This window comes from Hyla sarda, chromosome 7 (genome assembly GCF_029499605.1).
Source record: "Hyla sarda isolate aHylSar1 chromosome 7, aHylSar1.hap1, whole genome shotgun sequence".
Classification (NCBI taxonomy): Eukaryota; Metazoa; Chordata; class Amphibia; order Anura; family Hylidae; genus Hyla; species Hyla sarda.
This window is the reverse complement of record NC_079195.1, coordinates 186,715,625-186,787,713: the sequence shown is the minus strand read 5'-3', so window position 1 is coordinate 186,787,713 and position 72,089 is coordinate 186,715,625. Positions and strand designations below refer to the sequence as shown.

Here is a 72,089-nt window from a genome sequence, read left to right as displayed (position 1 = left end):
TGAAGGTTTTCCAACCAGTGTGCCTCCAGCTGTTGCAAAAATACAACTCCCAGCATGCACGGTCTGTCAGTACATGCTGGGAGTTGTAGTTTTGAAACAGCTGGAGGTTTGCCCCCCCCCCCCCCCCCATGTGAACGTACAGGGTACATTCACACTGGCGGGTTTACAGTAAGTTTTTCTGCTGCGGCAAATTTGAGCTGCGGCAAATTTTTCTCCGCAGCGCAAAATCCTAGCGGTAAATTCACTGTAAACCTCCGCCAGTGTGAACATACCCTAAAAACACTACACTACACTACACTTACACATAATAAAGGATAAAACACTACATTTACACCCCCTTACACTGTCCCCCCAATAAAAATTAAAAATGTATTGTACAGCAGTGTTTCCAAAACAGAGCCTCCAGCTGTTGCAAAACAACAACTCACAGCATTTCTGGACAGCCACTGACTGTCCAGGCATGCTGGGAGTTTAGCAACAGCTGGAGGCACCCTGTTTGGGAATCACTGGCGTAGAATACCCCTATGTCCACCCCTATGCAATCCCTAATTTAGTCCTCAAATGCGCATGGCGCTCTCTCACTTCAGAGCCCTGTCGTATTTCAAGGAAACAGTTTAGGGCCACATATGGGGTATCTTCGTACTCGGGAGAAATTGCACTACTAATTTTGGGGGCGTTTTTTTCCTTTTACCCCTTATGAAAAAGAAAAGTTGGGGTCTACACCAGCCTGTTAGTGTAAAAAAAAATTTTTTTTTGCACTAACATGCTGGTGTTGTCCTTTACTTTTTATTTTCACGGGAGGTAAAAGGAAAAAAAGACCCCCAAAATTTGTAACGCAATTTCTCCTGAGTACGGAAATACCCCATATGTGGGCGTAAAATGCTCTGCGGATGCACAACAAGGCTCAGGAGGGAGAGCGCACCATGTACATTTGAGGCCTAAATTGGTGATTTGCACAGGGGTGACTTATTTTACAGAGGTTCTGACATAAACCTCAAAAAATAAATACCCACATGTGACCCCTTTTTGGAAACGACACCCCTCACGGAACGTAACAAGGGGTATAGTGAGCCTGAACACCCCACAGGTGTTTGACAAATTTTCATTAAAGTTGGATGGGAAAATGAAAAAAAAAAATTTTTTCACTAAAATGCTGGTGTCACCCTAAATTTTTCATTTTCACAAGGGAAAATAAAACAAAGCCCCCCAAAATTTGTAACCCAATTTCTTCTGAGTAAGAGCATACCCCATATGTGGATGTAAAGTGCTCTATGGGTGCACTACAATGCTCAGAAGAGAAGGAGCGTCATTGGGATTTTGAAGAGAAAATTTGTCCGGAATTGAAGGCCACTTGTGTTTACAAAGCCCCCATGGTACCAGAACAATGGACCCCCCATATGTGACCCCATTTTGGAAACTACACCCCTCATGTAATGTAATAAGGGGTACAGTGAGCATTTACGCCTCACAGGTGTCTGACAGATTTTTGGAACAGTGATTCATGAAAATGAAAAATTTTATTTTCCATTTGCACAGCCCACTGTTCCAAAGATCTATCAAACGCCAGTGGGGTGTAATTGCTCACTGCACCACTTATTAAATTCTGTGAGGGGTGTAGTTTCCAAAATAGGGTCACATGTGGGGGGGGGGGGTCCACTGTTCTGGCACCACGGGGGGCTTTGTAAATGCACATGGCCCCTGACTACCATTCCAAACGAATTCTCTTTCCAAAAGCTCAATGGTGCTCCTCCTCTTCTGAGCATTGTAGTTCGCCCGTAGTGCACTTCAGGTCCACTTATGGGGTACCTCCATACTCAGAAGAGATGGGGTTACAAATTTTGGGGGGTATTTTCAGCTATTAATCCTTACAAAAATTTGAAATTTGGGGGGGAAACACACATTTTTTTTTTTTTTTACATATGCAAAAGTCGTGAAACCCGTGTGGGGTATTAAGGCTCACTTTATTCCTTGTTACATTCCTCAAGGGGTCTAATTTCCAAAATAGTATGCCATGTGTTTTTGTTTTTTTTTGCTGTTCTGGCACCATAGGGGCTTCCTAAATGCAACATGCCCCCCAAAAACCATTTCTGAAAAACGTACTCTGAAAAAATCCCCTTGTCGCTCCTTCGCTTCTGAGCCCTCTACTGCGCCCGCCGAACAATTTACATAGACATATGAGGTATGTTCTTACTCGAGAGAAATTGGGCTACAAATATAAGTATACATTTTCTCCTTTTACCCCTTGTAAAAATTCAAAATTTGGGTTTACAAGAACATGCGAGTGTAAAAAATGAAGATTGTGAATTTTCTCCTTCACTTTGCTGCTATTCCTGTGAAACACCTAAAGGGTTAAAACACTTACTGATTGTCATTTTGAATACTTTGGGGGGTGTAGTTTTTATAATGGGGTCATTTGTGGGGGTTTTCTAATATGAAGACCCTTCAAATCCACTTCAAACCTGAACTGGTCCCTGAAAAAAAGCGAGGTTCAAAATTTTGTGAAAAATTGGAAAATTGCTGCTGAACTTTGAAGCCCTCTGGTGTCTTCCAAAAGTAAAAACACGTCAATTTTATGATGCAAATATAAAGTAGACATATTGTATATGTGAATTAAAAAAAATATTTGGAATATCCATTTTCCTTACAAGTAGAGAGCTTCAAAGTTAGAAAAATGCTAAATTTTCAAATTTTTCATCACATTTGGGGATTTTTCACCAAGAAAGGATGCAAGTTATCACAAAATTTTCCACTATGTTAAAGTAGAATATGTCACGAAAAAACAATCTCGGAATCAGAATGATAACTAAAAGCATTCCAGAGTTATTAATGTTTAAAGTGACAGTGGTCAGATGTGCAAAAAACGCTCTGGTCCTAAGGTGTAAAATGGCCTGGTCCTTAAGGGGTTAAACTTGGTTACTGAAAAACAAAAGTGGTTAGCACAGACAAACAATAGACATTACTTTACACTCCTTCAGAAAATATTCCTCCGAACTCTTCTTGTGCTTTTTGTAGTTTCTCTATACCTTCCAACATCTGGAGCAGGCGAGGAGTTAATGTAACTCTCCCACACCACATTGGTGAGAGTAGAATGGGTAACAGTAGGATTCAAAGTGACCTGACCAGAGGTTTATTGGCCGGGATCAAGGTTGGTGTATAAGGTTTTAGCCCCATCTCCATGCCAGGAGAGGGTAAGAGCACTTTCGTTTGGTACCCTGGAAGCAGGCAAACTCTCCACGTCGGAAGAGGGCCTTGGTACATATGTTGGTACCTGTGCAGGAGGCAAACTCTCATTGCTCCGAGAGGGCCTAGGTACGGTCTTTGGTGCCCGCAATTTGGGCCAACTTTCTTGGTCTTGAGCAGGTCTTGGCACTTTGCTGTATGAAGAAGATGACTGTAGAGGCTCCTCCTACTTGAGTACGGTGGTGGAGGCATCAGGAGCAGACAATTTCGGCCTCAGGTTGAAGGGATCCGATTCCCAATCTGTAGATGGAAGGTATTTGAAGGGAAGCTGTGTTGGAGCCGTTGGTCTTGTGACCGCTGCAGACCATTCTCCATGCAGGCTCTGGACGGGGGTGTACTCCACTATCTCGCCCACCTCCAGAGATTAGAACTTTTTATGAAAATATGGCCTCTGTACTGCTCGCCGGTTTATGAGGATGGTTTGCCCAGTATGGCCCATAACCTCTGACCTTGTTGAACTTGGCCACAGTTGCTCTTCGTCGTTCTAAAGGCTCCTCCCCTTCTCGGGGGTGATCCCACTTGCGAATGTAGAGTGCCTCCATCTCTTTAGTATTCTCCTGATGACGAATTCTTTCCTCAGGAGGCAAATGCACATGCTTTGGGGCGTACAGTTCTCTGTGTCGGGCCTTTAATTTGTCCATCAACTCAGCCAGCTCGGCTTCTTGACGGGCCCTTTCTCTTTGTGCGGTTGGAATTGGTGGGAGTGGCTTCCCAGGTATAGGTTATAGAACCGCGTGCATATACTCCATGAGTCCCGGCTCGTCCCCAAAAATCCACTGGGGCAAATCTGGGGAGCACGGTCGTGCATGTGGCAAGCTGGATAGGGGTATTTCAGCTTCAGGGCTGGAGGAGGAAGAAAAGGCCGCCTCTGGCAGGGTACTCACTGCAGACTCCTCCGATGGGATCTCGGCCCACGAGCCCCAAGTTCTGTGGTGAGGGGACAATCTCACCGGTGATGCACCTCCAGGTGTCCCTGCGCTCTCCACTGGAGGTGTGTCCAGCCAGTCATCGTCGTCATCAGGCAGTGGGGGAAGATTGCAGGCCCCCTCTTCATCCAGTGACAACCGCTGCAGATGGTCGGCAATATCTTGGAGTAGTTGGGCTGCGACTGCCACAACTTTCCGCTGTTCCGGCGCCATTTTGCTGTTCTCCCCACGTGGAACGCTGCTCTCCTCCATGCCTGTACTCTCCGGCTCCTTGTGCAGACTGAAGAGGTCGCTGTGCATGGTGTCTTTTATATTTTGCTTCCCCAAAATGGCGGCTGGCAGGAAGGACGTTATCGGTGCAGCCCCGACTTCCTGTCCTCCCAGAAATGACTCCTCTGTTTCCAAGTTCCCTTTCGGCTGCGATACAGCAACTTGATAGCCACGCCCAGGGGCGGGACCTGGCGCAGCGCAGGCCTTTTTCGCGTGCTTCTTTGAACTCTTTCTATGCCGACCAGAACAGAGGATCGTAGCATGTATTCATTTCGCAGTATACACATTCTTGATGTGCATAAATTTTCGCCTCCCCCCCTTACTTTTCGCGTGGCCCCCTTGTAACGTTCTCCACACGTACCGCTCTCGTACACAATAATTCGGTTAACAGCACATGAATAAAGTCCGTTATATTGGGGGAGTACAATTTCACTAGTGGCAACAGCAGCAGGCACACACCTGAATCCTGTTCGTCAGACGCCAATAAGGCTTTGTGGTACGTCTGGGGGTTGTAAGGCAGTAGGGGTGTTGCGGTTCTATATAATAAAAGGCGCTGTTAACCCTTGTCACTCGTGACACCAGGGTGAGGGTTAAAACTCTGTAGTGATGCTGGGCCTATCGCCACCCTTCCCATGAGCGATAGGTGAGTGTGAAATAGATTGTCCACAGCAGTGCTGATCTTAAAACTTGCAGGAATCTTTACTGAAGATTTTCTGTATATGCAGTAACGGTAACAGTCCAGATAACAGAGTCTTTACAAACAGCACAGCAGTGATTGACAGATGCTTAGGACCGGAAAGTTCCCTTTAGATTTTGAGGATTGTATTTGCATAGATCCGCCGGATTTAGGGGTTGGATTAGGTCCGGAGATCTTGCGGAGATAGCGGGGAATTGTAAGAACTATCCGTCACTAGCGCAGGCCTAAGCCGCAAGGCTTTGGGCCTAGTAATTTGTCTTGTAAGCTGCGGAGGTCCTACCTCGTCCAGAGTCGGCAACCCAAGAGAGCGACAAGATGGTGCAGCTCCCTTATATGGGCAGGGGCTGACCGTTTTGGATTGGTTCAATCAGCTGTCACTCACCGTTACAATGGATTGTGGGTGATCACATGTCCAAAACCACCAAAGGTCCTTTAGCAAAAACCATAGAGTTCTGCAACCCAGTCACATGACCCGCAGGTCCTGCGGCGCTAAAACAGTGAGTATCACCATATACATTTATTTAGATAGATAATATTTACAAATATCAAGTGACTAAGGGGTGACCAGTGGTTAAATGAGGAAAGCGAACCCCGACAGTCCTAGGGACTCTAACTTTGGGGACTAATTACCAAGGCACAGTATGAAATATGGTGCCGGGACACCACATTAACACTTTAGATAGACTTTAGGAGAGGCGACTAGGGGCTGTCCAACCTGAGGAACCCTACCTGAATGTAGTTACTCTACCGGGAGCAATACTGTACCGGGACACCACACACCCTTTTTGTGAAACACTGCCGTAGGGTATTTTTGTGGCGGATTCAAATCCCCAATTTAGTCCTCAAATGCGCATGGTGCTCTCTCAATTCGGAGCCCTGTCGTATTTCAAGTAAACAGTTCAGGGCCACATATGGGGTATCTCCGTACTCGGGAGAAATTGCGTTACAAATTTTGGGGGGCTTTTCTTTCCTTCTACCCCCTATGAAAAGGTAAAGTTGGGGTCTACACCAGCAAGTTTGTAAAAAAAAAATATTTTTACACTAACATGCTGGTGTAAAACATGCTGGTCAGCAGACACATTACAGCTAATCAGCAGCAGTCCCTCCCTTCCAGACCCTCCTACCTCTTGCACGGACACCATTTTACCCTCATTCAGCATGCTGCAGGCTTAAGAAGTGGAGGGTCAGAGAAGCTGCTCCTGCTGTATAGGGAAAGCGATAGCTAGGTTGCTGCTAGGTGGTGTATTCAGGGTCCAGTTTACTTCTAAAGCACTATTGTAACATCTGCTTTAAGGACAGCACCCAAAAAAGCCCTTTTTAGGGCTGAAAGATATCAGTCCGTGTGTCTAGCAACAGCTGGAGGCACCCTGGTTGGGAGGGAACCGCTGGTTAAAAGGGGTACTCCAGTATAAAACTTAAGTTCCTTCAAGCATCTAACTACTACAGTATTCAAAGGGCTGAAAGATATCAGTCCGTGTGTTTTGCAACAGCTGGAGGCACCCTGGTTGGGGACCACTGCTTAAAAGAGGAACTCCGCTGGCAAGCTTTTTTTTTTTTTTTAAAGCAACTAACTTCTACAGTATTCAAAGGGCTGAAATATATCAGTCCGTGTGTTTTGCAACAGCTGGAGGCACCCTGGTTGGGGACCACTGCATAAAAGGGGAACTCCGCTGGCAAGCTTTTTTTCTTTAAAGCAACTAACTACTACAGTATTCAAAGGGATGAAATATATCAGTCCGTGTATTTTGCAACAGCTGGAGGCACCCTGGTTGGGGACCACTGCTTAAAAGGGCAACTCTGCTGGCAAGCTTTTTTGCTCATTGTCACACCAGTGCAAATCACATTAGGTGTGACAGTTGTTGGCTGTTAAATAAAATCAGTCGTCACTGTCAGTTCACGTCACAGTTGCCAGTTTTTTTTGCCTGCAGGGCAAATTGTGTCACCCTAGTGCAAATCACATTAGGTGTGACAGTTGTGCAAATTTAACCAAAAAAATGACAGGCAGAAGAAGGCCACCCCGCAGGGGTCGTCATGGTGCTGGGATTCCCTTTGGCCCTAGAATGGCCAGTGTTCAGAGGCCACGTACCCTGAACCCCCAAAGTTCTGAGGACTTAGTTGGCTGGCTATCACAAGACACCCAATCTACTACAGCTTCCGCTCGGAACCTTTACGCACCATCCTTCTCCTCCTCTAGCTTAGCTTCGGGCACCTCTCATGCTACCACTTGCCCGCCTGCCGCCACCACCAACACTAGCACCACAGCAGCTTTACTTGATCCGTCAGAGGAGTTATTTACACATCAGTTTGAAGACATGAGTGATGCGCAACCATTATTGCCAGAGGATGTAGTTAACAGGGATATGTCTCAGTCAGGCAGCATTACACACATGGACATACGGTGTGATGATGATGTTGCATCCGCTGCTGCTTCCTTTCTTGAGGTGTCAGATAGCGGTGAAGGTGTTGATGATGACGATGTATCCGTGGATGCCATGTGGGTGCCCGCTAGAAGAGAAGAAGAGGGGGAAAGTTCAGATGGGGAGACAGAGAGGAGGAGGAGACGAGTTGGAGGCAGGGGGAGGTCGTCGCAAGGAGCTAGTGGCACAGTCAGACAGCATGCATCGGCACCCGGGGTCAGCCAGACGGGACGCCAATCAACGCATGCTGTTGCCACCACCAGAATGCCATCATCGCAGAGCTCAGCAGTGTGGCATTTTTGTGTGTGTCTGCCTCTGACAACAGCGATGCCATTTGCAACCTGTGCCAGAAGAAACTGAGTCGTGGGAAGTCCATCACCTACCTAGGCACAACTGCTTTGCGAAGGCACATGATGTCACATCACAAACGCCTATGGGATCAACACGTCAGTACAAGCAGCACACAAAGTCAAAGCCGCCATCCTCCTCCTGGTCCAGCATCTTCAGCCAATTCAACCACTGCTGCCCTCCTTGCCCCCTCTCAACCATCCGCCTCTCCGTCTCTCGCCTTGAGCAGTTCCTGCTCATCTGCCCGCAGTCAGGTGTCTGTCAAGGAGATGTTTGAGCGCAAGAAGACAATGTCTCAAAGTCACCTCCTAGCCTGGCGTCTGACAGCTGGCTTGTCGGAACTGCTAGCCCGCCAGCTTTTACCATACAAGCTGGTGGAGTCTGAGGCCTTTAAAAAATTTGTAGCCATTGGGACACCACAGTGGAAGGTACCCGGCCGAACTTTTTTTGCACAAAAGGCAATCCCCAACCTTTACTCCATTGTGCAAAAGGAAATTATGGCATGTCTGGCACACAGTGTAGGGGCAAGGGTCCATCTGACGACTGATACCTGGTCTGCAAAGCATGGTCAGGGCAGGTATGTCACCTACACTGCGCATTGGGTAAACCTGGTGACGGCTGCCAAGCATGGAATGCGTGGCTCTGCAGAGGAGTTGGTGACACCGCCACGACTTGCAGGCAGGCCTGCTGCCACCTCCTCTACTCCTCCTACTCCATCCTCTTCCAAACATCCTCGGCCGAGTCCTCTTCCACTGCTGCGTCTTGCTCCACATCACCGGCACCCCCCCCCCCATCTCCCCAGGTGCTATTCCACATCCTGGATACGGCAGTGTCACGCCATCTTGGGGTTGACTTGCCTCAAAGCGGAGAGTCACACCGCACCAGCCCTCCTGTCGGCCCTGAACGCACAGGTGGACCAGTGGCTGACTCCGCATTAACTGGAGATCGGCAAGGTGGTTTGTGACGATGAAACAAATTTTTTGGCGGCATTGAGGTTGGGCAAGTTGACACATGTGCCGTGCATGGCACATGTGTGTAATCTGAATGTACAACGCTTTGTGCTCAAGTACCCAGGCTTACAGGATGTCGTGAAGCAGTCCAGGAAGGTGTGTGGCCATTTCAGGCGTTCCTACACGGCCATGGCGCACTTGTCAGATATCCAGCGGCGAAACAACATGCCAGTGAGGCGCTTGATTTGCGACAGCCCAACACGTTGGAATTCAACACTCCAAATGTTCAACCACCTGCTCCAACAAGAAAAAGCCGTCAACGAATATTTGTATGACCGGGGTGCTAGGACATCATCTGCGGAGCTGGGAATTTTTTTGCCACGTTACTGGAGGCTCATGCGCAATACCTGTAGGCTCATGCGTCCTTTTGAGGAGGTGACAAACCTGGTCAGTCGCACCGAAGGCACCATCAGCGACATCATACAGTTTGTTTTTTTCCTGGAGTGTGCCCTGTGAAGAGTGCTGGATCTGGCAGTAGATGAGCGTGAAGAGGAAGAGTTGGGGACACCATCACCACCAGAAACAGCCTTATCAGCATCGCTTGCTGGACCTGCGGCAACGCTGGAAGAGGATTGTGAGGAAGAGGAGTCAGAGGAGGAATGTGGCCTTGAAGAGGAGGAGAAAGACCAACCACAGCAGGCATCCCAGGGTGCTCCTTGTCACCTATCTGGTTCCCCTGGTGATGTACATGGCTGGGGGGAAGAAGATTATACCTTCCCTGACATCACTGAGGACAAGGAACGGGATATGAGTAGCTCAGCATCCGAAATTGTGTAAATGGGGTCTTTCATGCTGTTGTGCCTGTTGAGGGACCCTCGTATAAAAAGGATGAAGGAGAACGACCTGTACTGGGTGTCCACACTACTAGACCCCCCGGTATAAACGTAAAGTGCCTGACATGTTACCGCATTACAGCAAGGCGGAAAGGATTCAGCAGGTCCAAAATAAATTAAGAAGTATTTACACAGCGTATAAGGGTCATGTCACAGCACAACAGGGATATAACAGGGGAAGAGGTGAAAGTAATCCTCCTCCTCTTCCTCCCACGAGCACGCCGACAAGGACAGGAAGCTGTACAGACATGCTGTTGATGGAGGACATGCACAGCTTTTTAAGTCCTACGCATCAACACAGCCCTTCGGGGTCCACCGTCAGAGAATGACTTGGCCAACAGGTAGCAGACTACCTGGCCTTAACCACAGATATCGACACTCTGAGGCGCGATGAACCCCTTGACTACTGGGTGTGTCGGGTTGACCTGTGGCCTGAGCTATCCCAATTTGCGCTCAAACTTCTGGCCTGTCCTGCTTCAAGTGTCCTGTCAGAAAGGACCTTCAGTGCAGCAGGAGGTATTGTCACTGAGAAGAGGAGTCGCCTTGGTCAAAAAAGTCTGGATTACCTCACCTTTCTTAAGATGAAGGGACGGAGGGATGGGGATGGATCCCGAATGGACTGACACTGGGCAATACATTTGACTGAACAAGGCCTGATCAGATGAGCTGCCTTAGGCTAAAAATGGTCCACACGCTGCTGTATTTGAACTCTGAATGCCGGATGACTTGCGTGACTTATCCGCCACCAACTAGTGTTCAAGCCGCAATATTTTAGGGCACTTTCTGCATGGCGAAACAAACAGAAATTTTTCTGGCCGCTGCTACAGCAGCGGCTGCGACAATACCACATTTTCCAGCCAGGTGTACATGCCTAATTTTTCGGGACTCTGCTGCTGCACTTGTTATGGTGCTGCAATTTCTCTGGCCGCTGCTACAACTGCGGCTGCAACAATACCCAATTTTTCATCCATCTGTACATGCCTAATTTTTCTGGCCTCTGCTGCTGCACTTGTTATGGTGCTGCAATTTTTATGGCCGCTGCTACAGCTGCGACAATACCAAATTTTCCAGCCAGGTGTACATGCCTAATTTTTCTGGCCTCTGCTGCTGCACTTTTTCTGGTGCAGCAATTTTTCTGGCTGCTGCTACAGCTGCGGCTGCAACAATACCCAATTTTTCATCCATCTGTACATGCCTAATTTTTCTGGCCTCTGCTGCTGCACTTGTTATGGTGCTGCAATTTTTATGGCCGCTGCTACAGATGCGACAATACCAAATTTTCCAGCCAGGTGTACATGTCTAATTTTTCTGGCCTCTGCTGCTGCTGCACTTTTTCTGGTGCTGCAATTTTTCTGGCTGCTGCTACAGATGCGGCTGTGACAATACCAAATTTTTGATCCATGTGTACATGCCTAAATTTTTCTGGCCTCTGCTCCTGCACTTGTTATGGTGCTGCAATTTTTCTGGCCGCTGCTACAGAAGCGGCTGCAACAATACCAATGCCTAATTTTTCTGGTACTCTCTGTCCATTTTCTGGTAATCTCTGTCCATTTTAGCAACCGTGGATATTAGATGTATGCTAAGGGTAGCATGGTGGCTCAGAGGTTAGCACTGCTGCCTTGCAGCGCTGGGGCCTTGGGTTAAAATCCCACTATGTGTTGCCTCAAGGGGGGCTCTAACTATGTGCTGCCTAATATGGGGGAATCTTATGTGCTGCCTAAAGGGGAGCTCTAACTATGTGCTGCCTAACATGGAGGAATCTATGTGCTGCCTAAAGGGGGATCTAACTATGAGATGCCTAAAGGGGGCTCTATGTGCTGCTTAATATGGGGGAATCTATGTGATGCCTAAAGGGGGGATCAAACTATGTGCTGCCTAAAGGGGGCTCTATGTGCTGCCTAAAGCGAGGCTCTAACTATGTGCTGCTTAATATGGGGGAATCTATGTGCTGTCTAAAGGGGGGAATCTAACTATGTGCTGCCTAACATGGGGCAATCTATGTGCTGCCTAAAGGGGGATCTAACTATGTGATGCCTAAAGGGGGCTCTATGTGCTGCTTAATATGGGGGAATCTATGTGATGCCTAAAGGGAGGATCTAACTATGTGCTGCGTAAAGGGGGCTCTATGTGCTGCCTAAAGGGAGGCTCTAACTATGTGCTGCTTAATATGGGGGAATCTATGTGCTGTCTAAAGGAGGCAATCTAACTATGTTATGCCTAAAGGGGGCTAAAGCACGTTATTCCAAACCATTTAGGAATAATAGTGATTTATGCCCTTTATGGATTAATACCAGACTCTGCATTAACTATGTAATTTTTCATGGGAGTTTTGCCCTCTGGCATCCCCCTCTGGCACGCCACAGTCCAGATGTTAGTCCCCTTGAAACAACTTTTAAATCACTATTGTGGCCAGAAAGAGTCCCTGTGGGTTTTAAAATTCGCCTGCCCATTGAAGTTTTGCGGAAGTTCGCGTTCGTGGTTCGCGAACCAAAAATGTTATGTTTGCGACATCACTAGTGGGGGGGTCCACTGTTCTGGCACCACAGGGGGCTTTGTAAATGCACATGGCCTCCCACTTCTATTCCAACCAAAATCTCTCACCAGAAGCTCAATGGCGCTCCTTCTCTTCTGAGCATTGTAGTGCGCCAGCAGAGCACTTTACATCCATATATGGGGTATTTCCATACTCCATTTTTCTCCAATTACCCCTTGTGAAAATAAAACATTTGGGGTAACACCAGCATTTTAGTGAAAAAAATCAAATTTTTCATTTTCACGTCCAACTTTAGTGGAAATTTGTCAAGCACCTGTGGGGTGTTAAGGCTATCTGTACCTCTTGTTACATTCCTTGAGGGTTGTAGTTTCCAAAATAGTATGCCATTTGTTTTTTTTTTTGTTTTTTTTTGCTGTTCTGGCACCATAGGGGCTTCCTAAATGCGACATGCCCCCCAAAAACCATTTCAGCAAAATTTGCTTTCCAAAAGCCAAATGTGACTTCTTCTCTTCTGAGCATTGTAGTGCGCCCGCAGTGCACTTGACATCCACACATGGGGTATTTCCATACCCAGAAGAGATGGGGTTACAAATTTTGGGGGGCATTTTCTCCTATAACCCCTTGTAAAAATGTAAAATTTCGGGGAAAACCACCATTTTAGTGAAAAAAAAATCCACTTACAAATCCAACTTTAACGAAAAGTCGTCAAACACCTGTGGGGTGTTAAGGCTCAGTGGACCCCTTGTTACGTTCCTTGAGGCGTGTAGTTTCCAAAATGGTCTGCCATGTTGTTGTTTTTTTTTTGCTCTTCTGGCACCATAGGGGCTTCCTAAATGGGACATGCCCCCCAAAAAGCCATTTCAGAAAAACTCACTCTCCAAAATCCCATTGTCGCTCCTTCCCTTCTGAGGCCTCTAGTGCACCCACAGAGCACTTGACATACACATATGTGGTATTTACTTACTCAAGAGAAATTGGGTTGCAAACTTTGGGGGGCTATTTCTCCTTTTACCCCTTGTAAAATTTCAAAAACTGGGTCTACAAGAACATGCGAGTGTAATGAATTTTCTCCTTTACCTTACTGCTGTTCCTGTGAAACACCTAAAGGGTTACCACACTTTCTGAATGTAATTTTGAATTTTGGGGGGGGGGGCAGTTTTTTTATGGGGTAATTTATGGGGTATTTCTAATATGAAGACCCCTCAAATCCTCTCCAAAACTGAACTGGTCTCTGAAAAATTCCGATTTTGAAAATTTTGTGAAAAATTGGAAAATTGATGCTGAACTTTGAAGCCCTCTGATGTCTTCCAATAGTAAAAACATGTCAACTTTATGATGCAAATATAAAGTAGACATATTGTATATGTGAATCAATATATAATTTATTTGGAATATTCATTTTCCTTACAAGCAGAGTTTCAAATTCAGAAAAATGCTAAATTTTCAAAATTTTCATGAAATTTTGGGATTTTTCACAAAGAAAGGATGCAAGTAACAACGGAAATTTACCATTAACATAAAGAAGAATATGTCACGAAAAAACTAGCTCGGAATCAGAATAATTGGTAAAAGCATCCCAGAGTCATTAATGCATAAAGTGTCAGTGGTGAGAATTGAGAAAAAGGGCTCATTCCTTAAGGTGAAAAAGGGCTCAGTATTTAAGGGATTAATGGGATAGGGGTGCTAAATAGTTTACCACTATAGGGTCAGGAATACACATTTGTGTTCCTGATTCTATAGTGTTCTTTTAATACTCAGTTTTAGGAGACACCAACAAGAATAACTGAGTAGTCAGAAACATTTTATTTATTTTTCTATACCCAATGTTTGTGTATAGATATGTTGTAGAATAATTTAATTAGAAAAATAAGATTTCAAGAGCTGTGAATAGCGAGGCTATGATATATATTAAAGTTTGCCTTAAAATATGCAATTTATACAGTTAATTTTAACATCACCTGCTTACTTTTTATTTTCTTCTTTTTATTACGCTTGGGGGGCCTCAGATTTTTTTTCGCCTAAGGCCTCAAAAAGTCTAGAGCCGCCTCTGAAGCAGGGTTCTGTACCTGAGGACTAGCAGGGCTCTGTACACAGAGGACAAGTAGGGCTCTGTACACAGAGGACAAGCAGGGTTCTGTACCTGAGGACTAGCAGGGCTCTGTACACTGAGGACAAGCAGGGCTCTGTACACTGAGGACAAACAGGGCTCTGTACTCTGAGGACAAGCAGGGCTCTGTACACTGAGGACAAGCAGGGCTCTGTACACTGAGGACAAGCAGGGTTCTGTACATGAGGACAAGCAGGGCTCTGTACACTGAGGACAAGCAGGGTTCTCTACACTGAGCACAAGCAGGGCTCTGTACACTGAGGACAAGCAGGGCTCTGCGTATTGAGGACAAACAGTGCTCTGTACTCTGAGGACAAGCAGGGCTCTGTACACTGAGGACCAACAGGGCTCTGTACTCTGAGGACAAGCGGGGTTCTGTACACTAAGAACAAGCAGGGCTCTGTACACTGAGGACAAGCAGGGCTCTGTACACTGAGAACAAGCAGGGCTCTGTACACAGAGGACAAGTAGGGCTCTGTACACTGAGGACAAGTAGGGCTCTGTACACTGAGGACAAGCAGGGCTCTGTACACTGAGGACAAGTAGGGCTCTGTACACTGAGTACAAGCAGGGCTCTGTACACTGAGGACAAGCAGGGCCCTGTACACTGAGGATAAGCAGGGCTCTGTACACTGAGGACAAGCAGGGCTCTGTGTACTGAGGACAAGCAGGGCTCTGTGTACTGAGGACAAGCAGGGCTCTGTACACTGAGGACAAGCAGGGCTCTGTACACTGAGGACAAGCAGGGCTCCATACACTGAGCACAAGCAGGGCTCCGTACACTGAGGACAAGCAGGGCTCTGTACACTGAGGAAAAGCAGGGCTCTGTACACTGAGGAAAAGCAGGGCTCTGTACACTGAGGACAAGCAGGGCTCTGTACACTGAGGACAAGCAGGGCTCTGTACACTGAGGACAAGCAGGGCTCCGTACACTGAGTACAAGCAGGGCTCTGTGCATTGAGGACAGGCGGGGCTCTGTACACTGAGGACAAGCAGGGCCCTGTACGAGAGAGAGAGCAGGGCAGCGGGCGCACTGATCGGTGGCACAGTGAAGTAGCGCTGCTGCGCTTAGACGTGAGGTCACGTCACCCCCACGCTGACGTAACCTCACGTCTAAGCGCAGCAGCGACACACCGGAGTTCAAAGCGCCAATCCCAGGCAGCCACTGCGATTCTCTTACAGGTCTGCCATGGCTGCGTGGGAGATGCAAAACAGTAGCCAGCAGCACCTTTCCCTGGGCCCAGCCCAGGTGTGTGATGGGCCCTGGTGTCGCGAGCAATTTCCAAAAAAATATGGGATTTAATGTGACAGACGGAGGACAGCGGGCCCTTTTCTCGGCTGGGCCTTCGAACAATGGCCGAATGGACTGGCCAGTCAGTCCGCCCCTGCAGGTAAGGCCATCATTTTAGCTGATCGGGACCCAATGGAGGTCCCAATCAGCCCCTAGTGGTCTGGTTCTGTATTTATTTAGGGGCCTGGGGTCTGAGATTTTTTCAGGGGATGGGGTCCAAATTTAGTTTTGTTGCTATAAAGTGTATGACATCAGAAGTGAGGGACCATAGATGTCTCAGCAGTGAACTCTACAGTCCTCAAGAGATATTATCATGGTGATCTAGACCAGATGAAGGGAAGGAGAACGACTCCAATCAGATCAGATGGCACTTGTGAGTCTCGAGATTATTGATTCGCTGTCTGCTCTCCTGATATGTCTAATATAGTAAATTATTGTTTTACCCATGAGATAAGAATTCTGGTGTATCTTGGAACTCTGTTTTTTCCATTCACCTCACCCCCCACAAAATGGCAGACAAAAACCGCCATACTTTTCTTAGCTGTTCTTTTGAGCATAGCCTTAGACCAGTGTTTTCCGAACAGTGTGTCTCTAACTGTTGCAAAACTACAAATTCCAGCATGCCTTGCATACTGGGAGTTGTAGTTTTGCAACATCTAGAGACACACTGTTCGGAAAACACTGGTCTAAGACTATGCTCAAAAGAACAGCTAAGAACATTATGGTGGTTTTTGTCTGCCATTTTGTGGGGGTGAAGTGAATGGTACCCAGTCGGAATTTTTTCCCCCATAGATTTCCAGGAGGAATAACTGGGGGCAGCACAATACAGAGTTCTAAGGAAAGATCGAGAATTATTTCCTCAGCATAACTTCAAGGTAAAAAATGTAAAAAATGTAAAAAAGCTTGGGGGGCAGCTGTCGCCGGAGATCGTATTTTATTGTTTACAAGGTAAAATAGTTTCACATTTAATATGCTGAATTATTTCATGGTGGATGCAGGTATTTAGGAAAACAGACATGACAGGGCAGTAGATAAATCCTCTATTATAGTTCTGTATGCTCCCAGGGTGATTCTTCTCTGTAGGTCCTGTGTGGTGTCATCTATATGGTCACTGTATAATGCTATTATTAGTTATAATGCTGCTTGTATAGTGGTATTTTAGACCTGTCACTGATAAGTTTTTTCTATTTTTCACGCTTATTTTCTTATTGTATGGTTAACATATAAGCTGGAAGAGTAGTGACTAAAGCGTGGCCATGTTTACATCTGTTTTGTGGCCATATTTGTGGCCTTATTTCCAGTCATATATAACCTCGAACATGGCTGAAATTTTTGACTGCTTTTTTTCCAGCAGTTTTTGCTTGAAAAATACCTGTTTTAACCCCTTAAAGGGGTACTCCGCCCCTAGAGATCTTATCCCCTATCCAAAGGATAGGGGATAAGATGTCAGATCGCCGTGGTCCCGCTGCTGGGGAACCCCGGGATCACCGCTGCGGCACACCGCTGTCATTACTGCACAGAGCGAGTTTGCTCTGTACGTGATAATGGGCAGTACAGGGGCCGGAGTATCTTTACGTCACGGCCCGCCCCTCGTGACGTCATGGCCCGCCCCCTTCAATACGAGTCTATGGGAGGGGGCGTGGTGGTTGTCACGCCCCTGCCATAGACTTGTATTAAGGGGGCGGGCCGTGATGTCACGAGGGGCAGAGCCATGATGTCACACTGCTCCGTCCCCTGTATCGCCTGTCATTACGCACAGAGCGAACTCGCTCTGTGCAGTAATGACAGCGAGGTGACGCAGCGGTGATCCCGGGGGTCCCCAGCAGCGGGCCCGTGACGATCTGACATCTTATCCCCTATCCTTTGGATAGGGGATAAGATGTCTAGGGGCGGAGTACTCCTTTAAGGATGCAGGTTTTTCCGTTTTTGCATTCTCATTTTTTCCTCATCACCTTCTAAAAATCATAACGCTTTAAATTTTGCACATAAAATTCCAAATGATGGCTTATTTTATGCGCCACCAATTCTACTTTGCAGTGACATTCATCATTTACCAAACAATCCACGGCAAAATGGGAAAAAAATTCATTGTGCAACAAAATTGAAGAAAAAATTTAATTTTGTAGATTTTGGGGGCCTCCGTTTCTACGCAGTGCATTTTTTGGAAACAATAACACCTTATCTCTATTCTGTAGGTCCATACGGTTAAAATGATACCCTACTTATATAGGTTCGATTTTGTTGTACTTCGGAAAAAAATCATAACTACATGCACGAAATTTATATGTTAAAAATTCTCATCTTCTAACCCCTATAACTTTTTACATTTTCCGTGTATGGGCCAGTATGACGTTTTTATCGGTACCATTTTTGTATTGATCAGACTTTTTGATCGCTTTATATTCACTTTTTCATGATATAAAAAGTTACCAAAAATACGCTATGTTGGACTTTGGAATTTTTTTGCGCGTACGCCATTGACCGTGTGGTTTAATTAATGATATATTTTTATAGTTCGGACATTTCCGCATGTGGTGATACCACATATGTTTTTATTTACACAGTTTTTTTTTTATGGGAAAAGGGGGTGATTCAAACTTTTATTAGGGAAGGGGTTAAATGACCTTTGTTAACTTTTTTTTCACTTTTCTTTTTTGCAATGTTATAGCTTTCATAGGGAGCTATAACACTGCACACACTGATCTCTTACCCTGATCCCTGCAAAGCCATAGCTTTGCATGGATCAGCGAGATAGGGTCTCGATTGCTCAAGCCTGTAGCTCAGGCTTGGAGCAATCAAATGCCGATCGGACGTGACGGAGCAAGGTAAGGGGGTCTCCGCTCGCGTCCTAGCTGATCGGGACATCGTGATTTTATCGCTATGTCCCGATCAGCCCAACTGAGCTGCCGGGAAGCGTTTACTTTCGTTTTTGATCGCAGCGTCTGAAGGGTTAATAGCGCGTGGCACACCAATCGGTGCCGCATGCATTATCCCAGGGACCCGGCTATGGTTAGCAGCCGGGACCGATCCGGTGTGATGCACCATTTTAAACACCGGGACCGTGCGTAGGGCGTACAGGTACGTCCTTCGTCCTGAGTGAGTTAAACTGACTGATACTGACCTGAACAAAGTGCCAAAAAATTACCATACACAAAGCGTTTTACTATTAAAAGATATTTCTGGCGAAAGTTGAAGGGGTACTCCCGTGGAAAACTTTTTTTTTTTTTAAATCAACTGGTGCCAGAAAGTTAAACAGATTTGTAGATTACTTCTATTTAAAAATCTTAATCTTTCCAGTACTTTTTAGGGGCTATATACTACAGAGGAAATGCTTTTCTTTTTGCATTTCTCTGATGTGCATTTCTCTGATGTCCATTTTTGGAACTGTCCAGAGCAGGAGAAAATCCACATAGCAAACATATGCTGCTCTGGACAGTTCCTAAAATGGACAGCAGATGTCAGCAGAGAGCACTGTGGTCGTGACATCAGAGAAATCCAAAAAGAAAAGCATTTCCTCTGTAGTATATAGCCCATAAAATGTATTGGAATGGTTAAGATTTTTTAATAGTAATTTACAAATCTGTTTAACTTTCTGGCACCAGTTGATTTAAAAAAAAAAAAGTTTTCCACGGTAGTACCCCTTTAACTTATCCTCTATTCACAGGATATGGGATAATTAGCTGATCGCAGGGGGTTCAACTGCTGGGTCCAGCCCCCCACCCACGACCACCGGGAAAGGACCCGGCACTCAGTGAGGAGTGCGTGATGCAGCCGGCACTCACTCTATTCATTTTTATGTGAGCAACAAAAAGACATCATCGGCGCTCCCATAGAAATAAATGGAGCGCATGCCATCTACCCGTAGACGACACATCCCCCTCACTGAGAGTGACAGGGTCCCGTCCTGGTAATCGCGGGGGGCCCCAGTGGTCAGATCCCTGTGATCAGCTACTTATCCCCTATCCTGTGAATAGAGGATAAGTTAATTTTTGCCAGAGTACTCCTTTAAGTTCAGAAGAAGTCATCAATATTTATTAATATGGGCTGGTGCGGTTTGTATGCCAGGGCTGTTTTTCAGTTCCAGTCCGACCCTGTGTGCAACACTACAGTATAAAATGTATTTATTTGATATAGCACACACAGATTCTACAGCGCTGTACACTCAAATTGGTCCCTGTCCCCAATGTGGATCACAATCTAAATCTACCTATTAGTATGATTTGTTAAGTGTACCCAGAGGGTCTGGGGCTGGGGCTAGGGCTAGGGCTAGACTTTAATACATAACACTGTATTAAACTACACTCTGAACTATCAGAGGAAAAAAGAAAATATTAAAAGTATAGAAAATTGAACAAGTAGCAGTAATTCAGTGATATTGTGCTCAATAAGCAGCGCTGAGGTGTTGTAGGGGGGCGCCTCTGGTTCACTTGTAATAACTTGGTTAAAAGTAGGGAACAGATGCATAACATGATTCCTTTGGGTACCAGGACATATTTTGCACTTGGCACCCCCTCCATCCAGTGGCGTACCAAGGGGGGGGCCGGGGGGGGGGGGGGGCGGCCCGCCCCGGGTGCCACTCTCAAGGGGGGTGCCAGGGGTGGACTGACCCGCCACTGCTGAGGTCCGGGACGCTCGTCCCAGATCCCCAGCAGACAGCGTAACATTCTCCTGTATGCGCGATACACGCACATACAGGAGAAGGCGTCCCCTCTGTGTGAGACGCATCTGCAGCTTAACAGAGGAGACGTGACCTCCGCCCCCACGCAGCACGCAGTACAGGCGCCAGTGATGTCACTCATCGGCGCCTGTACTGTGGAGGGGAGAAGACGCAGGCCCTGCAGCTGAGGAGATCGCTGCATGGTATATCAGGTGAGCATCTTTTTTTTATTTTATTTTTTTAACCCTGCCTATACCTATAGGGAAGGGGGGTGCTCTGCATATACTTATAGGGAAGGGGGCTGCTCTGCATATACTTATAGGGAAGGGAGAGAGGGGTGCTCTGCATATACTTATAGGGAAGGGGGGAGAGGGGGGGTGCTCTGCATATACTTATAGGGAAGGGGGGAGGGGGGCGGTGCTCTGCATATACTTATAGGGAAGAGGGGAGGGGGGGTGCTCTGCATATACTTATAGGGAAGGGGGGAGAGGGGGGTGGTCAGCATATACTTATAGGGAAGGGGGAGAGGGGGGGTTCTCTGCATATATTTATAGGGAAGGGAGGGAGAGGGTGGGTGATGCTCTGCATATGCCTATAGGGAAGGGGGGAGAGGGGGGTGCTCTGCATATACTTATAGGGAAGGGAGGGAGAGGGGGGCAGCTCTGCATATACCTATGGGAAAGGGAGGGAGAGGGGTAGGTGTATATCTGCATATACCTATTGGGAGGGGTGGGGTGTAGCTCTGCATATACCTATGGAGAAGGGGGGGTGTAGCTCCACATATACATATGGGAAAGAGGGGGGGTAGCTCTTCATATACCTATGGGAAAGAGGGGGGGGGGGGTAACCCTGCATATACCTATGGGAAAGAGGGGGGGGTGTAACTCTGCATATACCTATGGGAAAGAGGGGGGTAGCTCTGCATATACCTATGGGAAAGAGGGGGTGTATCTCTGCATATACCTATGGGAAAGAGGGGGGGTGTAACTCTGCATATACCTATGGGAAAGAGGGGGGTGTAGCGTAGCTCTGCATATACCTATGGGAAAGAGAGGGGGTGTAACTCTGCATATACCTATGGGAAAGATGGGGGGGTGTAACTCTGCATATACCTATGGGAAAGGGGGGGTTACCTGGCTACCTACCTACCTGCCCATTTACTGTGCAGGACACCAAGGAGGGCATTATTAAAGTTTGTGGGCCTAGAGATAGGAAGATTGTGTAGAGGAGGGGAGGGCACTGAAAAAATTAGTCTGACATGTTTTTCCTGCAGATGTTAAGAGATTTACATGGCGATCTTATCCGGACGGAGAAGAAAAGGAAAGAGGACGCCGCTGATCAGAAAAGACGTAATTGTGAGTCCCAAAATGTAACTGTAATCACTTATATGGTATACACATCCTGTGTACAGATGATATCTACCACCATATGGTCCTGTATATAATCACTTATATTGTATACAGATCCTGTATAGTATACTGGTCTGTATATAGTGGTTTTATTCAGTACAGTATGGCAGTATTATCCAGTTATTGTGTGGTGGTATATATTTACTCCTTGTATACCAGTATTATTGGTCATGGAAATTTACCTACGTCAAAGTGTTTCTTACATATATAAATTTTAATTTATTGTGTGTGGGAATTGGGTGGAATAGTAGCGTGGCAGAAGATTGACGAGCTGCAGAGCCTAGCAGGGGCCCTTGCCTTTTTTTTGGTCCAGGGGCCCCGAGTGTTGTCAGTCCGCCCCTGGAGGAGGGGAGGGAGGGGGTGTAATTAAGGGGGGTGCGTGTGTGTGTGTGGGGGGGGGGGGGGAGGGGGGCAAACAAAGGGTCCGTCCCGGGTGCCAAATGCTCTAAGTACGCCCCTGCCTCCATCTATACCTGTTTATAGGGGAAGATAATTTTTTTTACATTGTGGGCGCCTTGGGGAGAATTTATCAAGCATCGGGTGTCAGTTCTTAGGCACATTTTGCACAATTTTTTTCTGTCTTTGACTTTGTAGACATATTTATCAAGCATATTGTGCCATTTTTTTCTTTTTGATAATTTACACCATCAGTTATACTTGTTTGGCCTAACAAAAGGAGACATGGTTTAAGTGCCATGGTTTTTTAAACACTTTTATTCTATTCAACAAAAAGTTGTCAAATGTTTGCACTACCCAATTCCATTAAATATGTGCAAATGTATCAAACATTCTGCAACAATATAATACATTAAGTGCAAATGAAGCTTTGTACCACCTCTTTGAAAAGACCACCCCCATAGTGGTCTTGTTTTTAGGACACCACTGCAATAGAAGACCAGAAGAAATTTGGGTGGTCTTCTCAAAGAGGTTTCACTGTATTTATTAGAACAATACATGATCAAACAATGGAAATAAAGACACAGACACAATGATGTAAAGGGGAAAAAGGACATTTTATTTAGTTTATATAGTTACAGGAAGGGGATACTGGGATTCTGCAAATTTTAGAAATGTGTGTTATGTTTTATTTTGCTATGTGTAATGTATAAATGTAAAAGCAAAGCTTTTTTATATACTGTGTTGATCCAAAGGAAGGCGAAAACCCCCTTGAGGAAAGAGCCAATTATCCTTATGTAAGGGGGGGAAATTCCTTCCTGACCCCAAATATGGCAATCGGAACAAGTCCCAGGATCAAAAGCCAGTACATGACCTATCTAGTATGGTAAACTATTATGTATTTTTTTTATATATATATATTCATATATAATACTTTTTTTATTATTATTATTCATTTATTTTTTGTACATTATGTTATGTTATCTATTTATGGCTGGAATGATCCCAAGGAAGGCAAAAACCCCCTTAAAGAATGAGCCAATTGTCCTCAAAGGAGAAAAATTCCTTCCTGACCCCAAATATGGCGATCGGAACAAGTCCCAGGATCAAAGCCGATATCTACCGCTATCTGTTGTGTGTGTCTGTGTGTATGTGTCTACACTATCTATGTATGTACCTGTGTGTATATTTCTATCTACCTGTATGTGTGTGTGATCCTAATGTATGTGTGATGATGTGTGATACTTACCAGGTCTGTGCTGAGATGTTACAAGCACAGGCCGCTTCTGGGGTACAGAGGGTCTTCAGAGGCTGTGGAGGATGTGGAGCTAAGATCCAGGGTAACAACTTGATGGAAATCTGCAGCGTTCAGATGGTATAGAGAGGATGTTATAGACAAGCTGAGGTCTAATACAGCAGCAGAGGCATGGGTCAGGGGGCACAGAGCTCTGGGCCGTGGCCATGGGCTGATGTTAACAGGCCCAGCTTGGAGCAATGAAAGAGAATCCTTCCAAGGGGTGAAGGGCTGTATCTTCCTCTGGCCACGGCAGGTCTCCCTTCTTCAGAGCTGGCTTGAATGGTGTAAATGGCGGCTGTGCTCTCTTCTGCTCCAGTTCCTCCCAGTTGATGGTGGTGAAGAATGGATGGTCTCTGATGTTCCTGTTCACACCAAGCCGCTTCTCAGGATTCTTACGCAGCAGTTTCTTGATCAGATGTTTCAGGTCAGCAGGGAGCCAAGATGGAATATTAGGCTTCTCTCTGGTGATGGAATCGCGAGCCATTTCTCTGTTGCAGCCAAAGTAAAATGGGGAACGTCCTGCTGACATCCGGGATACAACAATCCCCAGGCTCCACCAGTCAACTGCTGCATAGTACATCTTCCTCTGGAGCACCTCTGGGGCCATGTATGGTAACGTGCCCGTCACTCCTTTGATCTTGTTGGAAGAGGTGACGCCATCTTGGGCAACTCCGAGGTCTATGATGCGGATGTGTCCATCTCTATCCAGCATGATATTATCTGGCTTGATATCTCTGCAATGAAAGAAGAAAAAAGAGTTATAAATAAAAGACAATGGTAATGTGGTGCCACAGGGGTGCAAGGAATTCTTATCAGCTTCTCCGGGGCCAGACAATGGGAGTAAGAAACACACCGACGTCGGGTTAGGGATAACTGTCTTTTACTGAGCAGGTGTAGATGGTACAACACACAGTATGAAGAGTACAAGGGATGCAGTGTAACCCTTGGGAGCCCTTTTGCCTTGATAGGACTTATGGTGCTTTTCATCCACTTGAATAATACTGACTAGAGATTAGAGACTGAAAGGTTTCCCACTCTGGCTAGGATTCTCACAAGGTCCAAGTACTATCACCGCCAGAGCTTGACTCACCACTGTACGGGGGAACACTTCCAGAATGGTGGGGCTGACTCCGCTGTATGGGGAACCCTTGCAGATTGGCGGGGCTGACTCCGCTGTATGGGGAACCCTTGCAGAATGATGGGGCTGACTCCGCTGTATGGGGGAACACTTGCAGAATGGTGGGGCTGACTCCGCTGTACGGGGGAACTCTTGCAGAATGGCAGGGCTGACTACGCTGTACGGGGGAACACTTGCAGAATGGCGGGGCTTCCGCTGTATGGGGGAACACTTGCAGAATGGTGGGGCTGACTTTAGAAGATATTTTCTTAGGCTTCCCTCAGGATTTCTCCACACGTCTTCCTCCTCCTTTCCACACAGTTCTCAGCTTGAGCTCTGCAGCTAGACTGGGGCGACTCCTCCCCCCCAACACCATATACAAGAGAATTTAGGGGTTCCCACTGGGCAGGCAGGGTCACCTGATTATCACTGCTCCTCTCTCTCTTAAGGACCGAGGTCATATTGGCCTTAAGGACCAGAGCATTTTTTGCAAATCTGGCCACTGTCACTTTAAGCATTAATAACTCTGGGATTCTTTTACTTATGAATTTGATTCCGAGTTTATTTTTTCATGACATATTCTACTTTATCTTAGTTGTAAATTTTTGTCAATGCTTGCATCATTTCTTGGTTAAAAATTGCAAAATTTTATGAAAAATTAACAAATTTCGCATTTTTCTAACTTTGAAGCTCTCTGCTTGTGAGGAAAATAGACATACCAAATACATTATATATTGATTCACAATTACAAAATGCCTACTTTATGTTTGCATCATAAAGTTGACAGGTTTTTACTTTTGGAAGACATCAGAGGGCTTCAAAGTTCAGCAGCAATTTTCCTATTTTTCACAAAATTTTCAAAATCAGAATTTTTCAGGGAACAGTTCTGTTTTGAAGTGTATTTGAGGGGTCTTCATATTAGAAATATCCCATATATGACCCCATTATAAAAACTGCACCCCTCAAAGTATTCAAAATGACATTCAAAAGGTTTGTTAACTCTTTAGGTATTTCACAGGAATAATTAGCAACAAGTAATAGCAGCGTTGTAGTATAATGTACATTGAAACTACTGGTGTATAAACCATATCTAAAACTCGCTGCGGGTCTATAAACCAATGCTACAGTATAGCTCTGAAAATAAATTTTATATACTTATAGAGAAACAATAGAGCCATGACTACTGATAAAACTAAAATAATTTTATTAATACTCTTTAAAATCACAAATATGACTACTAAATATTAACATTATACAAGGTCAATGATTGTAAACAGTTAACCAATCCGAAAAGAAGGTGGTAAGACAGGTATGATTAGTATAATCAAGCTCATATGAAGTATATAAACAGTGAGATCTACAGCAGCAGTAATGGGTGTCCAATAATAATGTCCAATAGGACAAGAAAAGGGGTATATAACCTTTACTAATATAATGTCCAGCTACCCACTCAAAATAGCTGGAATGGACACTAACAGTGCATGAAAGTAATAGCACTAACAAAGCTGGTACTCACTTACCCATAATGGAGACCTGTCACCACCGCCCCAACGTATGTTTCGTCAGCCTGGACTTTCTCAAGGGAATAGCAACAAAGTGAAGGAGAACATTCTAAATCTCTATTTTTTACACTTTTAACACATTCCTGTAGACCCAGTATTTGCATTTTTATAAAGGCTAGAAGGAGAAAATGCCACCCAAAATGTGTAACCCTATTTCTCTCAAGTAAGGAAATACCTCATATGTGTATGTCAAGTGTTCTGTAGGTGCACTAGAGGGCTCAAAAGGGAAGGAGCGACATTGGGATTTTGGAGAGTGAATTTTGCTGAAATGGTTTTTATGGGGCATGTCGCATTTAAGAAGCCCCTATGCTTCCATAACAGCAAAAAAAAAAAAAAACACATAGCGTACTATTTTGGAATCTACAACCCTCAAGTGGTACAGTGAGCTTTAACACCCCACAAGTGTTTGACGACTTTCTGTTAAAGTTGTATGTGTAAATGAATTTTTTCCCCACTAAAATGCTGGTTTCCCCCCCATATTTTACATTTTTACAAGGGGTAATAGGAAAAATTACACCCAAAATTTGTAACCCCATCTCTTCTGAGTATCGTAATACCCCATGTGTGGACGTCAAACACTCTGTGTGCGAACTACAATGCTCAGAGGAGAAGGAGTCACATTTAGCTTTCGGAAAGCAAATTTTGATGAAATGGTTTTTGGGGGGCATGTCCCATTTAGGAAGCCCCTTTGGTGCAAGGACAGCAAAAAAAAACACATGTGTCACGATGCCGGCTGGCAGGTAGTGGATCCCCTGTGCCAGAGAGGGATGGCGAGGACCGCGCTAGTGGACCGGTTCTAAGCCACTACAGGTTTTCACCAGAGCCCGCCGCAAAGCGGGATGGTCTTGCTGCGGCGGTAGTGACCAGGTCGTATCCACTAGCAACGGCTTACCTCTCTGGCTGCTGAAGATGCTGAAGATAGGCGCGGTACAATGGAGTAGGCAGAAGCAAGGTCGGACGTAGCAGAAGGTCGGGGGCAGGCGGCAAGGATCGTAGTCAGGGGCAACGGCAGGAGGTCAGGAACACGGACTAGGAACAGACTAGGGAACGCTTTCACTAGGCACTAAGGCAACAAGATCCGGCAAGGGAGTGCAGGGGAAGTGACTAGATATAGGGGAGTGCACAGGTGGGAGCCAATTAAGCTAATTGGGAAGATTGGGCCAGGCACCATCATTGGTGCACTGGCCCTTTAAATCGCAGAGACCCGGCGCGCGCGCGCCCTAGGGAGCGGGGCCGCGCGCGCCGGGACAGGACCGAGGGAGAGCGAGTCAGGTAAGAGACCTGGGATGCGATTCGCGAGCGGGTGCGTCCCGCTGTGCGAATCGCATCCCCAACGGCCATGACAGAGCAGCGCTCCCGGTCAGCGGGACCGACCGGGGCGCTGCGGAGAGAGAGACGCCGTACGCGCTCCGGGGAGGAGCGGGGACCCGGAGCGCTAGGCGTAACAGTACCCCCCCCCTTAGGTCTCCCCCTCTTCTTGGGGCCAAAGAACCTGAGGAAAAAAAATTCAATTTTCCCGTGATGAGGTCCGATGCAAATTAGGAGGGGTTCTGTGTGGAAACGAACGAGACAGTCCAATCTTTTAATGTAAAAACAATAGATGTAGAGGGGTCTGGCGAGACTGGTCACAGGAACGTAGAACCTGTTGATGAGAGAGGCCAAAAAAAATTTTCCTGCAGATCCGGAATCCAAGAAGGCCACTGTAGAGAAGGAGAAGGCAGAGGCAGACATCCGCACAGGCACAGTAAGACGTGGAGAAGCAGAGTAGACATCAAGGACTGTCTCACCTTTGTGCGGAGTCAGCGTACGTCTTTCCAGGCGGGGAGGACGGATAGGACAATCTCTTAGGAAGTGTTCGGTACTAGCACAGTACAGGCAGAGGTTCTCCATACGGCATCGTGTCCTCTCTTGAGGTGTCAAGCGAGACCGGTCAAGTTGCATAGCCTCCGCGGCGGGAAGCACAGGAACAGATTGCAGAGGACCAGAGGAGAGAGGAGCCGGGGAGAAAAAACGCTTCGTGCGAACAAAGTCCATATCCAGGCGAAGCTCCAGACGCCATCCGGAAGAACGCATGTCAATGCGAGTGGCAAGATGAATGAGTTCATGTAGGTCAGCAGGAGTCTCTCGTGCGGCCAGAACATCTTTAATGTTGCTGGATAGGCCTTTTTTAAAGGTCGCGCAGAGAACCTCACTATTCCAGGACAACTCGTAAGCAAGAGCACGGAACTGAATGGCGTACTCGCCAACGGAAGAAACACCCTGGGCCAGGTTCAGCAGGGCAATCTCGGCTGAAGAAGCTCGGGCAGGTTCCTCAAAGACACTTCGAATTTCCGAGAAGAAGGAGTGTACAGAGGCAGTGACGGGGTCATTGCGGTCCCAGAGCGGTGCGGCCCATGACAGGGCTTTTCCAGACAGAAGGCTGACTACGAAAGCCACCATAGACCTCTCAGTAGGAAACTGGTCCGACATCATCTCCAAGTGCTGGGAACATTGCGAAAGAAAGCCACGGCAATACTTAGAGTCCCCATCAAATTTGTCCGGCAAGGACAGGCAGAGGCTAGGAGTGGCCACTCGCTGCGGAGGAGGTGCAGGAGCTGGCGGAGGAGAAGATTGCTGGAGAAGTTGCGACTGAAGTTGGTGCGAAATGGTGGACATTTCCGACAGCTGACGGGTTAGAAGGGCGATCTGTCGGGCTTGCTGGGCGGCCACCGTGGTTAGCTCAGCGACAACTGACAGAGGAACTTCAGCGGGATCCATGGCCGGATCTACTGTCACGATGCCGGCTGGCAGGTAGTGGATCCCCTGTGCCAGAGAGGGATGGCGAGGACCGCGCTAGTGGACCGGTTCTAAGCCACTACAGGTTTTCACCAGAGCCCGCCGCAAAGCGGGATGGTCTTGCTGCGGCGGTAGTGACCAGGTCGTATCCACTAGCAACGGCTTACCTCTCTGGCTGCTGAAGATGCTGAAGATAGGCGCGGTACAATGGAGTAGGCAGAAGCAAGGTCGGACGTAGCAGAAGGTCGGGGGCAGGCGGCAAGGATCGTAGTCAGGGGCAACGGCAGGAGGTCAGGAACACGGACTAGGAACAGACTAGGGAACGCTTTCACTAGGCACTAAGGCAACAAGATCCGGCAAGGGAGTGCAGGGGAAGTGACTAGATATAGGGGAGTGCACAGGTGGGAGCCAATTAAGCTAATTGGGAAGATTGGGCCAGGCACCATCATTGGTGCACTGGCCCTTTAAATCGCAGAGACCCGGCGCGCGCGCGCCCTAGGGAGCGGGGCCGCGCGCGCCGGGACAGGACCGAGGGAGAGCGAGTCAGGTAAGAGACCTGGGATGCGATTCGCGAGCGGGTGCGTCCCGCTGTGCGAATCGCATCCCCAACGGCCATGACAGAGCAGCGCTCCCGGTCAGCGGGACCGACCGGGGCGCTGCGGAGAGAGAGACGCCGTACGCGCTCCGGGGAGGAGCGGGGACCCGGAGCGCTAGGCGTAACAACATGGCATACCATTTTGGAAATTACACCCCTCAAGGAACGTAACAAGGGGTACAGTGAGCCTTAACACCCCACAGGTGTTTGACGACTTTTCGTTAAAGTCGGATGTGTAAAGAAAAAACATTTTTTTTCACTAAAATGCAGTTTTTCCCCCCCAAATTCAATATTTTTACAAGAGGTTATAGGAAAAAATGCCCCCCAAAATTTGTAACCTCGTGTGGAAATACCCCATATGTGGACGTAAAGTGCCCTGCAGGCAAACTACAATGCTCAGAAAAAAAAAGCTTTTGGAGAGAGAATTTGTTTGGAATGGAAGTCGGGTGCCATGTGCATTTACAAAGCTCCCATGGTGCCAGAACAGCAGAAACCCCCCACATGTGACCTCATTTTAGAAACTAAACCCCTAACCAAATGTAATAAGGGGTGCAGTGAGCATTTATACCCCACTGGTGTTTGACAGACTTTTGGAACAGTGGGCTGTGCAAATGAAAAATCAAATTTTTCATTTTCATGGATGACTGTACACAAAATAGGTCAAACGCCTGTGGGGTGTAAATGTTCACTGCACCCCTTATTACATTACGTGAGGGGTGTAATTTTCAAAATGGGGTCACATGTGGGGGGGGGGGGTCCACTGTTCTGGCACCATGGGGGCTTTGTAAAGGCACATGGTCTTCAATTCCAGCCAAATTCTTTCTACAAAATCCCAATGACGCTCCTTCTCTTCTGAGCATTGTAGTTCGCCCGCAGAGAACTTTACGTCCACTTATAGGGCATTTATATACAAATTTTGGGGGGCTTTTTTACTATTACACCTTGAGAAAATGAAAAATTTGGGATAACACCAGCATTTTAGTGAAGAAACAAAAATTTTTCATTTTCAATGAAAATTCTTCAAACAGGTGTGGGGTGTTAAGGCTCACTATGGGGTCAAATGTAGTTTTTTTTTTTTTATGTCAGAACCGCTGTAACGATCAGCCACCCCTGTGCAAATCACCTCAAATGTACATGGTGCTCTCATTCCTGAGCCCTGTTGTGCGCACGCAGAGCATTTTACTCCCACATATGGGGTATTTCCGTACTCAGGAAAAATTGTGTAGTATAGTGTTTTTAGGGTACATTCGCACGGGCGGGTTTACAGCGAGTTTTGAGCTACAGCGGAAAATTAGCTGCATTTCAAACTTGCAGCGAGAAACTCACTGTAAATCCCCCTGTGGGGAAGGCAAAACTACAACTCCCAGCATACCCTTTGGCTGTCCGTGCATGGGGGTTGTAGTTATGCAACAGCTGGAGGTACACTGGTTGCAAAACACTAAGAGTTTGTTACTTAACTCAGTGTTTCCCAACCCATGCGCCTCCAGCTGTTGCAAAACTACAACTCCCAGCATGTATGGTTTTTCAGTGCATTCTGGGAGTTATAGTTTTGCAACAGCTGGAGGCACAAAGGTTGGGAAACACTGAGTTAGGAAACAGACAATGTTTCCCAACCAGTGTGCCTCCAGTTGTTGCAAAACTACAACTCCCAGCATGCACGGACAGCCAAAGGGTATGCTGTGTGTTGTAGTTTTGCAACATCTGGAGGAGAACAGTTTGGAGACCACTGTGTAGTGGTCTCCAAACTGTAGCCCTCCAGATTTAGCAAAATGACAACTCTCAGCATGCCCAGGCATGCTGGGAGTTGTAGTTCGGCAACATCTGAAGGGCCAGATGTTACAGAACTACAACTCCCAGCATGCCTGGACTGTCTGGGCATGCTGGGAGTTGTAGTTTTGCAACATCTGGAAGAGCACAGATTGATCCAAACTGTGGCCCTCCAGATGTTGCAAAACTACAACACCCAGCATGCCCAGACAGCCAAAAGGCATGCTGGGTGTTGTAGTTTTGGAACTACCAGAAGCAGCAGTGAAGAGCTTCACTGCTGCCTCTGATGCAGATGCCGCCCGCCGCCTCCTCCACTTACCTGCCGCCAACCCGTGTGCCTCCAGCTGCTGAGAGCCTGCCGCCGGTCCCCACTGCCGCGCCGGTACTTGATAAGTGCTGCTGTCTCCACAGCAGCTCTCAGCATCTTCTTCCCCTGCTCTGCTCAGACTTCTAGTGGCGGGCAGAGCAGGGGAAATGAACTTTACCCCCAGTCAGCTCATTCACTGTGATTAGTCCACAGGGACCAATCACAGTGATCGCTGACCAGGACCATCGACAGCTGGTCCTGGAGGGTGTTGCAGAAGTTGTCCCCTGCTTGAAACAGCGGGACTTCTGCCAGTTAACCCGTGCGATGCTGCGCATCGCGGGGTTAACTGAATGACGTCTATAGACGTGATTCTGCGGGAAGGGGTTAAAGATACAGTACATACATTATATAATACATAGTGAAAAATGCATGCCCAAGGAGATCCGCAGCCCACAGGACAGCTTTTGGTGCTGGGACATCACAGGAAATCTTTAAAGATCGACAATGGTGAAGGGGTCATGAACTGTACCACCACAAAGCCTAACAAAATTCAGGATTCTGGGAAAGTTGGGTGCATTATTTACAACATGACAAGGAGACAGGTGTGGGGAAGTTAGACTTACCGGTGGACGATGTTATGTCCGTGAAGGAACTGGAGGCCGCATGCAATCTCTGCTGTGTAGAATCTTACGTTGTCGGTGTTCAGACTGCTGCACATTCTGAGTAAAGCCTCCAGGCTGCCGCCGGACAGGTACTCGGTGATGAAGAATGCATGGTCCTGAGACTGCTGTGCAGCATACAGGTGACACAGGAACGGGCAGTCTCGGGCCAGCATGAGGATCCGTCTCTCTCTCTGCAGGGTCGCTGCATTGTCCCCTGTCTTGGTGATTCCCTTGATGGCCACGTAGTTGTTTCGGCCGGGGACTGATGCCAGGCCCACCTGAAAGAAAGCAAAGGGAGCAATAGTAAATAGTGGAAGACTATGGGAAATATTTCCTTTTGACAATATCCCATAGGTATAACTAGAGCCAACTTGTTATAACTAGGTATAACTAGAGGTATAGCTAGAGCCAACCAGTTAGGGACTGTGGGGTGATGGTCATTGTTATTTCCATGCCATGGTACATATGAGATGTAATAGGGATGTAGTTGGAAAAAAAAAGGCCCAAAAAAACACCCATTCTACTGCACAGCGTGGGCAAATGTTAGCTGCAAGTCAATAAGGAACTACAAAATGCCATATCCACTTTTTTTGATTTTCTAATTGGTGTTTTTTTTATCCTTTTGGTGTTTTTTTCAGCTTTTTTCGGCTCATTGGGTGATTCCTAGAAGTGACCTTATGAGACTATGGCGTTTTTTTGGGAAAATCGCTGTGTTTTTCTCCATAGTGTGGGAGTGAAAAAACACCAAAAAAAAAGCCATGTGAGTTTAAACATTGTTTTTGCAGGCGTGTTTTTATTTTATTTAAATTTTTTACTTTAGCTATTCCATTTTACTATTAAAATAAATAAATATATATATACTAGCTGAGTACCCAGCATTGCCCAGTTTTTCCTTCCTAATCCTTGTTGGGGAGGAAAATAAACAAAGGAGGAAGCTTTTGAATTCATATCCCGTCCTCATATATTGATGCCATATCCCGACCTCCTATCCCGACCTCCTATCCCGACCTCCTATCCCATCCTCCTATCCCGACCTCCTATCCCGACCTCCTATCCCATCCTCCTATCCCGACCTCCTATCCCGACCTCCTATCCCGTCCTCCTATCCCTTCCTCATAACCCGACCTGTAATGGGCATCTATCACATCCTTGTAATGGGCATCTATCACATCCTTGTAATGGGCATCTATCACATCCTTGTAATGGGCATCTATCACATCCTTGTAATGGGCATCTATCACATCCTTGTAATGGGCATCTATCACATCCTTGTAATGGGCATCTATCACATCCTTGTAATGGGCATCTATCACATCCTTGTAATGGGCATCTATAACATCCTTGTAATGGGCATCTATCACATCCTTGTAATGGGCATCTATCATATCCTTTTAATGGGCATCTATCAAATCCTTGTAATGGGCATCTATCACATCCTTGTAATGGGCATCTATCAAATCCTTGTAATGGGCATCTATCACATCCTTGTAATGGGCATCTATCATATCCTTGTAATGGGCATCTATCACATCCTTGTAATGGGCATCTATCACATCTTTTATACATGTTTAACTGGCAACACATTGCAGTAGGGGTTAAAAAGCTTATTCTACTCCTATGTTTCTGTGTATATTTCATTGTTTTATAGCCAATAGAGAATAAATTCTTTATAATGTGCCCGAGTATCAGAGGGCCGCCAACACCTTTCTCTGCTGACCTCCCATTGACTGACACAGCGGCACACACAGAGGAGCGCAGTAACAGCGAGCTCTTTGCCTCTAGCTATTACAGAGCACCAGTGGTGATGCTAAGGTTAATGTCACCCGTTGTGGTAGAAAATGGTGTCACCCTATAATGCCCCCTAAGTAATTTTTTAGCCTGTTGTGATGCCAAGTAAGGGGCAATTGCTCAATAAGTTTGTACCATGTGATACTATAGCTCCCAGTAAAATCTTAGCAGTAATAAGGTTATGCTGGGAGTTGTTGTTTCACCCATGATCACTGCAGAACTTACAAGTGACTACAGCTATGATGGAATACAATTGGCCAGATGACAGCTTCTCTGTAGCAGGGGCGTGTGACAGGTCAGGCACGGAGGGCCCGGCCACCGTAGGTCTTGCTGCTTCTCGGGGAGCATGCAAGCTGAAGGTCTGTATGTATTATATAGAGAGCTCCAGCTTGCATTCTCCCTGATCTTCTAAGAGCCAGTGCAGGAGGATAGCAAGGGGGGACATAAGGCCTAGGGGCATGTAGGACGGAGGCAGGGTGCCACCACATATCTTTCTTCTGTGCAGGAACTCCTCCCCTTCACCGATAGGAGCATGCTTAAAGAGACACTGTCATGTTGAAAAACTTTTTATATTTTGTAGTACTACTGATAAGATTACTTTTTTAAATACACATTCATAAGAAAAAGAAAAAAAATTACTAAAAAAGGAAAAATGAAAATAACCACCACTAGGGCTCATCAGTCTTTACGCAGACAGACTACTCTGTATTTTGCAGCATACTGGATACAGGCCATAAAGTGTGTTGGTATCCAGTATAGGAGATCACCACTGCAGCCTTCAGCTATTCCTAAACTATAACTACCATGATGGGAGTTGTAGTTTTGCAACAGCTGGAGTTACAATCTTTGTAAAACTCTGTGTTAGAGCTGGGTATTCTCCAGCTGTGTGTCTCCATCTCTTGCAAAACTACAGACAAAGGATGTGTGGGCATGCTGGGAGTTGTAGTTTTGCAACAGCTAAAGGCAACACTGTTCTAACACATTGCTTTACAAACACTGCAGCTCAAACTATTGCAAAACTACAACTCCCAGCATGCTTGAATAGCCAAAGCTTTCTCTGAGTCCTGAATGACAAAGAAGCTGAACAGACATTCAGGAGTCTGTTAAAGCTGAATGACACACATTTTCTATCTGTTCCTAGTAAAGCTGGATTAGCATCCATCTTTACTAATGACAGATATAAAATGTATGCATAAAAACTACTGTGCTTTTATCACTAAAATCCTTGCACTAATTTAGAAAGATCTGCAGACTGCCAGGCTGCTCCCAGACTCAGTGAGGGAAAGAGATGGACACGCCCCCTCCGCAAGGCAAGAAGACAAAGCAAGTGACCAAGATATAAATGCTATTTGTTAGGGATATACAGGTCCTAGACACATAAAAATGTATATGTACAGGATCAGGATTAGGTACTGAGCAACATATCACTTTTCTTTCTTTTGGCTCTATGACAGGTACCTGATTCACGTTCACAGAGGAAGAAGACAGAGACAAGGTGTGTGTACTCACTTTTTTGCTGTTAATAAAATGTGCTTGACTGCTCTGATCCTTTCCTCCGCTCCTGTGCCTGGACTGTCGGGTAGCGTTCCCCTCCACAGACATGGACAGCAATAGAAGTATCCGGCACCATGGTAGCAGGTAAAAAAACTTCAAGCTTTATTCAGATAAATACAGGCACAGCATGGTAGACACTATTTTGCTGTTACACCATATCTCGTCCTCCTGTTACTGCCAAAGCTGTACTTACTTTTCTACTATTACATCATGTCGCATCCTCAAGTTGCCTCCAGAGCTGCAACCACTATTCTGCTGTTACATCATGTCTTAAGCTCCTTTCACCTCTAGAGCTGCTGCCACTATTCTGCTCTCACATCATGTCTTATATTCCAGTCAACTCCAGAGTTGCAGTCAGTATTCTGCTGTTATATTTTGACTTATCCTCCAGTCACCTTCAGAGCTGCTGTCACTATTCTGCTGTCACATCATGTCTTATCCTCCTGTCACTTCCAGAGCTGCAGTTACTTTTCTGCTGTTAGAATATGTCTTATACTGCAGACACCTCCAGAGCTGCATTGGCTGAGTGTGATAGGAGTGTGGTAGCTGTAATCACACTCCTATAACTCTCAGGCAGGGGGGCAGCGGGGGAGTGGTCCACCCCAGGTTAGAGGGGGGGGGGGGGAGGGTTGTGCCATCTCTCAATTCATACTTTTTAACTTACTGGGGGGGGGGGGGAGGGTCAGCATAGCCGAACTTCAGGCACTAGAGGAATCCTGTCTCTCTAGTGCCAAATACCTGGCGGTGCTGACTCAACCTGCAGAAACACCAGCCAGTAAGGACCGACAATGGAGATCACTTTGATGCTGGTCATTTAACCCCTTTAATGGGTTATCCACCATAAGGTATTTTAGTACGTACCTGGCAGAAATTAATGGACATGCTTAGGAAGGATCTGCGCTTGTCTTGGGGCTAAATGGCGTGAGATTACCATAACACTGTGGCTAGCTTTTTGTGAACTAGTATTTCCTTTTTGAGTTTACTTCTTTGCCTACAAAGCCCATAATTCCATTTTCCTCCCTCCCATACATCAGTCACACTCCCATAAATGAGCAGCATTCATTCAAAAGACCTGTGGTTTTCAATCAGGGTGCCTACAGCTGTTGCAATAGTTGCAGATTGATCTCTCTCCCACCAAGCGATCGCTCCACCCATTGAAGCAGACAGGCTCCCTGTCATCAGCTGACTAGTGAGTCAGGTCTCGGCTGCATTGCAACCTGGGAAAAATCTGAGACAACAGTAATTTTGTATGCTGGTAAAAGTAAATATTGGGGTGAAAATCACATAAGAATTGTGAGAAAACCGTCACATACGGGTACAGACACTACATTATTAACTACACTAACTTTACAGCCTCTGTAGCATAGTCAAATGTCAAATAAAAAATAAATTCTGGAATACCCCTTTAGAGACACAGCAAATTTTGGCCTTGAGGACACAACAAATTTTAGTTTACACATTTTTTAGTTTACACCTTTCAAGAGCCATAATTCTTTTTATTTTTCCATCCACAGACCCATATGTTTGTTTTTTTCACAACAAAATGTACTTTATAAAGACACCTTAAATTTGAATTTAAAATTGAAAAAAGAAAATAAATTAAAGAAAATCACAATTTTGCTAATTTTTGGGGGTTTTGGTTTTAAGCAATGCATTTTACAGTTAAATTTTCATGTTTTCTTAAATGGAAAACTTATTTATTTATTTTTTTATTTTTTTAATCAACTGGTGCCAGAAAGTTAAACAGATTTGTAAATTACTTCTATTAAAAAATCTTAATCCTTTCAGTACTTATTAGCTGCTGAATACTACAGAGGAAATGGTTTTCTTTTTGGAACACAGAGCTCTCTGCTGACATCATGACCACACTGCTCTCTGCTTACATATCAGTCCTTTATAAGAACTGTCCAGAGTAGGAGAAAATCCCCATAGCAAACATGTGTTGCTCTGGACAGTTCCTAAAATGGACAGAGATTTCAGCAGAGAGCACTGTGGTCATGATGTCAGCAGAGAGCTCTGTGTTCCAAAAAGAAAACCATTTCCTCTGTAGTTTACAGACCCTAAAAAGTACTGGAAAGATTAAGATTTTTTAATAGAAGTAATTTACAAATCTGTTTAACTTTCTGGCACCAGTTGATTTAAAAAAAAAGTTTTGCACAGGAGTACCCCTTTAATTATGTGGATGAATACAATTAAAATGATACTCATGTTTGCATTCTTTTCTATTACTGCACTTCTTTTAAAAAAGGCAAAGTATGTTTAAAATTTCCCTATTCTGACCTCCTATAACTTTCTTATTTTTCTGCATACAGTGCTGTATGAGAATGTTTTGCACCATTATCTGTAGTTTTTAATAAAGGGGTACTCCCTTGGAAAACTTTTTTTTTATAAATCCATCCACTGGTTCCAGAAAGTTAAACAGATTTGTAAAGTACTTTCATTAAAAAATCTTAATCCTTCCAGTAATTTTTAGGGGCTGTATGCTACAGAGGAAATGCTTTTCTATTTGGATTTCTCTTCTGTCATAACCAAAGTGCTCTCTGTTGACCTCTGCTGTCCCTTTTTGGAACTTTCCAGAGAACAAATCCCCATTGCAAACATATGCTGCTCTGGACAGTTCCTAAAATGGACAGCAGAGGTCAGCAGAGAGCACTGTAGTCATTACATCAGAGAAATCCAAAAAGAAAACCATTTCCTCTGTAGTATACAGCCCCTAAAAAGTACTGGAAGGATTAAGATTTTTTAATAGAAGTAATTTACAAATCTGTTTAACTTTCTGGCACTAGTTGATTTAAAAAAAAACTTTACCACTGTACTACTGTAACATAACTTTTGCTTATATTTGACTTTTTCATCACTTTTATTCCATTGTTTCTGAGATATGATGTGACCAAAAATCTGCAATTATTTCACTTTGGTTCACATTCCTGATATTGCATTGTCAATGATGTGAATGCAAAAAAAAAATTTGCCAATTTTTGTCACATCAACACATAAGAAGTAATCAAACAATCAATACAATGCACAAGTGGTACCGGCAAAAACTACAGATCACAGTGTCTGTATGTATAGGTATATAGTATATAAAAAAATATTGCAGCTCTCCATATAATAGTTAAATCACTGCCACATTTCTGCTTCTTGTTGAAGCTTTTTTCAAGCATGTTCACACACATCACTAAGGGTCTATATTTACCCAGACACGTAATTACCAAATAAAGTAATATCAAGTATAACATGTATAACGTGCATATTCATCATAAATGTATAAAGACAATTCATCATGGTGACATTATATGTTCAACACATGAGAAATACATATATGTTCAGTCAAGTGTCAGTGCAAAAAATAGATAAATGGCTTAAAAAAAAGATTATTACAGTTATAACATTTACAGTATCTGACATAAGTGAGTACAACCTTCACATGTTTTTAAATATTTTATTTTATCTTTTCATGTGACAACACAGAAGAAATGAAACTCTTCTACAATGTAAAGTGTAACAGTGTTTAATATTGTGTGTCCCCCCCCCCCACCGAAATAACTCATCATAAAGTCATTAATATCTTAACCTTGGCAAAAAAAAGTGAGTACAGCCCTAAGTAGAAATGTTCAAATTGGGCCCAATAAGTAATTGTGACTCATTAGTGTTACATGCAGGGCCGCCATCAGGGGGGTACAGCCGGTACTCCCGTAAGGGGCCGGACCCGAGGGGGGCCGGGCCCAACATTTTTTTTAGTTTTTACTCCTAGTCAGTCAGTGAGTGACTGTCACTCACTGACCGCTGGGGGCCTGCCATTTTCCACTGACTGACTGACCGTACTCTGTACAATCAGTCAGTCAGTTACCCTCTTTCCCGGGCCCTGTCCCTGCCGCACATACCTCGGAGGCCACTGCCACTTAAAAAAAAAAAACTGCAGTGGCCGTCGGGAGGTACTAGCGCAACGATCGTGCCGCGCGTAGGCACGTTCGGTGCGCTATGACGCGGCAAGCCGGCCCGGAAGTCAGAGGAAAGCCGCGCCCGAAGAAGAACTGGAGCGAAGGGGCTGCCTGGAAGACGCGTGGCTGACATCGGGCCAGGAAGGTAACCAAAGCAGGCTGCCTTCAATGCTCCGACCACTGCTCCTCCAGTCTGGGGGCTCCTCCAGTCTGGTCAGAGCACAGACATACTGCCTCCAGCCATATACCGTGAATGTCTGGAGGCAGTATGTCTGTGGGGGTACATGGGGCCTATAACTACTTGTTGGGGCACAAAGGGGGGCCTATATCAACTGTGGGGGCTGAAAGGGGGGCCTATATTTAACTGTGAGGGCTGAAAGGGGGGGGGCCTATATTTAACTGAGGGCGCTGAAAGGGGGGGCCTATATTTAACTGAGGGGGCTGAAAGGGGGGGCCTATATTTAACTGTGGGGGCTGAAAGGGGCGGCCTATATTTAACTGTGGGGGCTGAAAGGGGGGGGCCTATATTTAACTGGGGGCTGAAAGGGGGGGCCTATATTTAACTGGGGGCTGAAAGGGGGGCCTATATTTAACTGGGGGCTGAAATGGGGGGCCTATATTTAACTGGGGGCTGAATGGGGGGGCCTATATTTAACTGTGGGGCCTGAAAAGGGGCCTATATTTAACTGTGGGGGCTGAAAGGGGGGCCTATATTTAACTGTGGGGGCTGAAAAGGGGGCCGCCTATATTTAACTGTGGGGGCTGAAAGGGGGCGTCTATATTTAACTGTGGGGGCTGAAAGGGGGGGGGCTATATTTAATTGAGGGGGCTGAAAGGGGGGGCTATATTTAACTGAGGGGGCTGAAAGAAGAGGCCTATATTTAATTGGGGGCTGAAAGGGGGGCCTATATTTAACTGGGGGCTGAAAGGGGGGCCTATATTTAACTAGGGGCTGAATGGGGGGGCCTATATTTAACTGTGGGGCCTGAAAAGGGGCCTATATTTAACTGTGGGGGCTGAAAGGGGGGCCTATATTTAACTGTGGGGGCTAAAAAGGGGGCCTATATTTAACTGGGGTCTGAAAGGGGGGCCTATATTTAACTGTGGGGGCTGGAAGGTGGGGCCTATATTTAACTGGGGGCTGAAAGGGGGGCCTATATTTAACTGGGGGCTAAAAGGGGGGCCTATACTTAGCTGTGGGGCTGAAAGGGGGGGGGCTATATTTAAATGGGGGCTTAAAGGGGGGGCCTATATTTAACTGTGGGGCTGAAAGGGGGGGCCTATATTAAACTGTGGGGGCTGAAAGAGGGGCTATATGTAACTGTGGGGGCTGAAAGGGGGGGGCTATATTTAACTGGGGGCTAAAAGGGGGGCCTATATTTAACTGTGGGGGCTGAAAGGGGGGGTCTATATTTAACTGTGGGGGCTGAACGGGGGGGCCTATATTTAACTGTGGGGGCTGAAAGGAGGCGTCTATATTTAACTGTGGGGGCTGAAAGGGGGGGGCCTATATTTAATTGAGGGGGCTGAAAGGGGGGGCTATATTTAACTGTGGGGGCTGAAAGGGGGGGGCTATAACTAACTTAGGGCTGAAAGGGTGGGCCTATAACTAACTGTGGGAGCTGAAAGGTGGGGCCTATAACTATGGGAGCTCAAAGGGGGCCTATTATTACACACAGGGGCACAAAGGGGGTCTACAATCATGTATATTGGAGGCACGTGGGACCTACAATTATATATGGAGCACAGGAGCCTACAACTATATATGGGGGCACAAAATTGGCCTATAACTATAAATGGGGCAAAGATGGGTGTACAACTATGTATGGGGGCACAGAGGAGGTGTACAACTATATATATGTGTATATATATATGTGGGGGCAGAGAGGGGGTCTACAACTATATAGAGGTGGACATTGTGCTGGAGAAAGTACACAGAAAGTTTCACAGTATTCAGAATAGGGTATATTAGATTACAGCAGAGTGTGGCGCAGTAAAATTACTTTGCAGCACAGTGTATTACTGCACTACAATCTTCTATAAAGTAATTAGAAATATATCATTAGGAAAAAAAATGGGTTGGGAGTTGGCCCTGGGGCGGACTCGAGGGGGGGGGGGGGGGCCTGGAATTAAGCTGCGTAAGGGGCCCCAAAATTTCTGATGGCAGCCCTGGTTACATGTCTCAGGTGTGAATGGGGAGCAATGTCCTAAATCGCTCTCACACTCTCTAATACTGGTCACTGAAAGTTCAACATGGCCCCACATTGTTGCTCTACATTAAGATGGCCTACGCTGGTTATTTTCTAGACTTACAATTAGCTGCAGAATATCAATGGGAAAAACCACATTGACTGTCCATTTAACAAAAAAAAAAAAACATAAATAAACTTACCACTCCAAAGCTGCCCCTACCCAATACCTGATGGACAGTGAGGTGATAGATGTTAAATTTGGGGTAGGAGCTTGATGTTCTGGGGTCCTGGCTGGTGCCTGGTCTTGGCTCCTCATCCTCCAATAATCTGGCATCTTCTCCTCTCCTCTTCTCCACATCCTCGCTTTCCTCTTCTCTCTTCCTCTTCTTCACCTCCTCGCTCACCTCTTCCTCCTTCCTCTTCTCTCCTGTCTTCTCCACCTCCTCGCTTTCCTCTTCTATCTTCCTCTTCTTCACCTCCTCGCTCACATCTTCCTCCTTCCTCTTCTCTCTGCTCTTCACCTCCTCGCTTTCCTCTTCTCTCTTCCTCTTCTTCACCTCCTCGCTCACCTCTTCCTCCTTCCTCTTCTTTCCGCTCTCCTTCACCTCCTCGCTTTCCTCTTCCCTCTTCCTCTTTCCTCCGCTCTCCTCTTCCCTCTTCTCTCCTCTCTCCTTCTCGCCATCTCTTCTTCCTCCAGTAGCCGCCATCTTTGGGATCCTGTAGACGTCCGTCCGCTCGGTCCAACTGACAGTTGTGGGTAAACAACAACAACAGCCGTTGTCCAGGTGACGTGATGTCATCAAAACATCAGGTGGCACCTGCTACCAGTGGTCCAGGGACCTGTGGATCCATATACATTGTGATATAGGCATCATGGGTGATAGCCTAGGGTCCAGAAGAATGGAGATATTCATGGCTGGTTCTTGTAGTGCTTTATTATTAGTAGATGGGGCAGGTGATGTGACTTTTATGTGTTGTATAGGTTGGCAGTGGTGCCCATAAACTCTGCTGGAAGGTTAGAATAAGGAGGCTGGAATAAACCAGACCATCTACTTGCTGCTAATGGCAGAAATAATAAAGCCTTGTAATGGCCTGTAATGTTCTGCTACATTCAATAAGTGTCATCACTCAGATACATTAGATTATGTCCATAGGAGGAGATTTAGCAAAACCTGTCCAGAGGAAAAGTTGACCAGTTGCCCATAGCAACCAATCATATTGCTTCTTACATTTTTTTAAATGGCCTATGAAAAGTAAAAGAAGCCATCTGATTGGTTGCTATGGGCAACCGGTCAACTTTTCCTCTGCACAGGTTTTGCTAAATCCCCTCCATTGTCTCCAAAAAGCAGTATATAGGACATCATACGGCTTCACCACCACTGGGACCTTTATTTTTAAGCCGAGCACCATAAATATTTTTTATCATAGAAATTTGTGGGTGTCCAGTCTTAGTTATGGGAGAATGAGATGTTCTATATAAGATGTAGACAGATTTACAATTGACTTTGCTGAACAATCTTCTTCACTAGGTCTCATATAATGAATGCAGAATTCAAACCAGAGAGAGATTATAGCGAGGGCAAAAATGGGTCCTTTCTAAGGTCCTCCACCACCCAGGTTCACCAATGTTTCCCCGAGAAAGCGTTAGTGTTTGGAAAGTGTTCCTCCAACATTATCTAAGGTTTACTATGTGGTTTACACAGGAGAATCTTACTGTCAGCGGAGGATCTTACTGTCAGCGGAGGATCTTACTGTCAGCGGAGGATCTTACTGTCAGCGGAGGATCTTACTGACACACAGGTGGGCTTACTGACAGGTGGAGGATCTTACTGCCACATAGAGGGACATACTGACAGGTGGAGGATCTAAATGACACAGAGAAGGCTTTTCTGACAGGGAGAGGATCTTACTGACACATAGAGGGACATACCGACAGGTGAAGGATCTTACTGACACACAGGTGGGCTTCCTGACAGGTGGAGGATCTTACTGCCACATAGAGGGACATACTGACAGGTGGAGGTTCTAACTGACACAGAAAAGGCTTTTCTGACAGGGAGAGGATCTTACTGACACATAGAGGTACGTACTGACAGGCAGATGATCTTACTGATACAAAGAAAGTCTTCCTGACAGGCAGAGGAGCTTACTGACACAGAAAGGGCCTTACTGCCAGGCAGAGGATCTTACTGACATAGAGAGGGCCTTACTGATAAGCAGAGGGTCTTACTGACACAGAGAGGGCCTCACTGACAGGGAGAGGATCTTACTGACATACATAAGGCCTTACTGACAGACAGAGGATCACACTGACACACAGGTGGGCTTACTGACAGGGGAAGGATCTTAATGACACACAGGGAACCTTACTAACAGGTTATATGGGGGCTCAGACAAATGGAGGGTGATTTGGAGGTGCAGACAGATGGAGGATTATATGGGGGTGCAGACAGGGAAGTGTGATATTAGGGTGCAGTCAAATGGAGGATGATAGGAGGGTGCAGACAGGGGAGGGTGACATGAGGGTGCAGACAATTATAGGGTGATTCGAGGGTGCAGACAGGGGAGGGTGATATGAGGGTGCAGACAGGGGAGGGTGACATGAGGGTGCAGACAAGGGAGGGTGACATGAGGGTGCAGACAGGGGAGGGTGACATGAGGGTGCAGACAGGGGAGGGTGATATGAGGGTGCAGACAGGGGAGGGTGACATGAGGGTGCAGACAATTATAGGGTGATTCGAGGGTGCAGACAGGGGAGGGTGACATGAGGGTGCAGACAGGGGATTGTGACATGAGGGTGCAGACATTGGAGGGTGACATGAGGGTGCAGACAGGGGAGGGTGATAGGAGGGTGCAGACAGTGGAGGGTGATATGAGGGTGCAGACAGGGGAGGGTGACATGAGGGTGCAGACAATTATAGGGTGATTTGAGGGTGCAGACAGGGGAAGGTGATATGAGGGTGCAGACTGGGGGGTGATATGAGGGTGCAGACATTGGAGGGTGACATGAGGGTGCAGACATTGGAGGGTGACATGAGGGTGCAGACAGGGGAGTGTGATATGAGGGTGCAGACAGGGGAGGGTGACATGAGGGTGCAGACAATTATAGGGTGATTCGAGGGTGCAGACAGGGGAGGGTGACATGAGGGTGCAGACAGGGGATTGTGACATGAGGGTGCAGACATTGGAGGGTGACATGAGGGTGCAGACAGGGGAGGGTGATAGGAGGGTGCAGACAGGGGAGGGTGATATGAGGGTGCAGACAGGGGAGGGTGACATGAGGGTGCAGACAATTATAGGGTGATTTGAGGGTGCAGACAGGGGAAGGTGATATGAGGGTGCAGACTGGGGGGTGATATGAGGGTGCAGACATTGGAGGGTGACATGAGGGTGCAGACATTGGAGGGTGACATGAGGGTGCAGACAGGGGAAGGTGATATGAGGCTGCAGACAGGGAAGGGTGACATGAGGGTGCAGACAATTATAGGGTGATTCGAGGGTGCAGACAGGGGAAGGTGATATGAGGGTGCAGACTGGGGGGTGATATGGGGGTGCAGACAAATGGAGGGTGATATGGATGTTCAGACAGGGGAGGGAGATATGAGGGTACAAATAGATGGCAGAGGATTATATGGGTGCAGACAGATGCAGGGTAATATGGATGGGTAGACAGATGGAGGGTGATATGGGGGTGCAGAGTGAGTGTAGCCCTTATCAGATGGACACTTTAGGCCAGCGCCTACCTCACCTAGAGCCAGAAGGACCAAAATGTCAGATTGCTGCAAAACCTGGCATGCAGTTATGTCTCAGGAAAATATGTAAAATATTACAGGTGTGTTCTGATGAGACATGAGTCCTGCCACAAGACAGCATAAAAGCATTTCCCCTGGGGCGGCTCTCTAATTTGGCAATTTAGGCCGCCACCTAAGGCCTCGCGCTAAAAAGGGCCTCGCGGCCGCCTAGTTCGTCTGATTAGCCCGTTCCCGCAGAATGACATATATAAATGTCATGATGTGCAGGTAGTTCGCGCATCATGACATTTTTATATGTCATGCAGTTAACCCGGTGATGCGCAGCATTGCACGGATTAACTGGCAGAAGTCCTGCTGTTACCAGTGGAAGTATCAAAAAAGTGAGAACATAAGAGTCTCCGGATGTGCTTAAAATATAACTTTTTTACTAGTAGCAATTAAAATTATTAAACTATTATAGGTGTTGATTCATGAAATAGCCAAATGGCAAAATTAAACAGAGAAGAGTGCTATTTTATGGATAATTGCTGAGCCCAGCCAACATCCCTATTGCACAATCACTGTTAAAATGTAAGATAGATACACAGCCAGCGCAGTCACTGGATAAGGTACGTAACAAAAACATGATATTATGATAGAACTTCCACCAACGAGTTTCTGCCACCGTTTACAGTGGCGTCATCAGGGAGGAGTATATAACTATCTTTCTATTATCCAGATAGGTACCACAAAATATATAAAAATCAATTAATGTATATGCCAAAGAAACCTAAAAAGGAAAGCATAATAACAATCTTATATAGAGACAGTGGAATAAGGCATGTAGCATATTGACCCAGGTAGCTTATAGTCAGTATCACCGCCTGTGTAAAAAAGAAATATGCAGATCCACTGTCTATATTCAGAATCCTGCGATCCACGGTTTCAACGGATCAGTAGAGTAACAACGTGAGACACCTGCAATCCTGCAGGGAGCCGGGAATTACCGGCTCACTCGCGGGTTCCAGCGAAGACAACTTACCAGTGGAAGACAACTTCTGCAAGCCCCCCCAGGACCATCTGTGGATGGTCCTGGTCAGCGATCACAGTGATCGCTGACTGGGGGGGGGGGGGGGTTTAAAGTTCAGAACCCCCTTCTCTGTCCACCCTTAGAATTCAGGCAGAGCGGAGGAAGAGGATCCCGGAGCAGTGGGGGGCAGCGGCATATACCTGCGCAGGGACCGTCGGGACGGCGCGGCAGTAAGGATCGGGGACCGGCGGCAGGCACACGTGGAGGCTGCGGCAACAGGCAAGTATAGAAGACAGCGGCGGCAGGCAAGTGGAAGCAGTAGTGAAGATCACCGTAAAGTTATATTCACTGCTGCTTCTAGGAGTTTGGCTGTCTGGGCATGCTGGGAGTTGTAGTTTTGCAACATCTGGAGGGCCACAGTTTGGAGACCACTGTGCAGTGGTCTCCAATCTATGCTCTTCCAGATGCTGCAAAACTACAACTCTCAGCATGCCCAGACAGTCCAGGCATGCTGGGAGTTGTAGTTCTGTAACATCTGGCCCTTCAGATGTTGCCAAACTACAACTCCCAGCATGCCTGGGCAGTCTGGCCATGCTTGGAGTTGAAGTTTTGCAACAGCTGGAGGCACATGGGTTGGGTAACACTGAGTTAGGAAACAATGTTTCCCAACCAGTGTGCCTCCAGTTCTTGCAAAACTACAACTTCAGCATGCCCTGACAGCCGAAGGGCATGCTGGGAGTTGTAGTTTTGCAACAACTGGAGGAGAACAGTTAGGAGACCGCTAAGTAGTGGTGTCTAAACTGTAGCCCTCCAGATGTTGCAAAACTTCAACTCCAAGCATGCCCAGACTGCCCAGGCATGCTGGAAGTTGTAGTTCATCAACATCTTAAGGGCCAGATGTTACAAAACTACAACTCCCAGCATTCCACGACTGTCTGGGCATGCTGGGTGTTGTAGTTTTGCAACATCTGGAATAGCACAGATTGAAGAAAACTGCACAGTGATCCCCAAACTGCGGCCCTCCAGATGTTGCAAAACTACAACTCCCAGCATGCACGGACAGCCAAAGGGTATGCTGGGAGTTGTAGTTTTGCAACAGGTTTGCACAGGGTACATTCATATGGGCGGGTTTACAGCGAGTCTCACGCTGCAAGTTTGAGATGCAGCAAATTTTCCCTAAAAATTTCACTCGCTGTGAACCTGCCCATGTGAATGTGCCCTAAAAACACTACACTACACAAAATAAAAAGTAAAACACTACATATACACATACCCCTACACAGTCCCCCCTCCCCCCCCCCCAGTCCCCCGTCCCCCCCCCCCCCCCCAATAAAAATGAAAAACATCAGGTACGGCACTGTCTCCAAAACAGAGCCTCCAGCTGTTGCAAAACAACAACTCCCAGTATTGCCGGACAGCCATTGACTATCCTGGCAGGCTGGGAGTTTTGCAACAGCTGGAGGCACCCTGTTTGGAAATCACTGGCGTAGAATACCCCTATGTCCATTCCTATGCAAATCCTGAATTTAGGCCTCAGATAGGCATGGCGCTCTCTCACTTCGGAGCCCTGTCATATTTCAAGGCAACATTTTAGGACCACATATGGGGTATTTCCGTAATCGGGAGAAATTGCCTAACAAATTTTGGGGAGCTTTTTCTCCTTTTGCTCTTTATGAAAAGGTAAAGTTGGGGTCTACTCCAGCATGTTATTGTAAATAAAATTTATTTTTTACAGTAACGTGCTGGCGTTGCCCCATATTTTCACAAATAGTAAAAGGGAAAAAAAAGACCCCCAAAATTTGTAACATAATTTCTCCTGAGTATGGAAATACCCCATATGTGGATGTAAAATGCTCTGCGGGAGCACAACATGGCTCAGGAGTGAGTGCACTATGTACATTTGAGCTGATTTTTACAGGGGTGGCTGGTAAGATACCTTTTTTCTAAAATTAACCCCTTAAGAAGGCCGGGCGTATCCATACGCCCCCGTTTTAAACTCCTTTAGGACTGAGGGCATATGGATACGCCCGTGGGAATTCTGGTCCCCGCCGCTCGACGGGCGGGGACTGGACCGGGGTGACTGCTGATATCTATCAGCAGCCACCCCGTGCAAACCCCTGGGGGGGGGTCCGAGATCAAATAGTCGGTAAATTCAGACCAACGATTTGCTGCTTTTCTGGTGACCCGGAAAAAATGGGTGAATGGAGCTGTCCAAGACAGCCCCATTCACCCTTACCCAGCAGGAGTGAGGTGGCATGGGTGCCGCCTCACGATCACGTGATTGATTGGTCGGAACGATCGACCAATCACAACCCTGCTAGGTGGCGATCGGTATGGCGAAGATGGCGGAGATCGGCGCCAGTGGGGGTCTCCTACCTTGCCCTGGTCTGGCGGGGGTCCCCTCGGGATCGGTGGCGGCGACAGGAGCAGTAGGATCGGCAGCAGCAGCGGCGGTGGTTCCGGTGGCAGGATACAGCAGGAGGTGAGGCCTATTCACCTCCTGCTGTTGCTTAGCAACAACTCGCAGCATGCACAGCCAAAGGGCATGCTGGGATTTGTAGTTTTGCAACAGCTGGAGTTCCAACTACAACTCCCAACATGCCCTTTGGTAGTCTGTGCATGCTGGCGGTTGTAGTTATGCACCAGCTGGAGGCACATTTTTTTCTATCAAAAAGTGTGCAGCCAGCTGTTGCACAACTACAACTCCCGGCATGCACAGACTACCAAAGGGCATGCTGGGAGTCATAGCAGTGTGCCTCCGGCTGTTGCAAAACTACAACTCCCAGCATGCCCTTCGACTGTTAATGCATGCTGATTGTTGCAGTTTTGCAACAGCTGGAGACACATTGGTTGTGAAACCGAGTTTGTTACCTAACTCAGTGTTTTGCAACCAGTGTGCCTCCAGCAGTTGCAAAAATACAACTCCCAGCATGCACTGAGAGACTGTACGTGCTGGGAGTTCTAGTTTTGCAACAGCTGGAGGCACACTGGTTGCGAAACACTGAGTTAAGTAACAAACTCTGTATTTCACAACCAATGAGCCTCCAGATTTTGCACAAATACAACTCCCAGCATGTATGGTCTGTCAGTGCATGCTGGGAGTTGTAGTTTTGCAACAGCTGGAGGTTTGTCCCCCGCCCCCCCCCCCCATGTGTGGGGGACATTCCCACGGGCGGGTTTACAACGAGTTCTTCTGCAAGTTTGAGATGCGGCAAATTTTCTGCCGCAGCACAAATTCCCAGCGAGAAACTCATTGTAAACCTCCGCCCGTGTGAATGTACCCTAAAAACACTACACTACACTAAACTAACACATAGTAAAGGGTAAAACACTACATATACACATACAGTACCCCTACACAGTCCCCATCCCCCCCCCCCCCCCCCACCAATAAAAAAAAAACATTGTACGGCAGTGTTTCCAAAACGGAGCCTCCAGCTGTTGAAAAACAACAACTCCCAGTATTGCCGGACAGCCACTGACTGTCAAGGCATGCCGGGAGTTTTCCAACAGCTGGAGACACCTGTGATAGCCTGGGAGGTGTATTGTATGAGGAGTGTAGCTGTGCGGTAATTAAAGGGTGCCTGTTAACCCTTGCTATTCCTGACGCCAGGGTGTGGGTTCCTCAATTACGCTTTTCCTACCGCCACCCTTCTCAAGAGCATTAGAGAGGTAGATAAGAAGAATAGATTGTCCACAACCGGAGAGTTTCTGAAACAGTATTAACTTTTACTGAAGGTTTTCTGCAAGCTTCAATAATACAACAGTCTCTGAGCATAACAACAGCTTTTCTTGGAGATTGACAAAGGTTGGGACTTTAGCATTAAGGGTCTTTTTAGTATGTTGCGTTGCTCCACTGGATTTAGGAGTTAATTGCGGTCCAGTAGTCACGCTAGCATTTGCGGGATTTAGATTTGAACTCACGGTTTTGATTCCGCTGAGGCCTGCAGGTTTTGAGGCCTAGCGTGTCTTTGAAAGTTGCGTAGCACCGTCCTGTTAGTCCCGCATCCACAAGAGCAGCAACCCAAGAGAGCGATAATTGGATGCAGCTCCCTTATATGGGCAGGGGCTGAACTAACGCTAATTGGTCCATACTGATGTCAATCACCATTACAGAGATTTGTTTGGTAACAAGTGACCCAAGGACCTCCTTAGGTCTTACAACATACCATAGAGGTTACTAGCATGGTCACATGACCGAAGGTCCTGCGACGCTGAACAAGGTAAGCACTATACATTACTATAGGATATATATAATTATTAAATATATACATATATATTAATGTGGTACGCCTGGGGGTTGTAGGGCACTAGGGGTGTTGCGCTTCTATACATAATGGGCGCTGTTAACCCTTGTCACTCGTGATGCCAGGGTGCGGGTTAAAATTCTGTAGTGATGCTGGGCCTATCGCCACCCTTCCCAAGCCCAAGATTTTCTGTATATGCAGTAACGGTAACAGTCCAGATAACAGAGTCTTTACAAACAGCACAGCAGTGATTGACAGATGCTTAGGACCGGAAAGCTCCCTTTAGATTTTGAGGATTGTATTTGCATAGATCCACCGGATTTAGGGGTTGGATTAGGTCCGGAGATCTTGCGGAGATAGCGGGGAATTGTAAGAGCTATCCGTCACTAGCGCAGGCCTAAGCCGCAAGGCTTTGGGCCTAGTAATTTGTCTTGGAAGCTGCGAAGGTCCTACCTCTTCCAGAGTCAGCAACCCAAGAGAGCGACAAGATGGCGCAGCTCCCTTGTATGGGCAGGGGCTGGCCGTTTTGGATTGGTCCAATCAGCTGTCACTCACCGTTACAATGGATTGTGGGTGATCACATGTCCAAAACCACCAAAGGTCCTTTAGCAAAATCCATAGAGTTCTGCAACCCGGTCACATGACCCACAGGTCCTGCGACGCTAAAACAGTGAGTATTACCATATACATTTATTTAGATAGATAATATTTACAAATATTAAGTGACTAAGGGGTAACTAAGGGTTAAATGAGGAAAGCGAACCCAGACAGTCCTAGGGACTCTAACTTTGGGTACTAATTAACAAGGCACATAATGAAATACGGTGCTGGGACACCACAAACCCCCTTACTTATAACAAGTCGACCCTGATGCCTGTCCCCTAAGGTAGAGGGACTAGGACAAAGACAGAATTATATATGCACTCTGAAGACATTTTCTTTTAGTCTGACTAGTATCTTTACTGGCAATTATGAAACTTACTAGACATTAGGAAGCTATCTAAGCATTATGAAGCTATCTAGACATTATGAAGCTATCTAGACATTAGTTTCTAGCGCCTTAGACATTTTTATAGCTCTCTATACATTTATGAGGCTAACTAGACATTAGTACAGCTCTCTATACCTTTAGTTTCAAGCCGACTAAAACATTTTTGAAATCTCACCACATTAACTTTTGTTTTGCCAGGATGAGTCACCTGTTAGTACACAAAAAGGGTATATTGGCTTGCCTGAGGCTCTCTACCAATAAGGTTAGCTACTAAGGTCTATCAGCTACACGCTACTTACCTTTAGAACACAACAGTATAACCTTACCTAGGTTACCTTTAGAAATACGTGCTCGCAAGAGCATCTACTGACCAAGTAGAGCATCTCACACACGTAATAAAGAGAAGAGAAATATGAGTGTACCTAACAGTGGCAGGAATTGAATATCAATGGGCTACAATTCCTAAGCGTTTCTTGAGTGTGAGACATATTTTTGTTTTTGTGTATGTACTTAAGAAGACTGAGGTAGTACATTTAAGTGAGCTATTTAGGTACTATGTGTGCAAGTACTGCTAAAAAGTTAGTCTTGATATCTTAAGGGTAGTTTACCCTGTTATTTTATTTTATTTTTTTCGAACAAACTTTTATTGAAAACATGCAAAATACAAGCCATGAATATATTAGCAGTGACATCCATGCATGAGCAATAAGTAGCAAAGAAAGCCACTGTTCTCATAAGTACGTGAGAACAAAGTAAGAGTGCTACTGCTGGTCAGCAATCAATAAAGAGCAATGCTGAGTTTAGGAAGCATTGAAAGGCAAATCATAGCAAGTATAAAAATAGAGAAACCAAAAATCGGGTAGGTAACAATGGGACGGGTTAAGCTGTTTCCAGCGGAAGAGAAAGAGTGGGTGAAAAGTCATATAACAAAAAGTGAGAAGAAAAAAGGAGAGAGAAATAAGGGGGGGGGGGGGGGGAGAGGGGAGGGGTCGCCAGAAGCAGAATTGGGAAGTCACTTACTTGATACCAGTGTCACAGTCACCGTTGGGGGATTACAGTCTTTCCATCTCTTGGGAATTACTGACCTAGCAGCCATAAGCATCATGTTAGCCAAAAGTCTAGAGGGTGACTTTCTGGAGGTCAGTATTATGGACAGGAGCAGCCCCTTTGGGTCATTAGGGTAAGTCACACGAGTCACTAGGGCAATTCGTAAAGTTACTGTCATCCAAAAGGCCGTGAGGGAAGGACAGGACCACCAGATATGGGACATGGTCCCCCTATCAGTACCACAGCGCCAGCAAAGGTCCGATACTGAAGGGTGGAATTTGTGCAATAGGGCCGGTACTCTATACCACCTAGACAAGATCTTATAGTTGGTTTCCTGTGCCCTGCAAGATATTGAGATCTGATGACACATTTCAAAAGCCGTCGTCCAATCAGAGCGAGCAACAGTGGTGTGTAGTTCCTCCTCCCAGGACGATTCAAATTTGGGGGGATGCTGAGTCGCCTCATCCTGTAAGAGACCGTAAACTCGAGAAACCACCTTATACACCGGGGGGGGGGGGGGGGGGGAAACACACAGCTCTTCAAAAGGGAGAAGGGGTCGGTCCAACCTCAAGGAACGCCCAGCAGTATCAAGGAAGTGTCTTAGCTGAAGGTATTGCATCAGCCTGATGGAAGTCTGAAGATGTGACGGGACTAAGTCATTGTATGGCTTCAACTGTGTCCCATTAAGAAAACGACGTATGGGTAGGGCTGGGGATGAGGAAAGACCCAGGAAAGAGTCAGTAGTCATACCCGGTGGAAAACTAGGGTTGCCAATGATCGGGGTCAGCGGACCATCAGCCGAAAAGACCTGAGATCTACGCAAGTATCTGGTCAGGGTAACAATCAACTCTCTAGACACCCAAGGCAGTGTCTCCAACACACGTTGCGAGTACATGGTCGGGGGTAGCCAAGGATACTGTCACGATGCCGGCTGGCAGGTAGTGGATCCTCTGTGCCAGAGAGGGATTGGCGTGGACCGTGCTAGAGGATCGGTTCTAAGTCACTACTGGTTTTCACCAGAGCCCGCCGCAAAGCGGGATGGTCTTGCTGCGGCGGTAGTGACCAGGTCGTATCCCCTAGCAACGGCTCAACCTCTCTGGCTGCTGAAGATAGGCGCGGTACAAGGGAGTAGACAGAAGCAAGGTCGGACGTAGCAGAAGGTCGGGGCAGGCAGCAAGGATCGTAGTCAGGGGCAACGGCAGGAGGTCTGGAACACAGGCTAGGAACACACAAGGAAACGCTTTCACTGGCACTAAGGCAACAAGATCCGGCGAGGGAGTGAAGGGGAAGTGAGGTGATATAGGGAAGTGCACAGGTGTAAACACTAATTGGAACCACTGCGCCAATCAGCGGCGCAGTGGCCCTTTAAATCGCAAAGACCCGGCGCGCGCGCGCCCTAGGGAGCGGGGCCGCGCGCGCCGGGACAGAACTGACGGAGAGCGAGTCAGGTACGGGAGCCGGGGTGCGCATCGCGAGCGGGCGCTACCCGCATCGCGAATCGCATCCCGGCCAGAGGCGGTATCGCAGCGCCCCGGGTCCGTGGAACCGAGCGGAGCGCTGCAGTGAGAGGAGTGTAGCGAGCGCTCCGGGGAGGAGCGGGGACCCGGAGCGCTCGGCGTAACAGTACCCCCCCCCTTGGGTCTCCCCCTCTTCTTGGAGCCTGAGAACCTGAGGACCAGACTTTTGTCCAGGATATTGTCCTCAGGTTCCCAGGACCTCTCTTCTGGACCACAACCCTCCCAATCCACTAAAAAGAAGGTTTTCCCTCTGACCTTTTTAGATGCTAAAATTTCTTTGACGGAGAAGATGTCCGAGGAGCCGGAGACAGGAGTGGGGGGAACAGATTTGGGAGAGAAACGGTTAATGATAAGTGGTTTAAGAAGAGAAACATGAAAGGCATTAGGAATACGAAGAGAAGGAGGAAGAAGAAGTTTGTAAGAGACAGGATTAATCTGGCGCAAAACCTTGAAAGGACCAAGATAGCGTGGTCCCAACTTATAGCTAGGGACACGGAAGCGGACATATTTGGCGGAGAGCCATACCTTGTCTCCAGGGGAAAAAATGGGAGGAGCTCTTCTTTTCTTATCCGCGAATCTCTTCATGCGTGAAGAAGCCTGTAAGAGAGAATTTTGGGTCTCTCTCCATATGATGGAAAGATCACGAGAAATTTCATCCACAGCGGGCAGACCAGAGGGCAAGGGGGTAGGGAGGGGGGGAAGAGGGTGACGGCCGTACACCACGAAAAACGGGGATTTGGAGGAAGATTCAGAGATTCTGAAATTATACGAGAATTCGGCCCAAGGTAGAAGATCTGCCCAGTCATCCTGGCGGGAGGAAACAAAATGTCGTAAATAGTCACCCAAGATCTGGTTAATTCTTTCTACTTGTCCATTGGATTGAGGATGGTATGCAGAAGAAAAATTTAATTTAATCTTGAGTTGTTTACAGAGAGCCCTCCAGAATTTAGACACAAATTGGACGCCTCTATCCGAGACGATCTGCGTAGGCAACCCGTGAAGACGAAAAATGTGTACAAAAAATTGTTTAGCCAACTGAGGCGCTGAAGGAAGACCAGGAAGAGGGATGAAATGCGCCATTTTGGAGAATCGATCAACGACCACCCAAATAACAGTGTTGCCATGGGATGGGGGTAAGTCAGTAATAAAATCCATACCAATCAGAGACCAAGGTTGTTCGGGGACAGGCAGAGGAAGAAGAAAACCAGCGGGCTTCTGGCGAGGAGTCTTATCCCGGGCACAGATAGTGCAGGCTCGCACAAAGTCCACCACATCAGTCTCTAGAGTCGGCCACCAATAGAAGCGAGAGATGAGTTGCACAGATTTCTTGATGCCCGCATGACCTGCGAGATGGGAGGAGTGACCCCATTTGAGGATTCCGAGACGTTGGCGTGGAGAAACAAAGGTCTTTCCTGGAGGAGTTTGCCTGATGGAGGCTAGAGAAGTGGAAATCAGGCAGTCAGGAGGAATGATGTGTTGCGGAGAGAGTTCAATTTCAGAAGCATCCGAGGAACGAGAGAGAGCATCGGCCCTAATGTTCTTATCAGCAGGCCGAAAGTGAATTTCAAAATTAAATCGGGCAAAGAACAGAGACCACCGGGCCTGACGAGGATTCAGCCGTTGGGCAGACTGGAGGTAGGAGAGGTTCTTGTGATCGGTGTAAATAATAACTGGGAATCTTGATCCCTCCAGCAGATGTCTCCATTCCTCAAGTGCTAATTTAATGGCTAGAAGCTCTTGATCCCCGATGGAGTAGTTCCTCTCCGCCGGAGAGAAGGTCCTAGAAAAAAAACCACAAGTAACAGCATGCCCGGAAGAGTTTTTTTGTAGAAGGACAGCTCCAGCTCCCACTGAGGAGGCATCAACCTCCAATAGGAAGGGTTTAGATGGGTCAGGTCTGGAGAGCACGGGAGCCGAAGAGAAGGCAGACTTGAGTCGTTTAAAGGCGTCTTCCGCTTGAGGAGGCCAAGACTTGGGATCGGCATTTTTTTTGGTTAAAGCCACAATAGGAGCCACAATGGTAGAAAAATGTGGAATAAATTGCCTGTAATAATTGGCGAACCCCAAAAAACGTTGGATGGCACGGAGTCCGGAGGGGCGTGGCCAATCTAAGACGGCAGAAAGTTTATCTGGGTCCATTTGTAGTCCCTGGCCAGAGACCAAGTATCCTAGAAAAGGAAGAGATTGGCATTCAAACAGACATTTCTCAATTTTAGCATAGAGTTGATTGTCACGAAGTCTCTGAAGAACCATACGGACATGCTGGCGGTGTTCTTCTAGATTGGCCGAAAAAATTAGGATATCATCAAGATATACAACAACACAGGAGTATAACAGATCACGAAAAATTTCATTAACAAAGTCTTGGAAGACAGCAGGGGCGTTGCACAGGCCAAAGGGCATGACCAGATACTCAAAGTGTCCATCTCTGGTGTTAAATGCTGTTTTCCACTCATCCCCCTCTCTGATGCGGATGAGGTTATAGGCGCCTCTTAAGTCCAATTTAGTAAAGATGTGGGCACCTTGGAGGCGATCAAAGAGTTCAGAGATGAGGGGTAAGGGGTAGCGGTTCTTAACCGTGATTTTATTAAGTCCGCGGTAGTCAATGCAAGGACGTAGAGAGCCATCTTTTTTGGACACAAAGAAAAATCCGGCTCCGGCAGGAGAGGAGGATTTACGGATAAAGCCCTTTTTTAGATTCTCCTGGACGTATTCAGACATGGCAAGAGTCTCTGGGGCAGAGAGAGGATAAATTCTGCCCCGGGGTGGAGTAGTGCCCGGGAGGAGGTCGATAGGACAATCATAAGGCCTGTGAGGAGGTAGAGTCTCCGCTTGTTTTTTGCAGAAAACATCCGCGAAGTCCATATAGGCCTTAGGGAGACCGGTTACTGGAGGAAGCACAGAGTCACGGCAAGGGTTACTGGGAACCGGTTTTAGACAGTCCTTGGAACAAGAGGGCCCCCAACTCTTGATCTCCCCAGTGGACCAATCCAGGGTTGGGGAATGAAGTTGAAGCCAGGGAAGTCCAAGGAGAATTTCCGAGGAGCAATTGGGGAGGACCAAAAGTTCAATCCTCTCTTGATGAGATCCGATGCTCATTAGAAGGGGCTCCGTGCGGAAACGTATGGAACAGTCCAACCTTTCATTGTTTATACAATTGATGTAAAGGGGTCTGGTGAGACTGGTCACTGGGATGTTGAACCTGTTGACGAGAGAGGCCAAAATAAAGTTTCCTGCAGATCCAGAGTCCAATAAGGCCACAGAAGAGAAGGAGAAGGCAGAGGCAGACATCCGCACAGGCACAGTAAGACGTGGAGAAGCAGAGTAGACATCAAGGATTGTCTCATCTTTGTGCGGAGTCAGCGTACGTTTTTCCAGGCGGGGAGGGCGGATAGGACAATCCCTCAGGAAGTGTTCGGTACTAGCACAGTACAGGCAGAGGTTCTCCATGCGGCGTCGTGTCCTCTCTTGAGATGTCAGGCGAGACCGGTCGACCTGCATAGCCTCCACGGCGGAAGGCACAGGAACAGATTGCAGGGAACCAGAGGAGAGAGGAGCCGAGGAGAAGAAACGCCTCGTGCGAACAGAGTCCATATCTTGGCGGAGCTCCTGACGCCTTTCGGAAAAACGCATGTCAATGCGAGTGGCTAGGTGAATAAGTTCATGAAGATTAGCAGGCATTTCTCGTGCGGCCAGAACATCTTTAATGTTGCTGGATAGGCCTTTTTTAAAGGTCGCGCAGAGGGCCTCATTGTTCCAGGATAATTCAGAAGCAAGTGTACGGAATTGTACGGCATACTCGCCAACGGAAGAATTACCCTGGACCAGGTTCAACAGGGCAGTCTCAGCAGAAGAGGCTCGGGCAGGTTCCTCAAAGACACTTCGAATTTCCGAGAAGAAGGAGTGTACAGAGGCAGTGACGGGGTCATTGCGGTCCCAGAGCGGCGTGGCCCAAGCTAGGGCTTTTCCAGACAGCAGGCTGACTACGAAAGCCACCTTAGACCTTTCAGTGGGGAACTGGTCCGACATCATCTCCAAGTGTAATGAACATTGGGAAAGGAAGCCACGGCAAAACTTAGAGTCCCCATCAAATTTATCCGGCAAGGATAGTCGTAGTCCAGAAGCGGCCACTCGCTGCGGAGGAGGTACAGGAGCTGGCGGAGGAGATGATTGCTGGAGCTGTGGTAGTAACTGTTGTAGCATAACAGTCAGTTGAGACAGCTGTTGGCCTTGTTGCGCTATCTGTTGTGACTGCTGGGCGACCACCGTGGTGAGGTCAGCGACAACTGGCAGAGGAACTTCAGCGGGATCCATGGCCGGATCTACTGTCACGATGCCGGCTGGCAGGTAGTGGATCCTCTGTGCCAGAGAGGGATTGGCGTGGACCGTGCTAGAGGATCGGTTCTAAGTCACTACTGGTTTTCACCAGAGCCCGCCGCAAAGCGGGATGGTCTTGCTGCGGCGGTAGTGACCAGGTCGTATCCCCTAGCAACGGCTCAACCTCTCTGGCTGCTGAAGATAGGCGCGGTACAAGGGAGTAGACAGAAGCAAGGTCGGACGTAGCAGAAGGTCGGGGCAGGCAGCAAGGATCGTAGTCAGGGGCAACGGCAGGAGGTCTGGAACACAGGCTAGGAACACACAAGGAAACGCTTTCACTGGCACTAAGGCAACAAGATCCGGCGAGGGAGTGAAGGGGAAGTGAGGTGATATAGGGAAGTGCACAGGTGTAAACACTAATTGGAACCACTGCGCCAATCAGCGGCGCAGTGGCCCTTTAAATCGCAAAGACCCGGCGCGCGCGCGCCCTAGGGAGCGGGGCCGCGCGCGCCGGGACAGAACTGACGGAGAGCGAGTCAGGTACGGGAGCCGGGGTGCGCATCGCGAGCGGGCGCTACCCGCATCGCGAATCGCATCCCGGCCAGAGGCGGTATCGCAGCGCCCCGGGTCCGTGGAACCGAGCGGAGCGCTGCAGTGAGAGGAGTGTAGCGAGCGCTCCGGGGAGGAGCGGGGACCCGGAGCGCTCGGCGTAACAGATACAGGGCTACATTCATAGTTGCGCCATACGATTCCAGCACCACCCACTGTTTAGAGACACAGCCGTGGAAGAAATCCAGGAGTCTGGCCAGGGTAGCCGCTACATAATAAGCCCGGCAGTCAGGGACTGCCAGACCACCTGCCTGCTTCCTCCTAACCAAGACCCGGCTAGAGATCCTAGACGACCGTCGCGCCCATATAAATGAGCGAATCAGTTTGTCAAGTTTGTGAAAATAGGAGAGTGGGAGCGCTATCGGGATCGTCTGGAAAAGATACAACAGCCTCGGAAGAAAGTTCATTTTAACAATATTGGCGCGGCCCAGCCAGGAGAAAGCGCCAGATGTCCATCTATTTAAGTCCTTAGCAAGAGTCACCAACAACGATTGGAAATTCAGGGCGAAGGTGTCTGACAGGTCTATCGGGATATGGATGCCTAGATATTTAAAGGACCCGGTAGCCCAGTGAAAGGGGTGATCCCTCTTTAACCGTAATACACTATCCACCGGGAGGGCTAATGGCAGGGCCACACTCTTGGACATATTGATCCTGTGGTTGCTGTAGTGGGAGTATTCCCTCAGGACGAGCAGGGCTGCAGGTAAGGAGGAGCATGGGGAAGATAGGTAGAGGAGGAGGTCGTCTGCGAACGCAGAGCAGAGATGTCCGCCTCCCCCGAGGGTAAACCCCTTAATGTTCGGATCAGATCTGAGAGCATTCAGTAAATGCCCCATGCACAGAACGTACAGAAGGGGGGAAAGCGGGCACCCCTGGCGCGTCCCATTCCGGATGGGTATCGGAGTTGATAAAGACCCTGTTACGCCGAGCGCTCCGGGTCCCCGCTCCTTCCCGGAGCGCTCGCTTCACTCTCCCCGCGGCAGCGCTCCGGTCACGTCCTCTGACCCGGGGCGCTGCGATTCCGCTGCCAGCCGGGATGCGATTCGCGAAGCGGGTAGCGCCCGCTCGCGATGCGCACCCCGGCTCCCCTACCTGACTCGCTCTCCGTCTGTTCTGTCCCGGCGCGCGCGGCCCCGCTCCCTAGGGCGCGCGCGCGCCGGGTCTCTGCGATTTAAAGGGCCACTGCGCCGCTGATTGGCGCAGTGGTTCCAATTAGTGTTTACACCTGTGCACTTCCCTATATCACCTCACTTCCCCTTCACTCCCTCGCCGGATCTTGTTGCCTTAGTGCCAGTGAAAGCGTTCCTTGTGTGTTCCTTGCCTGTGTTTCCAGACCTTCTGCCGTTGCCCCTGACTACGATCCTTGCTGCCTGCCCCGACCTTCTGCTACGTCCGACCTTGCTTTTGCCTACTCCCTTGTACCGCGCCTATCTTCAGCAGCCAGAGAGGTGAGCCGTTGCTAGTGGATACGACCTGGTCACTACCGCCGCAGCAAGACCATCCCGCTTTGCGGCGGGCTCTGGTGAAAACCAGTAGTGGCTTAGAACCGGTCCACTAGCTCGGTCCCTGCCAATCCCTCTCTGGCACAGAGGATCCACTACCTGCCAGCCGGCATCGTGACAGTAGATCCGGCCATGGATCCCGCTGAAGTTCCTCTGCCAGTTGTCGCTGACCTCACCACGGTGGTCGCCCAGCAGTCACAACAGATAGCGCAACAAGGCCAACAGCTGTCTCAACTGACCGTTATGCTACAACAGTTACTACCACAGCTTCAGCAGTCATCTCCTCCGCCAGCTCCTGCACCTCCTCCGCAGCGAGTGGCCGCTCCTGGGATACGCTTATCCTTGCCGGATAAATTTGATGGGGACTCTAAGTTTTGCCGTGGCTTTCTTTCCCAATGTTCCCTGCATCTGGAGATGATGTCGGACCTGTTTCCCACTGAAAGGTCTAAGGTGGCTTTCGTAGTCAGCCTTCTGTCCGGAAAAGCCCTGTCATGGGCCACACCGCTCTGGGACCGCAATGACCCCGTCACTGCCTCTGTACACTCCTTCTTCTCGGAAATCCGAAGTGTCTTTGAGGAACCTGCCCGAGCCTCTTCTGCTGAGACTGCCCTGTTGAACCTGGTCCAGGGTAATTCTTCCGTTGGCGAGTATGCCGTACAATTCCGTACTCTTGCTTCAGAATTGTCCTGGAATAATGAGGCCCTCTGCGCGACCTTCAAAAAAGGCCTATCCAGCAACATTAAAGATGTTCTGGCCGCACGAGAAATTCCTGCTAATCTACATGAACTTATTCACCTAGCCACTCGCATTGACATGCGTTTTTCCGAAAGGCGTCAGGAACTCCGCCAAGATATGGACTCTGTTCGCACGAGGCGTTTCTTCTCCTCGGCTCCTCTCTCCTCTGGTCCCCTGCAATCTGTTCCTGTGCCTCCCGCCGTGGAGGCTATGCAGGTCGACCGGTCTCGCCTGACACCTCAAGAGAGGACACGACGCCGTATGGAGAACCTCTGCCTGTACTGTGCTAGTACCGAACACTTCCTGAGAGATTGTCCTATCCGTCCTCCCCGCCTGGAAAGACGTACGCTGACTCCGCACAAAGGTGAGACAGTCCTTGATGTCTACTCTGCTTCTCCACGTCTTACTGTGCCTGTGCGGATGTCTGCCTCTGCCTTCTCCTTCTCTACAGTGGCCTTCTTGGACTCTGGATCTGCAGGAAATTTTATTTTGGCCTCTCTCGTCAACAGGTTCAACATCCCGGTGACCAGTCTCGCCAGACCCCTTTACATCAATTGTATAAACAATGAAAGATTGGACTGTTCCATACGTTTCCGCACGGAGCCCCTTCTTATGAGCATCGGATCTCATCATGAGAGGATTGAACTTTTGGTCCTCCCCAATTGCACCTCGGAAATTCTCCTTGGACTTCCCTGGCTTCAACTTCATTCCCCTACCCTGGATTGGTCCACTGGGGAGATCAAGAGTTGGGGGTCCTCTTGTTCCAAGAACTGTCTAAAACCGGTTCCCAGTAACCCTTGCCGTAACTCTGTGGTTCCTCCAGTAACCGGTCTCCCTAAGGCCTATATGGACTTCGCGGATGTTTTCTGCAAAAAACAAGCTGAGACTCTACCTCCTCACAGGCCTTATGATTGCCCTATCGACCTCCTCCCGGGCACTACTCCACCCCGGGGCAGAATTTATCCTCTCTCTGCCCCAGAGACTCTTGCCATGTCCGAATACGTCCAGGAGAATCTAAAAAAGGGCTTTATCCGTAAATCCTCCTCTCCTGCCGGAGCCGGATTTTTCTTTGTGTCCAAAAAGGATGGCTCCCTACGTCCTTGCATTGACTACCGCGGTCTTAATAAAATCACGGTTAAGAACCGCTACCCCTTACCCCTCATCTCTGAACTCTTTGATCGCCTCCAAGGTGCCCACATCTTCACTAAATTGGACTTAAGAGGCGCCTATAACCTCATCCGCATCAGAGAGGGGGACGAGTGGAAAACGGCATTTAACACCAGAGATGGACACTTTGAGTATCTGGTCATGCCCTTTGGACTGTGCAACGCCCCTGCCGTCTTCCAAGACTTTGTCAATGAAATTTTTCGTGATCTGTTATACTCCTGTGTTGTTGTATATCTGGACGATATCCTAATTTTTTCTGCCAATCTAGAAGAACACCGCCAGCATGTCCGTATGGTTCTTCAGAGACTTCGTGACAACCAACTCTATGCCAAAATTGAGAAATGTCTGTTTGAATGCCAATCTCTTCCTTTTCTAGGATATTTGGTCTCTGGCCAGGGACTACAGATGGATCCAGACAAACTCTCTGCCGTCTTAGATTGGCCACGCCCCTCCGGACTCCGTGCTATCCAACGCTTTTTGGGGTTCGCCAATTATTACAGGCAATTTATTCCACATTTTTCTACCATTGTGGCTCCTATCGTGGCTTTAACCAAAAAAAATGCTGATCCCAAGTCCTGGCCTCCTCAAGCAGAAGACGCCTTTAAACGACTCAAGTCTGCCTTTTCTTCGGCTCCCGTCCTCTCCAGACCTGACCCTTCCAAACCCTTCCTATTGGAGGTTGATGCCTCCTCAGTGGGAGCTGGAGCTGTTCTTCTACAAAAAAATTCTTCCGGGCATGCTGTCACTTGTGGTTTTTTCTCTAGGACCTTCTCTCCAGCGGAGAGGAACTACTCCATCGGGGATCGAGAGCTTCTAGCCATTAAATTAGCACTTGAGGAATGGAGGCATCTGCTGGAGGGATCAAGTTCTCCTGTTATTATCTACACCGACCACAAGAACCTCTCCTACCTCCAGTCTGCCCAACGGCTGAATCCTCGCCAGGCCCGGTGGTCTCTGTTCTTTGCCCGATTTAATTTTGAGATTCACTTTCGTCCTGCCGATAAGAACATTAGGGCCGATGCTTTCTCTCGTTCCTCGGATGCCTCAGAAGTTGAACTCTCTCCGCAACACATCATTCCACCTGACTGCCTGATCTCCACTTCTCCTGCCTCCATCAGGCAGACTCCTCCAGGAAAGACCTTTGTTTCTCCTCGCCAACGCCTCGGAATCCTCAAATGGGGTCACTCCTCCCATCTCGCAGGTCATGCGGGTATCAAGAAATCTGTGCAACTCATCTCCCGCTTCTATTGGTGGCCGACTCTGGAGACGGATGTTGTGGACTTTGTGCGAGCCTGCACTATCTGTGCCCGGGATAAGACTCCTCGCCAGAAGCCCGCTGGTTTTCTTCATCCTCTGCCTGTCCCCGAACAGCCTTGGTCTCTGATTGGTATGGATTTTATTACTGATTTACCCCCTTCCCGTGGCAACACTGTTATTTGGGTGGTCGTTGATCGATTCTCCAAAATGGCACATTTCATCCCTCTTCCTGGTCTTCCTTCTGCGCCTCAGTTGGCTAAACAATTTTTTGTACACATTTTTCGTCTTCACGGATTGCCTACGCAGATTGTCTCGGATAGAGGCGTCCAATTCGTGTCTAAATTCTGGAGGGCTCTCTGTAAACAACTCAAGATTAAATTAAATTTTTCTTCTGCATATCATCCCCAGTCCAATGGACAAGTAGAAAGGATTAACCAGATCTTGGGTGATTATTTGCGACATTTTGTTTCCTCCCGCCAGGATGACTGGGCAGATCTCCTCCCATGGGCCGAATTCTCGTATAACTTCAGGGTCTCTGAGTCTTCCTCCAAATCCCCATTTTTCGTGGTGTACGGCCGTCACCCTCTTCCCCCCCTCCCTACTCCCTTGCCCTCTGGTCTGCCCGCTGTGGATGAAATTTCTCGTGACCTTTCCATCATATGGAGAGAGACCCAAAATTCTCTCTTACAGGCTTCATCACGCATGAAGAAGTTCGCGGATAAGAAAAGAAGAGCTCCCCCCGTTTTTTCCCCTGGAGACAAGGTATGGCTCTCCGCTAAATATGTCCGCTTCCGTGTCCCTAGCTACAAGTTGGGACCACGCTATCTTGGCCCTTTCAAAATTTTGTGTCAAATTAATCCTGTCTCTTATAAACTTCTTCTTCCTCCCTCTCTTCGTATCCCTAATGCCTTTCACGTCTCTCTTCTCAAACCACTCATCCTCAACCGTTTTTCTCCCAAATCTGTTCCTCCCACTCCTGTTTCCGGCTCCTCGGACATCTTCTCGGTCAAAGAAATTTTAGCTGCCAAAAAGGTCAGAGGGAAAAAATTTTTTTTAGTGGACTGGGAGGGTTGTGGTCCTGAAGAGAGATCCTGGGAACCTGAGGACAACATCCTAGACAAAAGTCTGCTCCTCAGGTTCTCAGGCTCTAAGAAGAGGGGGAGACCCAAGGGGGGGGGTACTGTTACGCCGAGCGCTCCGGGTCCCCGCTCCTCCCCGGAGCGCTCGCTTCACTCTCCCCGCGGCAGCGCTCCGGTCACGTCCTCTGACCCGGGGCGCTGCGATTCCGCTGCCAGCCGGGATGCGATTCGCGATGCGGGTAGCGCCCGCTCGCGATGCGCACCCCGGCTCCCCTACCTGACTCGCTCTCCGTCTGTTCTGTCCCGGCGCGCGCGGCCCCGCTCCCTAGGGCGCGCGCGCGCCGGGTCTCTGCGATTTAAAGGGCCACTGCGCCGCTGATTGGCGCAGTGGTTCCAATTAGTGTTTACACCTGTGCACTTCCCTATATCACCTCACTTCCCCTTCACTCCCTCGCCGGATCTTGTTGCCTTAGTGCCAGTGAAAGCGTTCCTTGTGTGTTCCTTGCCTGTGTTTCCAGACCTTCTGCCGTTGCCCCTGACTACGATCCTTGCTGCCTGCCCCGACCTTCTGCTACGTCCGACCTTGCTTTTGCCTACTCCCTTGTACCGCGCCTATCTTCAGCAGCCAGAGAGGTGAGCCGTTGCTAGTGGATACGACCTGGTCACTACCGCCGCAGCAAGACCATCCCGCTTTGCGGCGGGCTCTGGTGAAAACCAGTAGTGGCTTAGAACCGGTCCACTAGCACGGTCCACGCCAATCCCTCTCTGGCACAGAGGATCCACTACCTGCCAGCCGGCATCGTGACAGACCCATTGATTCTCACCCGGGCTTGAGGGTCTCTGTACAAGGCTGTCACTCGCCCTAGCATAGAAGGGCCTAGGCCTATCTGTTCCAGCGTTGCTCTCATGAATCCCCAGTCCACCCTGTCAAAAGCCTTCTCCGCGTCGAGAGAAATGAGTAACAACGGTTTCTTATGAGCAGTAGCCCTATGGATTATCGAGAAGGCACGTACCGTATTATCACGTGCCTCTCGGGAGCTTATAAATCCGGTCTGATCAGGGTGGACTAGGGGGGCAAGGACCAAAGCCAAACGATCCGCCAGCAATTTGGCTAACAGTTTGAGATCTGTGTTCAGCAGAGATATAGGGCGGTAGCTAGCGCAGAGGTTTGGGTCCCGTCCTTCTTTAGAGATGACCGTTATATAGGCACTGAGTGAATCGGTGGGAAATCCCAGGTTCGGGGTGATACTATTAAACGTCCTACCGAGGACAGGGAGCAGGCTATCTTTCAGTGTTTTAAAGAATTTGGACGTGTACCCATCCGGTCCCGGGCTTTTGCCCGAGAGCAGGTTAGAGATCGCTTGTGCAATCTCCTCATCGGAGAACGGGGCCTCCAAGGCAACTATGTCCTCCTCCGACAGACGCGGGAGAGCCGTCCGCCGTATGTAGTCAGCCAGAGAGGGATGTGGGGGGGGGGGGGACGGACGGCTGGGTGGAATGGTTGTAGAGATCATAGTAATATTTTTCAAAGGCCGTCAGCATGTCAGCAGTAAGGTACGACTTTCCACCACCCGGAGTATTTATGGACGGGACAAATAAAGCCGACCTTCTCTCTCTCTGAGAGCTCTGGCCAATTGTCTGCCCGGTTTATTGCCCCATTCATAAAAGGCCTTTGCGCATCTCTGGCTGTACTGTCTGAAAGAGTCGTTCAAAAGGGAGCGGATTTCATGACGAATTTAGATGAGTTCCCTCAACGTGGACTCCAAGAGAGTTCATTTGTGCAAGGCCTCCAAATCACGGAGCGTCTCAAGGAGGCGCTTCAGTTTGGCTGCCTTTTCTCTCTTAAGGCGAGAGCTATGGCTGATCAAAATAGCACGCAACACACACTTAATAGCTTCCCATTGGTGGGGCAAGGAGGTCTGGTCATTTGCGTGATCGGACTGAAAGTGCGAGATCGCCATCCTCAGATCCGACAGGCAAAGGGTGTCCAGGAGGAGGGACTCGTTCAAAAGCCATGAAAACCGTGGGGTGTTCAAGAAAGGGATCGTCACTGTACAGTAAACCGGGGCGTGATCGGAAAGAAAGAGGCTAACGATCTGCGAGGATGACAATCTGGGTAGCTGGTAGTGTGACAGGAACACATAGTCCAGCCTGCTATATGATCCATGTGGGGAGGAAAAGTGGGTGTAGTCCCGATCACCCGGATGCTGGAGGCACCACACGTCGCACAGCTGGAGGGAGTGCAATAATTTTTTAAGTCTGCTCAGTTGGCGAAAGGAGATTGCTGAGTGGCTCGCGGACGCATCCAGCAGTGGGTGAACCGCAACATTAAAGTCCCCACCCAGCAACACCATACCCTGGGCAAATGAAGACAGTTCCTCCAGAGTCTTTGCCAGAAAGGCCACCTGACCGCTGTTAGGGGCATAGACCGTCGCTACCATCACCACCTTGTTCAATATGTTGCCCCGAACAAAGAGATATCGAGCGTTCTGATCCACCCGGACAGCCTGTACACTAAATGGTAGGGATCAGTGTATACCAATAGATACCCCCTTCGAGCGGGAATCCGGGTTGGAGCTATGGAACCAGGTGGTGAAGTACCTGCTGAGTCTATCTGGGACATGACCTGTTTTAAAGTGGGTCTCCTGTAAACATATAAGTCTGACCTTGAGCTTGAGCATATGGTAGAGAATTTGTGACCTCTTCTCCGGAACATTGAATCCCTGAACATTCAGGGTGACCAACTTCACCTCTGCCATTAAGCACTCTGGGCGATAGCTGGACAGCGTAGATTGAGAGGACACAGCAACAGGGGCCCGGCGGGGAGTGAACAACCAGTCCTACTGGAAAAGAGAAAAAACAGGGATCAGAAACAGGGAAACAAAACACTAAAACAACAAAGAAAAAACCAAAAAAGCAAGCTCAAGTGCCTGCAAGGTAGTACTAGTGGCAGAAAAAATTTCGTCTGCCTATCAGGTGTAGTAAACCCACACCAGCCCTAGTTGGGGTAAGGCTATGCCTGCAGTGTGAGGAGGTTTCTAAAGAGAGGGGGAAAGTCAGGTGCGATGCACCACTCTTCATGTGTGAGGGAGACAGGTCAACAATAGAAAAACTGCGTCCCACAAAAAAAAAAAGGGGTAAGCTGCTCCACTCCAGCAGTGGGTCCGGAGGAGTTACGCCTTGTTCTCCTGTGGCGTTGCGGTAGCGGCCAGCCCGGGTTGGGTCGCCTAGTTGGTAGTCTCTGAGAGAGACGAATGCCCGGGGGTGCAGCATACGGGTCCTTCAGGAAGATGTCCCACTCCGGCAGAGACAAGGGCGGCAAGCCCAGCAATGACAGGAAAAGCGGCAAGTCTCTCGGCTCTCGCAGGGAAGCGTTCACATCCCCAGCAGTGACATGCAGGGCAAACGGGAAGCCCCATCTGTAGGGCAAATTCTGATTCTGGAGTTCTCTCAGAAGAGGCCGGAGGAGGGCCCTTTGTCGCAGGGTGCGTCTGGATAAGTCTGGGTATAACTGTAGGATTGCACCATCAAAGTCCACATCTCCGCGTTGCCTTGCTTTGAGCATGATCTGTTCCTTCAGAGTATACTTATGGACTCTGCAAATGACATCGCGTGGACGAGAGGAGTCCGTGCTTGGTGCTCTGAGCGCCCAGTGGACCCTATCAAGCTCGATGTGGGTGTCTGGTGGGCGTCCCAGCAGTAGATTGGATATCCCTGTGACAGTGTGGAATAGGTCCTGGCTCCTCGTGGCCTCAGGGAGGCCCCGGATACGAATATTGTTTCGCCGACTTCTATTTTCCACATCGTCTAGGTGGTCTGCCAACGCACACTGTGTAGAAGCCTGAGCAGATAGGGAGGTCTGTAGGTCTCTCATGGTATCAAGCGTCGTGGCCCGAAAGTCCTCAAGGGCCTTCACCTTTCCCTGTAGGTCCGACACATCTTGCAGGACAGGTTGCAAATCCTGGCGCCAGGCATGCTTTAAGTCCAGAGCCATCGCAGACATATCACTATTGGTCGGCAGAAGCGCTAGAAGTGCTTGGAGTTCTGGGTGCCCCTTTGGCAAGGCGACGGCCTGAGCTGGGGGGGGGGGGTAATGACGTGGATAGAGGATCCCCATGTCCATGTGATAGGGCAGAGCCCTGAAGAAACTGTGGTTGAACAACAGGGTGTATAAAAGGTGGGAGGCTCACAGGCAGTCCCTTAGCAGGAGTGGGCAAAGGAGCGTGGGCTTCATCACCCCAAGTAGCCCCCGTTGCTGACACTGTGGTGAAAAGTCCAGGGTCCATGTAGTCGGGCCGCAATATTGGTCCTCTTCCTGCAGCAGAGAGGGATAGCTGGGAACTCTGTGAGTCCCTGGGGCTGCGAAAAATGGAGGGGACACTCTCGGAAGGTGAAATTGCTCCATCCTCAGGGGAACCAGGGGTGCAGGGAGGGGAAGCATATGATGGGTGCTGAGCACTGGTAATCTCCCCCGGTCCTACCTCGCCATCAGTGGTGCTGTACGCCTCAGGTTCATTGTCCATCAGCTCTCTCCTCAAACCGGCAGCCAGCGATATCTGTGTTGGGCCTGTCGGAACCCCTGCGGAAGAGTGCAGTCCCGCAGGCAGCTGTGGTGGCGCGCTCCAGGAAGGGTTCGTGCCGCTCTCCATCCGTCCCTCGTTGCAGTCTGAGGGGGAAAGCCGCGGCGCAGCGCCCGTAGCCCCTGCGTGCTGGGGAAGTCCCGGAGCGGGGGTCGCGTCCAGAGTTCGGGTCCCCCGGACCTCCGTCAAAACACCCGCTGTGGTGTGCTCGCCTTCCGGACCCCTCTTCTGTGTCGCCGGGCTTCGGACAGGTAGGTCGGTCAGCGCCTTTAGCCTCCCGAACTGCGCTGCAGCTCCAGCCGAGCTGGCTGCGCTTCTCCTCGTCACTGGTGGGGAGTGGTTAAGCGCGGCCTTAGGTGCGGGTGCCGGCACCATCTTGGAGAGCACTGTCATCGGCCCCATGGAATCCTCCAGGCTCTGCAAGGGGCTGAAGAAATTAGAAATGGGGACTGGTAGCTTCAGGGTCGGTCCCCTCGACCTTTGGCTGTGTCCAGTTCTCTTGGGTCGCATGTGGAATAACGATTTCCCCTGTTTGATGGGCCGTGGATACGGAGCTCAGCAGGCTAGTGACCTTCTCCTTGCATGGCCAGCCACGCCCCCCCTACCCTGTTATTTTTGTTGAGACAGGTGCTAGCGATTGGCGACTGGAATGCTACTCTCGGAGGGTCCGGGAGAGTGACCTATTTAGTAACTACTAAAACACCTTTTTAGTATTTTTATACATTTGTATGTACATGCATACAAAAATTATTTAAGTTTTTTGTTTTTTAGTGTACACGTGCATCTAGTGGACATTTTTTTCGTGTACAACCTTTACCTACTTTTTATGTACACAGACACAAAGCTATCTTTTCTGTGTACAAGGACCATATACATTTTTATTATCCAAGCTTACATATTTATTAACACTCCAACAAGGTTCAGGCGCATACACCTGATAAGTGCAATTTTTAGCTAGAAAGTCTCATGAATATAGGGATATGTACACAAAACTGGCATGTAAGGATCTGCAGTCCACCTACACTAGGAGTCTATTGTGGTAATCTTGGGGGATAAAGCCTTGTGGGGTGTAGGGTAGTTAGGGTGTTGCTGTTCAGAATAATAAAGGGCGTTGTTAACCCTTGTCACTCGTGACGCCAGGGTGATGGTTAAATTCTGTAATCTTGATAGGCCTATTGCCACCCTTCCCAAAAGCAATAGGTGAATGTAGAATAAAGGATTGTCCACAACCACTGTTAACTGAAAACTTGCAGGAACTTTTACTGAAGAATTTCTGTACATGCAGCAATAGTAACAGTCCAGATAACAGAGTCTCTATAGATATATCTGAGTAGCGATTGACAGTTGGTTGGGATCAGATAAGCTCAATTTAGCTTCTCAGAGATTTGGTAGCATAGATCCGCTGGATTTAAGGGAGCGTTTAGCTCCAGTGATCTTGCGGGGAGTAGCGGGGAATTGCTTAGTATATCCGCTATGTTAGAGGCCGAGGCCGCAAGGCTTTGGCCTAGTAAATTGTCTTGTAAGCTGCGGAGGTCCTACCTCATCCAGAATCAGCAACCTAAGAGAGCGATCAAGATGGCGCAGCTCCCTTATATGGGCAGGGGCTGGCCGTTTTGGATTGGTCCATAACAACTGTCACTCACTGTTACATTGCATTGTGGGTGAACACGTCATGAGAACCACCAAAGGTCCTTTAGCAAAACCATAGATTTCTGACCCTAATCACATGACCCGCAGGTCCTGCTACGCTGAACAGGTAGGCATTTGAATATATACATATGAACTAACTAAGGGGTGACGAGGGGAGAACTATAGAAGAGGGACCCCGACTTTCCTAGGGACTCTGACTATGGGGACCTCTACAAAGGTACAGTATGAAATACGGTACCGGGACACCACACTATGTTTCACGACTGCCACAATCAGCCGGGCCCAAAACTTACGAATCTCCTACTGGCTAGGAGTCTCTTGACCTGATGGTCAGGCACAAAGCTTAATGGTTACGTTGCTGAACTTGGAAATGGAACAGTCTTAGCATAGTCCTGCTAGGCACAATTTCTTAACCCCTTAAGGACTCAGCCCATTTTGGCCTTAAGGACTCAGACAATTTAATTTTTACGTTTTCATTTTTTCCTCCTCGCCTTCTAAAAATCATAACTCTTTTATATTTTCATCCACAGACTAGTGTGAGGGCTTGTTTTTTGCGCGACCAGTTGTACTTTGTAATGACATCACTCATTATATCATAAAATGTATGGCGCAACCAAAAAACACTATTTTTGTGGGGAAATTAAAACGAAAAACGCAATTTTGCTAATTTTGGAAGGTTTCGTTTTCACACCGTACAATTTATGGTAAAAATGATGTGTGTCCTTTATTCTGAGGGTCAATATGATTAAAATGATACCCATTATTACATACTTTTATATTATTGTTGCGCTTAAAAAAAATCACAAACTTTTTAACCAAATTAGTACGTTTATAATCCCTTTATTTTGATGACCTATAACTTTTTTATTTTTCCGTATAAGCGGCGGTATGGGGGCTAATTTTTTGCGCCATGATCTGTACTTTTTTTTTGATACCACATTTGCATATAAAAAACTTTTAATAAATTTTTTATAATTT

At 47.8% G+C, this 72,089-nt stretch overlaps 1 protein-coding gene across 1 annotated transcript; it reads right to left on the bottom strand.

Annotated features, from left to right (window-relative positions):
* Window positions 1-22,693: 22,693 nt before the first annotated feature.
* Window positions 22,694-42,782, bottom strand: LOC130282904 (protein kinase C delta type-like). Its single transcript, XM_056531852.1, has 3 exons — window positions 41,853-42,782; window positions 32,139-32,455; window positions 22,694-24,126 (listed from the first exon to the last, which is right to left on the bottom strand). Exons 1-3 carry the CDS (start codon window positions 42,450-42,452, stop codon window positions 23,568-23,570), a joined length of 1,476 nt encoding a protein of 491 aa, XP_056387827.1. The 5' UTR covers window positions 42,453-42,782; the 3' UTR covers window positions 22,694-23,567.
* Window positions 42,783-72,089: the final 29,307 nt, after the last annotated feature.

Bases quoted from the DNA above. Each gene is read 5' to 3' on its own strand.
- LOC130282904 (XM_056531852.1), bottom strand. From the start codon at position 42,452: ATGACATCACGTCACCTGGACAACGGCTGTTGTTGTTGTTTACCCACA. The intron at 32,456-41,852 runs GTAAGTTTATTT...GCTTTCTTTCAG, and splicing joins GTAGGGGCAGCTTTGGAGTG to GTGGGCCTGGCATCAGTCCC. The intron at 24,127-32,138 runs GTAAGTCTAACT...CTTTCATTGCAG, and splicing joins GGACATAACATCGTCCACCG to AGATATCAAGCCAGATAATA.